The sequence below is a fragment of the Arachis stenosperma genome, chromosome 9 (genome assembly GCF_014773155.1).
Source record: "Arachis stenosperma cultivar V10309 chromosome 9, arast.V10309.gnm1.PFL2, whole genome shotgun sequence".
NCBI lineage: Eukaryota > Viridiplantae > Streptophyta > Magnoliopsida > Fabales > Fabaceae > Arachis > Arachis stenosperma.
The window spans coordinates 90,455,178-90,527,266 of record NC_080385.1 but is presented as its reverse complement, the minus strand read 5'-3'; the positions used below and the strand labels follow the sequence as shown (position 1 = coordinate 90,527,266).

Here is a 72,089-nt window from a genome sequence, read left to right as displayed (position 1 = left end):
GAAGTTTAGGTTAATCAAAGATTCGAATTCTAGTCCACTTAACCATATATGACCCTACCTTGACCCTAGCCCCATTACAACCTATGGGAAAGCCCTAATGATATTTGTATGCATACATTGAATAATTGTTGATTGTTAGATGAAAAATAAATTTTGGAAAGAATGATTAGGGAGAATTGAGTGAATCAACCCTATACACTTGAGTGACTAGAGCGGATACACATCTGGTGAGGGTTCGATCGCTCAATTACATGTTCCACCATGATCATTATTCTTCATGCAAGTTTATAAAATCTTTCTAATAATTCAATACAATTGTGGGTTTAGTTTGGTTTGAATTGATTCCTAGTGCTTTAGCCCTTATGCTTACATATGTTTTCTTGGAAGTTGATTTGTTTTGACCAAGTGATTGCATTCATATAGATAGTTGCATTTAGATAGGTTGCATATAGTTTAGTTCCATTGAATAAATGTTGATACCCTTTGTCTCTTTCTTGAGTTTAGCATGAGGACATGCTTAGTTTAAGTGTAGGGAGGTTTCATAAACCCCAATTTTGTGGTTTATCTTGTGCTTATTTTGGGGGATTTTATCACCTTTTCTTACATTTATTCAATGAAATAGCATGATTTTGTAATTCTCCCTTAATTTATGCTTAAGTGTAAAAACATGCTTTTTAAGCCCTTAAATTGGTAATTTTTATTCACATTTGATTCCACTAGATGCCATGATGTGGTTGTTAGTGAATTCAGATTGAAAAGGCTAGGAGTGGATCAAATGAGTGAAAAGAAAAGCATGCAAGTGGAGAACTCATGGAAAAACAAGGATTTGGAGTGCATTCATGGACGCGCACGTGCAACAGATGCGCACGCGTGAAGATGCAGTCGCATGGCGACGCGTATGCGTGACCCATGCGTACGCGTCGATACTCGCACGTGACCTCATTAAAGTGAAAATACTGGGGGCAATTTCTGAGATGTCCAGGCCTAAATCCAACTCATTCTTGAGGCTATTTCATGCAGAATTCAAGCTGGGACAAGGGGGAGCACTTAGTTAGTCATGACGAGCCTTTAGTTAGTTTTCTAGAGAGAGAAGCTCCTTCTTCTCTCTAGAATTAGGTTAGGATTAGGTTAATTTCTCTAAGATCCAAGGTTCAATTGTTGTTTTCATCTTGTTTCCTTCACAATTTCTTGTTCTAATCCTTCAATTCTTCTTAGTTCTCTTGTCAATTTTACTTTCATGCCTCTTTTATGTTAGATGTGGCTTACAATTAATGCAATTTGATGGTTGATGTTCCTTTATTTTTTATTTGAATTGTGAATTTTACTTTCCTTGCAATTGGTAGTTGGTAGATTTTACTATTTCTTGCTCATTTACCATGCTTTCCTTTTATATCTTCCAAGTGTTTGGCAAAATGCTTGGTTGGATGTTAGAGTAGCCCTTTGAGTATTCTTGGCTTGGAAAGAGTAATTAGGCAATCTTGAGTCATGAAAACGTAACCTATGTTGGTGATCTAGAATTGTTAGCTAATATTGTTTCAATTGACGCTAGTCTCTTGCTAATTCAATTAGTAAGTTGACTAGGACTTTTGGATCGAGATTAGCTAGTCTTATTAGACTTTCTTCGAGTATGAGGATAACATGATACCTTCCTCCATCGTCAGGGATGACGTAATAAGATAAATTCTTGTTTACTATTGTGAAATGATTGATTAGTCTTGTTTGACATTCTCCCTATGTGAAGATAACATGATACCTTCTTCCATTTGCCGGAGTTGACTAAATAGGATGAATTAATCATTGCATGACTATGATAGAAGGCCTATATTCTCAACCCTTGCCATGAATGTCTCTCTTTATTAATTGCTTTCTTTAATTGCTCGCTTGGTTTACTTTCCTTGTCATTTAATTTCTTGCCCTCTTATCAATCAAACCCCTTATTCCTTCATAGCCAATAATCATTCACTTCAATGCAATTCCTTGTGAGATAACCTGAGGTTTAAATACTTCGGTTAAATTTTTATTGGGGTTTGTACTTGTGACAAACAAATTTTTTATTGGGAGGATTATTTGTTGGTATAGAACTATACTTGCCATGAGATTTCATTTGTGAAATTCTATACCATTAAATAATCCTTTAATCACATGTCAATTGGCACAAAAAGGCTTTCCTGTGATTTCCTTTCCTTCTATCTTCTTCTATTTGCTCTCATCTACTATTTCCAAGGTATTTTTCTTCTACTTCTTTTATTTCTTTTCTTTTCTTTCTTCTTCTTTCTTCACTTCTGACTTTAAGGAGAAGCTTCTTGCCTATTGGTGTGAAGGGTCTCTTTCTTTTCTTTTCTTTTCTTTTCTTTTCTTTTCTTTTCTTTTTTTCTTGTTTATGACCAGGAACAGAGATAAATAACCTCTTTTTCATCTTAACCCTGAACCTGAAAGAACTATAAGAAGGCATTTACAACAAGTTAAAGCACAATACTCCGGAAGAGACCTTTCAGAAAATTTTGAACAAGAAATAGAGGACATGACCGAACCACAAGAGGAGCCTAGAAAGGTCTTTAGTGACTTCACCATGCCTATCTCTGACTTTTATGGCAGAAGCATTGTTGTACCTGCCATTGGAGCTAACAATTTTGAGCTTAAGCCTCAGTTAGTCTCTCTTCTGCAGCAGAACTGCAAATTCCATGGACTTTCACTGGAAGATCCACATCCGTTCTTAGTAAAATTTTTACATATCTGTGATACTGTAAAGACCAATGGAGTAGCTCCTGAGGTTTATAATCTTATGCTCTTTCCCTTTGCCTTAAGGGATCTAGCCTAAAGAGACTCTTGACTCTTGGGAAAAACTGGTTAATACTTTTCTGGCTAAGTTCTTTCCCCCCTCAAAGGATAAGAAAGATTAGAGTGGATGTTCAAACCTTCAAACAAAGATAAGGTGAATCCCTCTATGAAGCTTGGAAAAGATACAAGCAACTGATCAGGAGATGTCCTCCTGACATGCTCTCAGATTGGTCCATCATAGGCGTATTCTATGATGGTTTGTCTGAGATGTCCAAAATTTCATTGGACAGCTCTGCAGGTGAATCTCTCCACTTGAAGAAAATGCCTGCAGAAGCAAGAGAGCTCATTGAGATAGTTGCAAACAACCAATTCATGTACACCTCTAAAAGGAATCTTGCAAACCATGGAACCTCTCAGAATAAGATCTTGACCCAACAGGTCAACATGATCTCTCAACATCTGATTGGGATACAAACTGTAGTTGGCAGTAATCAGGAAGCTTCTTCAGAAACAGAAGCTTATGATCCTGATCAACCCACCATGGAGAAGGTGAATTACATGGGAGAACCCTATGAAAACACTTACAACCATTCATGGAGGAATCGTCCTAACCTCTCATGGAAGGATCAGCAGAAACCTCAGCAAGGTTTCAATAACAATCAAGGTGGTAGGAACTATAATAGGTTCAACAACAGACCATCATTCCCATCTTCTCAAGGGAATATGGAGACCTCTAACCAAAGGCTTTCTAACTTAGCCATTCTAGTCTCCAGCTTCACTAAGACCAGTAGACCACCCATAGTTTCATTAATGAAACAAGGTCTTCCATTAGAAACTTGGAGGCACAGGTTGGTCAACTGAGCAAGAGAATTCCTGAGACCCCTCCTGACACTCTTCCTAGTAACACTGAGGTGAATCCAAGAGAAGAGTATAAGGCCATAACCATGGGGGTAGAGGCCAAACCTGAGAATAATGGGAAGGCATTGAACGCCAGTGAAGAAGCCTTCACTAAGCATTCAACGCCCTCAATGGCAGCAAGCCTGGCATTAAACGCTAGTAAGGAACTCCTCACTGGGTGTTAAACGCCAGTGAGGAGGGCGTTTAACGCCCATCTTGGTAGAAAAGCTGGGCTGGTGGGCGCTAAACGCTAGTGAGGAACCCCTCACTGGGCGTTCAACGCCCAACCATGCAGCCATTCTGGCGCTGAACGCCAGTGAGGAACCCCTCACTGGGCGTTCAACGCCCACCAGCCCAGGGAAGCTGGCATTGAACGCCAGCAAGGACATCCCTGCTAGGCATTCAACACCCAGAATGCTAGAGAGACTTGCATTTAATGCTAGTCAGGGTGGATAGCAAGGGCGTTCAACGCCCAATAAGCTGACAGAGCTGGCGTTGAACGCCAGCCAAAGCACAACCTTTAAGTGCTTAAAGCCCACTCAAGAACCCTCTAGCCCAGAACCAAAGGAAACCATAAAGACAATTGAGGTTTCATTGAATACACTTCTATAGTGCATAAGTTCTTATGACTACTCATCGTCAGATGAGGATGAAGACACTAGGGAAGAGCAAGTTGCTCGGTATCTAAGAGCTCTTTTGAGGCTGAATGCCAAGGTATTTGGTACAAAGCCTCTGGAGGAAGAACCTCCACTACTTAACAAAGAACTCCATGCTTTGGTTTAGCAAGAGCTACCTTAAAAGCTTTCAGATCCTGGACGCTTTCTGATTCCTTGCACCATAGGCACTATGACCTTTGATAAGGCTCTGTGTGACCTAGGGTCAAATATTAACCTCATGCCAATCTTTGTAATGGAGAAGTTGGCAATCCTTGAGGTACAAGCTTCACATATCTCTTTAGAGATGGCAGACAATACCATGAAGAAGCCATATGGCTTAGTGGATGATGTATTGGTTAAAGTTGAAAACTACTACATCCCTGCAAACTTCATTGTCTTGGACAAAGGAGAGGATGAGGATAACTGTGTCATCCTTGGAAGACCTTTCCTAGCCACAGCCAATGCTATCATTGATGTGGCTAAGGGAGAACTAACCCTAAAGTTAGGAAAGGATCACATCTTATTCAAGATGCCTCATCCCAATTCTTCCTCTAAAAGAGAGATAACTGTGCAACACCTGGTGTGCTGATGCGTGAGCATCTTTTCTATCTTTTTCTAGTGAATTTGCATCTAATTTGTTGAGTTTAATTAAGAATTAATTATATTTTAGCCACTATGGATGCTATATTAAGTTTTGTGCAATAATGTTTATTTTAGGTAGCATTCGGCTAGATTTGATGGAGTTTCTGCAGCACAAGAATCAAAAGAGATGGCTGCGAGGAGCGACATGCATGCGTGCCTGACGCGTGCACGTGAATTGGAGGTATCCGTGGTGACGTGTATCCGTGACAAACACGCACGCGTGAATTGAAGATTTGCTCAGTGACGCGTCCGCATGACCGACGCGTCCGTGTGACTCGCAAAAAATACCATCGACACGTACGCGTGACTGACACGTACGCGTGACATGCGCCACGTGCAGAAAAACGTAGAAAAATGCTGGGGGCGATTTCTGGGCTGTTTTGACCCAGTTTCCAGGCCAGAAAACACATATTAGAAGCTGCAGAATGGACGAAACAAGTGGTCCCCACCCATCAGCTGAAAACTTGTTAATTAATTCGAATTTAAATTCAAAATCTTATTTTTAGGAAAAGATATTATTTTTAATTTTAGATAATTAGATTTAAATTTATTAGAATTAGTTATAAAAAGGGATCAGATGCCATCAGATTGGAACGAGGTACATTTTTATCTGAATCCTTATTTTCCCTCTCAATCATGAGCAACTAATCCTCTATTGTTAAGGTTAGGAGCTCTGTCTATTTGTATGGATTGATTCGTTTGCTCTTTCTAATTTAATCCATGTTTTAATTTATATTTCAATAATTGTTTTCGTTCTTTATTTTATGAATTTGGGTGGAACGCAAGTATGACCCATGTTCTAATTGAGTTCTTGTAAAACTTGGAAAAGCTCTTTACTTGAACAACAGCTTGAAAACATATTATCCTAAATTTCTAATTGTTTGTATTTAACGGGATACGTGACATATAATCCCCTTATTTTTGGATAATTAGGATTTTTGTGGCATATAAACAGGAACTTGATCATCACCCTCTAATTGGAATTAATTGACCAAGGAATTGGCAGTTAATGAATTTTAGAGGAGACTAGGAAGGTCTAAGGAATTAGGGTCTAGTCACATATAGTTTGCCATGAATTAAATCTTGCATGATTAAATTAGTTAGTAAGGAAAATCAATCTGGAAAATAGATATCTCTAAAACCTTAACTGTTTTCTCAATATTTTATTTCCAACTTATTTATCTGTATGTCTTTAATATTCCAAATTTACTGTTAATGCTTTTGAACTTCCAAACACTATTTTTGTTTGTCTAACTAAGCCTATCAAACACTATTGTTGCTTAATCCATCAATCCTCATGGGATCGACCCTTACTCACGTAAGGTATTGGTATGACTTGGTGCACTTGCCGGTTAGTCTGTGTGGGTTAGAAAACACCGCACCAAGTTTTTGGCGTCGTTGCCGGGGATTGACTGTGATTAACAACTATTAGTTATTTGATTGCTTAGATTAGGCGTTTTATTTTTAATTTTATTAAAATCTATTTTTAAAAAAACTTTCAAAAAAAATATATATATTTATTTTGATTTATTTTATTTAAAAAAATTTTTCCCTCTTAATTTTTGAAATTAAGTTTGGTGTCCTCGTAGTAATTTTTCTCAAAAAAATATTTTCAAAAAAAATCTGTTCTGTCTTCTTTGCTTTTCTGTTTACCACATGGTACGTTTAATTCTTTTTGGTGTTTTGTGCTAAGAAAAAATAATGGAGAGAGATAACATGGGTTACTACTCACACCCGAGTAGTGATTCATATTATAGTGGATGGAGGAACTATCTAAATTTTGGTTGGCAAAGTCAAAATCTAAGGAACCTCAATACTCCATATTCCAACTATCAAGAGCCACCACCTCCATATTCATATCAAGAACCACCACCTCTCTATCCATACTAAGAACCATCCTCTTTTTACACTTATCAAGAACCAACATCTCCTTCTTATGCATATCAAGAGCCACCATCTCCTTATTCATCTCAAATACCATCAGATCTTGAGCTCCTCATGAAAGAATTCCTACATGATATAAAGACGAGTGTCAAGAATGTAGAGAAATATGTGCAGACGATGATCAAGAACCAGGAAGAGGAACAAGCAAATTCCTTTCCAAGAGATACAATGCAAGATCCTAGGGAAAAAAGTGAAGAAACCAATCAAAGGAGTTTATACTCCAGTGAATTAGAAAACTTTCTACCCTCACAAATGGAAGAAGAGGAAGATGCACAACCTCCCATGCCCTTGGTAAACAATGAAAAAGAGATTGAATTAGAAGAAAGCTACCAAGAGAAAGAGGTTGAAATTGAGGAAGCTTGCAAAAAGGTGGAAGAATTCAAAGAAGAACACAAGGGAGTGGAGCTTGCAAGACCTCTTCCAAAGCCATCTCCATCCAATACAACATTCAAGTGGATAAAATTCCTACCCTTAACCTTTACTTTTCCACTTGAATATAGGCTACTGGAGATGGATGGTCAACTTAGAGCTCTTTGTGGCATTAAGAGTAAGAGGAAGATGGTTAGTGGCAAGAGTTGTCAAGCAAGGTTCAATATGGTTGCATGCTCTAAATTGAAGTGCAAGGATTGGTGTAGAGCTAATCTAAATGGGTCTAGATGGTTGTTTGGATGTCTCTGTGAGAATTCAGATCACTTGCCACCTGGTGAGAACAATCATGATACACAAGAAGACGAGTGTAAAAGCAAGATTTGGGACCCTGGAATTTATTCCCACAATCAACACTCTTGGAGCCTTGTCACTTGTTTCAACTTGCTCGAAGGCGTTATGCGCCTAGTATGAGATCCCGGTAGCCATTGGAATTACAAACATTGGTGGAAATTCCTTGATCAGTACAAGCTCAAGCCACCATGACAAAGAGCTCATGACATGTCCAACTTAAGGACTTTAACTAAAAGTGCTTGGTGGGAGACAACCCACCGTGGTATGATCGTTTCTTTTCATTCTTAGTTATTTTCGTAGTAGTAGTTTTCTTACTTGTTTGATTTTTATTGAGTTCTTACTAATTTTCTGATCATGCAGCTATTTTATCATAGGAACCGAACACCTCAAGTTAAAAAAATTGACAGAGAGTTGCGTAGAAGTGGCGCCAGAATAGAGCCTTTCGCACAAACAAACCCACGCGAACACGTACCCCACGCGTGCGCGTCGTTTGTGATTTTCGCCATCCACACGGGCGCGTCACCGACGCGGACGCGTGACCTGCAAAATCGACGTAAAAGAGTGTTTGGGCAGAGAGTTGTGCTGGCTTGGGGCAAGAAGTATGTTAAAAGCACAAATTTGGTCATGCGGATGCGTGACTGACACGTCCACGTCAATTGCACATATAGCCATCCACGCGAGCGCGTGCTTGACGCGCACGCGTCATATGAAAATTTGGTTCCCAAGCCATGCAAACAGAAAGTCACGCGGGCGCGCGGCTGGTTTCGCGCGAATCGCACAAAACCCAGTGCACGCGAACGCGTGCCTGACGCTTACGCATCATTATGAAAATTTCGCAACCCACGCGAACGCGTGCTACACGCGTTCGCGTCGCTTGCGCCACTTAACTACACTTGTTCGCTGCCTAGTTTTCTTTCTCTCTCTCTCCCAATCCTAATTCTCGCTTATTCTTTTATCCTTTTATTTTTCTTTCCTCATAATATTTATCTCTTCTATTTTCAGTTCTTATTTGCTTGAGGACAAGCAAACCTTTAAGTTTGGTGTTGACGCTTCGCTTAAAGGTTTTCTGTTTATTCCTATGGCACAAAAGGGAGGCGAATCATCTTCACAAAGGAGCACAACCTGGAGAATAAAACGACCACTTGGATAACAAAGGTGGTTGAGTTCCTTTCATTTGTTATTCCTTCCCTCTTTTTCTATGTTATGTTCCGATTTTCTGCTATTTTACTTTGTCTGTTGCATGATCCTTTATTAGTTAGAATCCTAGGACTAGTTCAGTTTTCTCTTACTTGCTTTAATTCTGAAAAGATATCTCATGTATTACTCACTGAACTTGAATTCAAATAAAAAAATACAGAAGTGATGTATGGTATGAGAAATTGATTTAATTTTAAGAGTAGTCTTATTTACTTAAATATGGTGGTATTTTCTGTGATTTTTGAATGCATGATGTGAACAGTGCATATTTGAATTTGAATCAAGGGATGTTAATGTATAAGGAACATGAATTTAGAGAATTATTATGACTTCTCTGAAATAAACAAAAATTTAATCCTTGAAGCAAAAGAAACAGCAAAAGAAAAAAATAAATAATAATAAAAGCAAGGTCCAAGGCTCTGAGCATCAATGACTAGGGAGGTCAGACATTATTAAAAGCTCAAAGAATTGTTTCCCTAGTCATATGCTTGTGGTGTGATTGTGTCAAGTAATCCTTGAGACAAAACCCTTAGAGTCGAGACCAAGTGCATTTAGCAGAGTATGCCAAAGGCTTTGAGCACCACTGTCTGGGAGTAACTGAAAGAAAAATCAGAACTCAAAGGGAGTTCCCCAGTTAAGTGCTTGTGGTGTTTCTGTGTCAAGAAAAGCTTGAGACAAAACATTTAAAGTCACGGCTAGGCTAAAGGTGCAAAGCACTAAAGAAAAATAAATTAAAGTAAACTTTGCTATGTTCAAGGATTAAACTGAAATATAAAAGATCAGAGAATTTATAATATTATCCGGATTCTAATTCCGAATGACAATGACATCCTTCTGATTCAAAGGAGAGTGAGATGCCAAACCTATACAGGATTACAGTTATAAACCCCACTATAAAAAGAGACATGAGCTTAATCGAACTCTCATTCTATGTAAATTCACATCCTAAGCTTATATTAGTTTTGGTTGCTTAAGGACAAGCAACAGTTCAAGTTTGGTGTTGTGATGCGTGAGCATCTTTTCTATCTTTTCCTAGTGAATTTGCATTTAATTTGTTGAGTTTAATTAAGAATTAATTATATTTTAGCCACTATGGATGCTATTTTGAGTTTTGTGCAATAATGTTTATTTTAGGTAGCATTCGGCTAGATTTGATGGAGTTTCTGCAGCACAAGAATCAAAGGAGATGGCTGCGAGGAGCGACGCGCACGCGTGCTTGACGCTTGCGCGTGAATCGGAAGTATCCGTGGCAACACGTATCTGTGACTGACGCGCACACGTGAATTGAAGATTTGCTCAGCGACGTGTCCGCGTGACTGACACGTCCGCGTGACTCGCAGAAAAGACCATCGACACATACGCGTGACTGACGCGTACAGGTGACATGCGCCATGTGCAGAAAAATGCAAAAAAATGCTGGGGGCGATTACTGGGCTATTTTGACCCAGTTTCCAGGCCAGAAAACACAGTTTAGAAGCTGCAGAATGGACAAAACAAGTGGTCCCCACCCATCAGCTGAAGACTTGTTAATTAATTCGAATTTAAATTCAAAATCTTATTTTTAGGAAAAGACATTATTTTTAATTTTAGATAATTATATTTTAAATTTATTAGGATTAGTTATAAAAAGCGATCTGATGCCATCAAATTGGAACGAGGTACATTTTTATCTGAATCCTTATTTTCCCTCTCAATCATGAGCAACTAATCCTCCATTGTTAAGGTTAGGAGCTCTGTCTATTTGTATGGATTGATTCGTTTGGTCTTTCTAATTTAATCCATGTTTTGATTTATATTTCAATAATTATTTTCGTTCTTTATTTTATGAATTTGGGTGGAACGCAAGTGTGACACATGTTCTAATTGAGTTCTTGTAAAACTTGGAAAAGCTCTTTACTTGAACAACAGCTTGAAAACATATTATCCTAAATTTCTAATTGTTTGTATTTAACGGGATATGTGACATATAATCCCCTTATTTTTGGATAATTAGGATATTTGTGGCATATAAACTGGAACTTGATTATCACCCTCTAATTGGAATTAATTGACCGAGAAATTGGCAGTTAATGAATTTTAGAGAAGACTAGGAAGGTCTAAGGAATTAGGGTCTAGTCACATATAGTTTGCCATGAATTAAATCTTGCATGATTAAATTAGTTAGTAAGGAAAATCAATCCGGAAAATAGATATCTCTGAAACCTTAACTGTTTTCTCAATATTTTATTCCCAACTTATTTATCTGCATGTCTTTAATATTCCAAATTTACTGTTAATGCTTTTGAACTTCCAAATACTATTTTTGTTTGTCTAACTAAGCCTATTAAACACTATTGTTGCTTAATCCATTAATTCTCGTGGGATCGACCCTTACTCACATAAGGTATTACTTGGTACGACCCGGTGTACTTGCCGGTTAGTCTGTGTGGGTTAGAAAACACCGCACCATGTGCCAACCCTCTCTTTCTGTGCAGAGCTTTACAGAGTCCCCAGACATCAATTCTAAGTTTGGTGTTGGGCAGCCATCAACAAGCTCTAAGCACAAAGGTACTAAAAAGAAAGTACCTAAAGGCTGGAGGGACAAGAAAGTTCCTACTAAAGGCCTCTCACCTGGCATGAGAGTTGTCTTCACTAAGAAGCCAGCCTTACCGCACACAGTGAGTCGTGTCCTATTTCTAGAGCATGTAGAGCTTATTCATGAGAGGACATGAAGAAAATTCACTGTAAGGGGTGAAAATCTGAGCCCATACTCACCTCCGTAATGAGCTAACCGTCAAGCTAATGACGTTAAAATAGCACTTGTTGGGAGGTAACCCAACTTTACTCAACTATATTATTTTTATTTTGTTTTTCTTTCAGTTGTTAGAGTCATGATCATATGCATCAGTCAGAACAGAGACTAAATCTCACAGCAGTGAAAATAGAACACTCTAAGTGGAGTGTTAACGTTGAACGCCAGCCAGAGTATCCTTGCTGGGCGTTCAACGCTCCAAGAGGGGAGCATTGCAAGCGTTGAATGCCAGCTAGGGAGCATCCCCTGGGTGTTCAAACGCCAGTGCAAGAGAGCAGGGAATCTAGAATTCTCTAACCTCTCAGGACTAGTGGGTCCCACGGAAGCTCCACCTACCCCCACCTTCTTCTTCCCCATTGATCATATTTCTCAAGAATGAGCAAAACTCTTAAGTTTGGTGTTGCAAAAGCTTTGTTTTGTGACTTCTACCACTCTTAAGTATAAAAAAAGAAGATGGAGCAAACTAGAGAGCATGCACATGAGCCTGTGTAGCCGCCTCAACAAAGGCAAAGGGATGACATAGAAGAGATCAAGCAGCACATTGGATCCTCAAGGAGGAGCACTAGGCGCCACCATTAAAGGTGGACTTGTTCTCTTTTATTTCCTTTCCTTTTTTGTTTTTCTATTTGTTTGTTTATTTGTTTTCTTTTTCTAGTTGCATGCTCATTTGCATTGATGTCTTAAAGTTGTAAAATGTTCATTATATCTCTCACCTTGGTTAAAAGAAAATTTTTATGAAAAAACTGAGAGATGCATGAATTTCAGGTTTAAAATAAGATTAGTTTAATTTTGTTGATGTGGTGTCATTTGCTTGTTTCTGAATGTATGATTAAACAGTGCATATTTGAAGTTAAAATTTTTTAATGTTGGCTCTTAAAAGAATAAGGAAAAAGGAAAAGTATTATTGGTAATCTGAAAAATCTAAAAATTGATTCTTGAAGTAAGAAAAAGCAGCAAAAAGAAAAAGCAAAAGCTTGCATGCGAAAAATAAATAAATAAATAAATATACAAACAAAAAATAAAAAAATAGAAAAATAAAAAAGCAAGCAGAAAAAGCCAATAACGTTTTAAACCAAAAGGCAAGGGTAAAAGGGCTCAAGACTTTGAGCAATAGTAGTTAGGAGGGCCCAAAGGAATAAAATCCTGTCCTAAGCGACTAAACCAAGCTGTCCCTAACGATGTGCTTGTGGCGTGAAGGTGTCAAGTGAATAGCTTGAGACTGAGCGGTTAAAGTCGTGGTCCAAAGCAAAAAGAGTGTGTTTAAGAACTCTGGATACCTCTATCTGGGGACTCTGGCAAAGCTGAGTCACAATCTGAAAAGGTTCACCCAGTTAAAGTGTCTGTGGCATGAATGTATCTAGTGGTAATACTGGAAAACAGAATGCTTAGGGTCACGACCAAGACTCAGAAAGCTGTGTTCAAGAATAAAAATAAGATTAACTAGGAAATTCAATAATATCATCTGGATTCTAAGTTCCTAAGGATGCCAACATCTCTAAGTTTCAATGGATAGTGAGATGCCAAAACTATTCAGAAGCAAAAAGCTACCAAGTCTCGCTCATCTGATTGTAACTAAGCTTTATTTGAAACTTAGAAATTTATTGTATCTTAATTTTCTTTTTATCCTACTGTGTTTTTAGTTGTTTGGGGACAAGCAACGGTTTAAGTTTGGTGTTGTGATTAGCGGATATTTTATACGCTTTTTGGCATCACTTTCATATAGTTTATAGTAGTTTTTATTTAGTTTTTATTAAGATTTTATAGGTTTTAGTGTTAAAATCATATTTTTGAATTCTACTCTGAGTTTTTGTGTTTGTGGACAATTTCAGATAATTTCTGGCTGAAATTGAGGAGATGGAGCAGAAGTCTGATTCAGAGACAGAGAAAGCACTACAGATGCTGTCCAAATCTGACCTGTCTGCATTCGGAATAGCTTTTATGGAGCTACAGAAGTCCAAATGGAGCGTTCTCAATGGCTATGGAAAGCTGACTTTTAGAGCTTTTCAACAATATATAATAGTCTATACTTTGTTTCAAAGTAGAAGGCCCAAAACTAGCGTCCAACCAGTACCATCAATAAGGATGACAGCAAGGCAATATCTATAAACACATAACACAATTTTAATGGCAATCAGAAAGACCAAGTTGTATTGTGACAAATGCTAAATAAATGCATATTAATACATCCCCATTATCATCTAATGACCTGAAAACACCATTAAACTCCAACTTTCTACAATGGTCACACCAATAGCGATCCTTATTTGGCTACACTTTTCTGAGACATGTATTGCACGATATGTAGAATCAATCCTTCAAACCTACATCGACAGAAATTATGGCACCAACAACACAGCAAGATGTTTTCTAATCATTAAAAACAACATAACATCTTTCCATCAACAGATTACATGAAATAAAGGAATGTTTAAACTCAAAAACTGAACGAAAAAACTCACGTGGTCCATGTTGAGAACTTCTTTCATTGACTTGATTAGAATTGTTCTTTGGGATATTTCATCAGACACAGAAGGTTGGTCTTGACTCTCAATAAGATTGATTCTTTGAGAAGTTAGATCATCTTGCTCAAGTAAACTATATAACACAAAAATATTGAACATCATATAGCACAGTTTTTGATAAAAAAAAATTATACATATTTGAAGACAAAAAACTAAAGAAATGGGTCCTTCACTATGTATCATGTTTGCATACCTCTTTTTAAAACCAATAATAGCAGGAAAGTCAGCATTACAATATACTTGAGAAGGATCAAAGCTATTTTGGATGCTAACATCTTTCAAATACACATATGGTTTAAAAATCTGCGCGATCATAACTACTGGCTCACAATCTGGCCTATGTAGATATGTAACCACTTCATTAACAAAGTTGCAAAATAGAGTACACTTCATCTTATTTCTTCTAAAAACATAGACAGAATGCATGAATAAACACACCACTAAAGTCACACATAAACACCTGATATAGAATAAATTATAACCCCATAAGAATAATTTATTCAAAATTGATTCAACAACAAACGGAGTCTCTAGAAAACAAACTCTAAATCCTTCAAATAAACCACCACGCGTTTAGTGTGTTGCCCAATTTTGGTTATCAAATCTCTTGCATCTTCTTTAGCTACCACATGACCAATGCCATCTACATAAGACATTGAAAAGATACTATAATAATCACTAACTCTTAACTCAAAATCAAGGTGACTAATGAGCGAATATTTTATACGCTTTTTGGCATCACTTTCATATAATTTTTAGTAGTTTTTATTTAGTTTTTATTAAGTTTTTATAGGTTCTAGTGTTAAAATCACATTTTTTGGATTCTACTATGAGGTTTTGTATTTGTGGATAATTTCAGGTAACTTCTGGCTGAAATTGAGGAGATGGAGCAGAAGTCTGATTCAAAGACAGAGAAAGCACTGCAGATGCTGTCTAGATCTAACCTGATTGCATTCGGACGAGCTTTTATGGAGCTACATAAGTCAAAATGGAGCGTTCTCAATGGCTATAGAAAGCTGACTTTTAGAGCTTTTCAGCAATATATAATAGTCTATACTTTGTTTCGGAGTAGAAGGCCCAAAACTGGTGTCCAACGCCAGCTTCCTGCCCTTTCCAGGCGTCCAGCGGTTAAAGAGCAAAGACCAATGAAAAGACGCCAGAAAGGACCCCCTGGCTGGCGTTCCATGCTCAAGGAGCCTCATAGCACGTGGATCTCATCAAAGCTTAGCACAAACACTCACAAAGTAGGCCCTAGAAGTGGATTTTAGCACCAAATAGACTGTTTTACCCTTTTGTGTAATCCTTAGTCATTAACCTAGTATTTAAAGAACTTTTACACCTCTCACTAAAGAAGGTCTGCCATGTTTTCATTTTCCATGTATTTTACTTTTATTATGTGTTTCTAAACCTCCTAAGTTGAGGGGGAGCTCTGCTGAGTCCTATGAATTAATAAAAGTACTATTGTTACTTCTTTGATCCGTGTTTGATCTATCTTTAAGATGTATATCCGATCTTCATCGTGGTGAATAGGATGATCTAACAAATTAGCTCTGTTCATCACATTAAGACGAATGTTCCTGACAAACACCCGTGTCTACTTGGGTTCGTGTGAATACCTGGCCGAAAAAGCACAGGCTAACACCTATGTTTATACATCTCTCAGACGGTTAATCCATGACTTCGTTTGGGACTTCTCGAGACACCAGTTCAGCCGATTTCTGGGGAGATTAGGGTCTCTGTGGTATAGGCTAGAATCCAAAGAAGCAGCATTCTCTAATCCAGAAGATTCAACCTTATTTGTGGCGTTTTGAGTAGGATCGCCAAGAGAATGACTTGCTAGAGTTTCACCCTTCGTCAGATTGAATGACCACGGGCAATGGCGTTCATTCTGTAGCATAGGAGATCAATGACCACGGGCAATGGCTTTGATCACTTACAACCTGCCATAGAAGAAGATCATTCGCAAGTAAATAAGACAGCAATACCAGAGTTAATTTAGAAAGACAAAGCAACTCCAACTCTCAACTCTATTCGTATTATTTAATCCAATTGGTTTTATCCCTTTCAACATTTATGACATATAATTATTCAAGGTTTACATAATATTCCAGCAACCTTCTGATTCTGCCTAACTAAGACTTGCAAGACAACCATAGCTTGCTTTAAGCCACAATCCTCGTGGGATAGACCCTGACTCACTCAGATATTACTTGGACGACCTAGTGCACTTGTTGGTACTGCTGTATGGAAGTGTGGGGTTTGCATACACGCACCAGTGACCAATAATTAAAGCAACCATAACAACTTAGAATGAAAGCCCCAATACTAACCGATCAGGTGATTTTGAGCGACGACCGAAGCCATTGACTCAATTTCATCATACTTTGTGAATCGAAACGGATTGAAAAGAAATGGGTCAGGGGTGAGTCTAGACACAGACGTTTTCATATAGAAACTTGGTTTATATTTGTGAGGTATAGTCCTGCCTGACTTTCCATAGCCTTGCATAATAAAATTCTTCATGCAATAGATTTCATGCTCGTGGATAATACTCCTAAATATCATAATGCTGTTCCTCGGTACATACAATGGATCTGATCACCCTATGAACAAAAGCCAATGGCACAAAAATAAAGTAAGAAAAATATAATAAAAATATTAATAAACCCATAGGCTTCATCACACTAAAATAATAATGATACCAATACACGATACACTTACCCGTTTATTCTGAAAGATCATCTCGATGCTAAAAACTTTATTTGGATTCTACTGGCTCAGAACCTCGTACATTTGGACAACGCCAACCACCACAGACCATTCTAGTTTAGACGGGTTGATGTCTACCACACAATCAAATCCATGAGTTGCATTATTTGAAACATTAACCATTGCCATCTGAAACAGCTTCTGCAGTGTATATACGTTCTACACGACCTTGTCACACAAACGTGTGTGTGTTCATATTTATATAGCACCAACTTTAAATAAGGCGGACAAAAAAATTGCCATTCAAATGTATTAACAGCACGAATTTATGCATGCTTAATCCAAGTTGGCGATCCTGCAAACTACTTATCAACTAATGAAAAAAGAGAAAGTTAAGTTTATTGCATATCTAACCTTGAGATTGCTGAAAGTAAAAAATTTTTCTCTCTAAGAACCATTGATAATGTAGTTTAGGTAATTTAGAGACATCTTGAGGGATTCAGAACGATAGAAAAAGGAGGAAATTAATTTTGATTATTCTTTGATATCGAATTTGATGTTTTAAAAATTGAGAGGGGATCCCTATAGCTTTTCAATAATTATGTCCTTCATGTGTGCATATGGTAAGCTAATAAATGAATTAAAGACAGTCTCAGAATGAATATACCCGACTAAGAAACCATAGAGATTGGCATTCATTATGAAAAAATTGGAACTTTTTCACTTATTGTACTAAATTAGGTCATGGTGCAAATAACTGTTATTCTCTCTTGTGGAAGATTCTATTAATAAAAATATTAAGTAGGATAAGATGTGAAAATAGATTAGGTAGGTATCAGAGTTATCAATAAAGATGAAAAGAAATTTACCTCTTCATAAAAGACAAACAATCCACTAATCTACACACAAAAAATGGCTATCAGCCTAGCTCATTATAGAATTTTCTATTTAAAAGTGAAAGAAAGGAGTAGGGACAAAATAATAATATATTAGATGCTGCAAAAAACATTCACAAATGAAAGTCTAGGGAGCAAGATGAAGAAATCGATCTTTCAATTATTCTTATACAGACAATAAAACACAGGAGAGGTAGTAGGAGAGGTAGCAGTTAAACATAAGAATGTTGAACATGAAAAGAGAGAAACCAAAACAGATAGTGAGGAGTTGAAACACTTCCAACAAAACTATTGATTTCAACAACAACATCACCAAACACCATATTTGTCAAAACTAACCCTTCCAACTTGTACCACCATCAATCCTCTATTCCAAAATCTAGTGAGCATGAAGAATGTGTTTTTTATATTGAAAAAAAAAAATGAAGAAGACAAAGACAATGAATGTGGCAAAAAAGATAAAAGAAAACGAATAATATGAAAAAGATAAAAAAATGAAAAATAAAACGATAAAAGAAAACAAAGAATACGAAGACAATAAAAAGATTAGAAGACCTTGGGTTATATCACCTGATCTCGATTTTTCATATATAAATGTTACTAATATACCTCCTTCAAAAAAGATTTCTCCAAAATGTCCATGAACTGTTGCTCCTGGAGTCGCCAAATAAGTATTAGCCGATCTTATTAATATGGAATCCATTTTAACAATTAAAACTTGTCCCGATTTTAATTTTAGTTCTAGTTCATTTTTTGTTTGAGATAGACATACATTTTCATAAATAAATTGTCCCTAGACTAATTATTGTAATCGTTTTTTCACAATATTTAAAATCATAATCATGAATTAGAATTAAAAAATACATCAAAAAAAAATAAAATAAAATAACAAAGTCGAATAAGCCGAAGCCGATAACATAACTTGATAACATAACCTCTCCCTTCGCTCTCCGACTCTACTTCTTCATCATTTTTTACATGTTTTTTTTATATGTATGTTGTCTAAATTTGTATTTTAGATGTTTTATGGTAAATATTTTTTTTAAATATGTTTTGAATATTTTTTGTTTTAGATTTTGAATGTTTTTTTTGCATGTATTTTAAGTTTAAGATTTTTTAATTTTAAAAGTTTAATCTAAAATAAATGATTGTAACATGTTTTTTGTTTTGGATATTCTGTCCCACTCTCATATGTTTTTTTTAGTAGAATTTTAGATATTATTATAGTATGTGGTTTCATATATTTATTTGGATGCTGATATGAATTAAAAATAAAATTTTTAAAAATTGATTGATCAGCTAATAAATAGTTGGTTTTCTAATTGTCCTCATTAATTATGTGTTCTTATGTGGTAGTAATGTTGTTTTTTTTTCCCCAAGTATTTAACCTGAGAAAATGTATAATTGAAAAATTAAGTGAATAATTGTTTTGGGATAATATACATTTTACTCTAATATTTTTAAATTTTTTAATATCATTAAATTATCTCAGTTTACACTTTTAATATTTTAAAATTATCTATAAGAGTATATTTCATAACATTTTGTTAGTTACAAAATTGCAGATTCACTAATATTATATATAAAATCAAGAAAATTTAAACGAATAAATTAAAAATTTTGTCAAATAACATATGAAAAACGTGCATTATTTAATATTTATGATTAACAATTAATTTGACATGACTCACCAAAAATTGAAAGTTGCTAATATAAAAATATTTATTATTTTGGAATCAATTTGACATGATTCACCTAAAACAGAAAGTTGTTAATATAAAAATATTCATTATTTTAGAATCAATTTGACATGATTCACCTAAAAAAAAAAGTTGTCAATTTAAAAATTGGTTACTCTTTTGTTCCAGAATGACATAAGTTTGAAATTCTTATAAAATATCTATTTTCGGTTGTGATTATTATAAAATTTTTCTTTTTATTTTTGTTCGATAGAATTTAAAAAGTTTTAATATTGGTTCTTAAATTATGTTGTTAATTATTAAATTGACATGAAGTAGATTAAAATAAAATCTTTTAAAATTTTACGAGATCAAAATTCAAAACAAAATTTTATAAAGACCGAAACTAAAAAATAATATGTTATAAAAATAACAAATATTTAATTTTTTTCTATTTTATTTTAGAATCTAATTTTGATGTAATAATATGAAAAATTTTATATAATCATCCAATCAAATTTATATGTTTAAATGAAATTTTATTTTTTAAAATAATGATATACTAATATATAATTAATTAGTTGTATAGTTTTTTTTATGAAAATTAAATTCTTTATATATTTTTTTCGCTTTATCCACTTTCCTTTTCTTTTTTCTCCCAGACTTAAATAATCCAAATTCCAAAGTTTTTTTTTTCCTAACCATTTTCCATTTATTTATACCGTTGTAGTATTAAGATAGTTCATACTTCACAGTAGTCATCCATTTGCGTTGGTTTTCGATTGTCAATTACCAATTTACTATTACCGTTCCCCTGTTCGTGAGAGCCAAAAACAAAGAAAAGAGTGCCGCCACTGTTTTATGTTATTGCTTCCCTCCGCTAACACAACCCCACAGCATCACCTTCATCATCACCATCCCAACCATCATCATCGTCATCTTAGTCATCTTCTTCTTCTTTTTCTTTTTCATATTCTTCTTATTATTTCTATTCAGCTCAAAAACCCTGGGGTTTGTTTGTTTCTTTATTCCCCTCTTCGGATCCCTTCATTTTCACACTGAAACGAAATGAATGATCGCTTCTGAGCTCTCTCGAGATTTGGATGGCATTGGGAGATTCAATGGCCTCTCGCTTTTCCCAATCCCCCGTCCTACTCCTCCCCAACCACCTCGCGAACGATTGCGCCGCCTCCTCTTCATCCGTCGCCGCCGCTGCCGCATACGAAGACACCGATTTCGCTTCTCAGCGTAGGGATTCCGGGTCGGGAACTGCTACTGCCACCACCAGCACCAGTGCCAGCTACGGCGGTAACGCCTCTGCCACTAGCTTGGCGTACTTGCCGCAGACTGTCGTCCTCTGCGAGCTTCGGCATGAGGCCTTTGAGGCTGCCGTCCCCGTTGGACCGTCGGAGGGTGGCCTTGTGTCGAAATGGCGGCCCAAAGACAGAGTAAGCTTGCATTTTCTTTAATTTTAAATTTGGAGTTCAGTATGCAGTGGTTGCAAATTGCAATTTGTTGTTGTTCCTTTGATTTGTGTTCTTTTTCCGTTGTTTTCTGCGTTATGCTGTGGTGGATTGGCGATTTAACAATTTGACAATGATAATTTGGATATGAATGAAAGTAGTGTTAATTTAGGGTCACGTGCAATATGTATTAGAAAGTTCGAAGTTTTTTCCTTTCTTAGGCGGATGGTATTTGTGTGGATGTAATAGACTTCGTGAATCTATGCGATTTTTGTCAAAGGAGTGTTTGGATCATCTAAGGTGCAAAAAGTGAAGTTCAAAGTGGCATATATAAATAGAGCTCTAGAGCTTTGTACCTTTTTGTTTTTAAAATTTAAATATGTTGGGTATATGAAAATGTTAAGATGACAAAATCTTATATTTGTGTAGTAGTTTTAAGGCACGATTAGATCGCTTTCTTTAGACAGATATTTGTCCCCACACTTAATTGCTATAGGGTTGATGACAATACTCTCCTAGGATACAATGAAACTTAAGAATTTCTTAATTAGTAATAGTAAGAAATTCTCAACTCTTTTGAACAAAGAAAATCTCTTAATAGTAGTGTAAATTGTACGCTTAGTACTTCATATCTGAAATAGTGGATAATGACTTATTTATACATATTGCACGTAGCAATTATGATTAATTACGTATACAAATGGTTGTGTCATTTCTATTGCCAATAGATACAATGTTTTGAACATATACAACTCTTAAAGAGTTATGTCCCTTTAGCCAATAGACACAATATTTTGAACATATACAATCCTTAAAAGGTTGTTGATGATTGGATTTTTGACGGTTTAAAATTTCACTAATAAAATCTCGTTGTAAAGTATAGTTTCTAAACCAAACAATAATCCTTTCATACAAAAAGTTGTTTGTCACTAGTACAAACTCCTAAAATTTATAAATCGAAGTATTCAAACCTCGGGTCGTTCTCCCTAGGATTTACAATAAAGTGTCTTGTTATTGGTTGTGAGTTATTTTGGGGTTTTTGAGATTATAGACAAGAATTATAAATGGCAGAGGAAATAAGCTAACAACTAACAAAGCTCTTGGCAAGATATGAGAACTAGAAGTCCTATCCTAGTTATCTTTCTCAATTGTGATGAGAATTGTGTATTGCTCCCACTTAGTTAACCTCTAACCATGGAGGAAAGTCAAGTGGATGAATCAATTTGATTCCTCAAGCCCTAATCATCTCCTAAAGGAATGACTAGCTTTAGAGGTATTCAAATTAATTAGCAACTTCTAATTATCAATCAACAAAGGAATTAGATAACTCAAGAGTCACTAATTACTCTACCTAAGCCAAGAGGAACAAAACCTACACTAAAATCCAACCAAGCATTTCATCAAACACTTGGAAGGCACACAAGAAAAGCATAGTAAATTGACAACAAGAATGAAATCTAACAACAATTATTGCAAAGAATTAACAACAACAATTAAAAGAAACACATTTATTATGAATTACCTTTATTGAATTGGAAGAGAGTAGAAGGAACAATACTAGAGCTATAACAAAATATAAGAACAACATAAAAGAGATTACACCAAAAGAATAGGAGAAGAATGAATGTAACTACAAGGAATTGAGAAGATAGAAGTAGAAGAAGATGAATCTAAATCTAGATCTAAGAACTAACTTAATCCTAATTCTAGAGAGAAGTGAGAGCTTCTCTCTCTAAAACTCTAAACTAATCTTAAATATCTTCTATATGCTTCCCTAATTGAATTCCTAATTGATTATTGATTCCTTCCCCTTAATCCTTCATCCTTATATTCCTCTTCCTTAGCAATTGGCGCCAAAAATGGGTTCAGAAACCCTCTCAAATCGCCAAACACGTGTTGCATTAGTGAGGTCATGTGCCGTCATCGACGCGTGCGCGCACGGTACGTGTGCGCGTCCCTGGCTTGTTTCGCAATGTGCGCGCGAGCGCCTTGTGCGCGTGCGCGTGCATGGCCTAGATCAATTCTTTGGCTTTTTGTGCTTCTCTCTACTTGCATGCTTTCTTCCTTGCTCCATTGATCCATGCCTAACCTATTTCATCCTGAGATTACTAGCAAACACATCAAGGCATCTTATGGAATCAAAGAGGAACTAGAATTCATCAAAATAAGGCTTAAAAAGCATGTTTTTACACTTAGACACAAATACGGGAGAGATTACAAAACCATGCCAATTCATAGGTTAAATGCGAGAAAAGGTTATCAAAATACCCTAAATTCAATACAAGATAAACCGTCAAATTGGGGTTTATCAACCTCCCCACACTTAAACCTTAGCATGTCCTCATGCTAAAATAAGAAGGAACTAAGGGGTGTGACATTCATTGAATACAACTAAACTATACGAGTCCTATCTAAATGCAACTACCTAAAGTAAATGCAAGTGCTTAGTTCAAACAAATCAATTTCCAAGAGAACATGTGTAAGTAAAATAGTTAGGCAATCGAAATTAAGTCCAAACCACAATTGTATTGAATTATCAAAAAGAGTTCAAACTTACAAGAATATAGATAATATAGGTGAACACATGTGATTGAACTTTTGAACCCTCGCCGGATGTGTATCCGCTCTATTCACTCAAGTGTTTAAGGGTCAATCCACTCAATTCTCTTCTAATCATGTTTTCCAAAATTTGGTTTCCTTCTAACAATCAACACTCATTCAATGCGCTAGGATTTGAATCTTTGATTAGCATAGACTTTCCCACTAATCTACATAATGACCTATACAAATTCAAACTACTCTAACCACCCATTCTTCACTTTTTCTTACATACTCATGCATTCTTATTTGATTCATAACACTTATGCATTGATTCCTTTTTATTGACTTCACTTTGGGGCATTTTGTCCCCTCTTTATTATTTTTTTCTTTCTTTTTTCTATATACAATTTCTTTTCTTTTCTTTTCTTTTCATTTTTCTTTTTTTTCTTTTTTTTTCAAACTATATACAAGAACATCAATGCATAAGGTCTATACATTTAATCATTACATGAGTATGTACCCAATTCCTAAACATGAAAGTGTACTACCCCTTTTATCCCATCCAATGTTCCCAAGCCTCACCAACCTTGAATAATAAACACTCTCACTAGCCTAGGCTAATCAAAGATCCAAACAAGGACTTTCATTGGTTTTCCACCTTGGGCTTGTAATGTGCTAAATTGAGAATAAGTTGGTTAAGCATAGGCTCAAAATTGGCTAACAATGGAGAGTAAAAGGTTGGCTATTTGGGTAAGTGGGCTAATGAAATAATGGCCTCAATCATATAAATGCATAAATACAAGAAATAAATGGACATATAGAATCAAGCAAATCAAGGATCACAATCATAGAAAGAGAGCAATTTCACACAAGAATGGAAGATAAGTGTTTATAAAATGTAACCACATCAATAGGCTCAAGTCTCACAAGCTTGTGTTCTCAATTCAATACATGCTTCACAAAGTATGAAATTCAAACAAGTTTCACCAAAAATTTTCTTTCAATCAATTGGGTTAATGCCCTATATCAAATTTCTTGAAAAATCTCAATGTTTGACTAAGCATTGTTGTGATTGAAAAATTTAAAAATTTTCTTAGTTTACCCTTTCCTTTTTCACTTAAAACCAATTTGTTATGCAAAAAGGGTGACTAAGTGTTTGCAAGTCAAAGTATGATTTCTAATCACAACCACGAACTAAAAAGAAAGATATGCAAAGAATATATAAAGAAAAATTCAACTAAAACATCTAAAAATATCCAAAAGCATCAAAATATCTAAAATCCAAAATAAGCAGTAAAAGTATCCAAAGTAAACTCAAAATGTATCAAAATATATACAAAAGATATGCAAAATAAGATAACTAGGATAGTAGCCGAAAAGTTCACCGGTTCCCTCCCCACACTTAAGATCAAGCATCGTCCTCGATGCTAAATCGGAGGATCAGTGGAGAGTACAACGGTGGGCTCTGGCTCCAAATCTTGCAGCAGCAAATCGACGCGGACGCGGCAGGTACGCGTCCGCGCGAACTTTCATGTTCTCATAATCGGCGCGCACGCAAGTAGTGCGCGTCCGCGTGGGTCATGTTGGGCTCAGGGCACAATGTTTGCCCAAGAGAGGCCCAACTCTCGGGTACGTGGGTGATGTTGTATCAGCTCGGGGACGCGTGCGCGTACATGGTGCGCGCGCGTCCACCCCCCCTTTTTTTTCAGAAAAATTTTGCTGGGTGCTCCTCATACTGTTCACAACTCTTTATTCAATCAACCATCATACAATTCACAAAAAATGCAATTTGATATTATTCATCTACTACTAAACACAACATACATGTGACTAAACTAACAATTAAGTTGTACAAACAAATTTGTATGAAACATCTACCTACAATGGCAACTCAAATCACTTATTACGCAAATTTAAAAGAGAGTGGAGAGAGTTTACCATGGTGGGGTGTCTCCCACCTAGCACTTTTAGTTTAAGTCCTTAAGTTGGACATTTTGAGATGCTTATTGTCATGGTGGCTTATGTTTGTACTCATTCTTGAATCTCCAAGGATCTTTGCTGCTCAATTGGTTGACAAAATTTTCAACCCTTTTCATCAAGCTTGGGCAAAGTTCTACCCAAGATATGAGTCCCCATAGTTGGTCTTCACATAGCGAACCAGGATCCCATATCTTATCTTCACACCCGTCCGTTAGTTGAGTTTCATGATTTTTTTTGTACGGTTGGTTGACTTAAATGTGGTGGACACACAGAATTCTCTTTACTCCACCAATGCTTCCTTCTAGACCCATACAAAGTGATTCTTGTCCCAACATCATCCCTATACCTTGAAGCTTTGACCTTGATAAGCTTAACACCGACTTTCCAACCACTACACAACTCATTCTTACTTTTAATTCCACAAAGAGTTCTAAGTTGACCATCATTTTCAATCAAACCATATTCAAGTGAGAAATTAAAGCTTAGAGATAGAGATTTTACCCACTTAAATGTTGTATTGGATGGTAACCTGGGAAGGGAGGCTTCCCCACACTTAGACAATGCAAGGTCCACCTCCTTGTGCTCATCAATTTCAACCTTTTCCCTTTTTCCTGGCTTGGTGTTGTCGTCAAGAACTTCGGTTTCTTGCCCAATGGGAGGTGATTCAATTTTGGATAGGAATTCATTGATGAATAAATTCATCTCTTGATCAACCTCTTCATATTCTTCAATTTCAATATACAACATGCCAACTTTTTCCTCTTGGTAGCTCTCTTTCAATTCACTCTCTTTCTCATTGCTCACCAAGGGTATGGGAGGTTGTGCACACTCTTCTATAACTTCAACTTCATGTCCAATGGGAAAGGATTCCATTGTAGAGAGAAATTCATCCATGATTGAATCCATCTCTTGATAAGCCTCTTCAAAGTCTCCAACGATGATATGCCTTGGAGGTTGCGCATCCTCCTCAACATCGATATCAAGCTTCTTGGAAGAGTGCTCCATGATGCTACATTCCCTTGGACTTTCAACATCTCCTAAATCTTCAACCACCTCTTCCTTTTCTTCAATAATTATAGGCTCCTCCAAATATTCTAACACAAAATTTGACTCCTCCTTCTTCATCGAATTTTCCAATTTCTCCTTCATGCTTTGCTCTCCTTTTGACTTTTCACATGTGGTCATGGAAGTACCTTGAGTATTCAAACATTGGTGGGCTAAAGTGTGCACCACCTTGGTCAAATTGGTCACAAACTCAAGTGTATCCCGCTTCATGGCCTCTTGTTCTTGAAGTAACAAAGTGAGAGGATCGTCTATTGGGGCTTGGGGTGAATAGGAAGGTTCATCATTTTGGAGAGAGGGCTCATAATAGGAAGGTGGTTCTTCTTGGTAAGCTTGTGAAAATTGTGTGTATTGAGGTGGTTCTTGGGGGTAATCTTGATAGGGTTGTGGTGGTTCTAAGGGTTTTTGCTCATAAAGGTCATAAGAATATGGTATGGGTGGTTGGTCATATGGTGGATATGGATCATAGGAAGGTGCTTGATGTGGAAAGGCTTGTGAAAATGGTTGAGAGTTATATTGAGGGTATGGTTCATAGGCATATGGTGGTGGTTCTTGAAGGTCACAAGGTGATTCACCATAGCCATTGGATTGATATGCATCATAGAATGGCTTTTCTTCATAGTGCATTGGTGGAGGTTGTTGCCATGAAGATTGATCATAAGCATATGACTTCTTCCACCTTTGATTGTCCCATCCTTGATACACATCCTCATTGTAGCTCTCATTTCCTACAACATAGTTGGAACCAAACTCATAGCCAAAGTGAGAATTCATGGTGGAAAAGCAAAAATAAAACTAACAAAAACTAGAAAACAAACAAAAGACAAACTATTTACACTATTCACATATGTACAATAACCAATAACACAACACCATTGCAAATCCCCGGCAACGGCGCCATTTTGATGATTGGATTTTTGACGGTTTAGAATTTCACTAATAAAATCTCGTTGTAAAGTATAGTTTCTAAACCAAACAATAATCCTTTCATACAAAAAGTTGTTTGTCACTAGTACAAACCCCTAAAATTTATAAATCGAAGTATTCAAACCTCGGGCCGTTATCCCTAAGATTTACAATAAAGTGTCTTGTTATTGGTTGTGAGTTATTTTGGGGTTTTTGAGATTACAGACAAGAATTATAAATGGCAGAGGAAATAAGCTAACAACTAACAAAGCTCTTGGCAAGATATGAGAACTAGAAGTCCTATCCTAGTTATCCTTCTCAATTGTGATGAGAATTGTGTATTGCTCCCACTTAGTTAACCTCTAACCATGGAGGAAAGTCAAGTGGATGAATCAATTTGATTCCTCAATCCCTAATCATCTCCTAAAGGAATGACTAGCTTTAGAGGTATTCAAATTAATTAGCAACTTCTAATTATCAATCAACAAAGGAATTAGATAACTCAAGAGTCACTAATTACTCTACCTAAGCCAAGAGGAACAAAACCTACACTAAAATCCAACCAAGCATTTCATCAAACACTTGGAAGGCACACAAGAAAAGCATAGTAAATTGACAACAAGAATGAAATCTAACAACAATTATTGCAAAGAATTAACAACAACAATTAAAAGAAACACATTTATTATGAATTACCTTTATTGAATTGGAAGAGAGTAGAAGGAACAATACTAGAGCTATAACAAAATATAAGAACAACATAAAAGAGATTACACCAAAAGAATAGGAGAAGAATGAATGTAACTACAAGGAATTGAGAAGATAGAAGTAGAAGAAGATGAATCTAAATCTAGATCTAAGAACTAAACTTAATCCTAATTCTAGAGAGAAGTGAGAGCTTCTCTCTCTAAAACTCTAAACTAATCTTAAATATCTTCTATATGCTTCCTTAATTGAATTCCTAATTGATTATTGATTCCTTCCCCTTAATCCTTCATCCTTATATTCCTCTTCCTTAGCAATTGGCGCCAAAAATGGGTTCAGAAACCCTCTCAAATCGCCAAACACGTGTTGCATTAGTGAGGTCATGTGCCGTCATCGACGCGTGCGCGCACGGTACGTGTGCGCGTCCCTGGCTTGTTTCGCAATGTGCGCGCGAGCGCCTTGTGCGCGTGCGCGTGCATGGCCTAGATCAATTCTTTGGCTTTTTGTGCTTCTCTCCACTTGCATGCTTTCTTCCTTGCTCCATTGATCCATGCCTAACCTATTTCATCCTGAGATTACTAGCAAACACATCAAGGCATCTTATGGAATCAAAGAGGAACTAGAATTCATCAAAATAAGGCTTAAAAAGCATGTTTTTACACTTGGGCACAAATACGGGAGAGATTACAAAACCATGCCAATTCATAGGTTAAATGCGAGAAAAGGTTATCAAAATACCCTAAATTCAATACAAGATAAACCGTCAAATTGGGGTTTATCAGTTGTGTCCCTTCAACCAAATGGTACAAAACGGTTAGTAACCGTTTATTAATATTAATAATATTAATAATATTAATTAATCAAATTTGTAAATACCCTTCAATCCCCCACTATTTACAAAATTTAAATGTCATACAAGTATATGTATAAAGAATGTGTCACTAAGATTAAACATTCTTTTAGTGTAAATTTTAAAGTTCTAACGAAGTAATAGGTGTCTAATCGATTAAACCTATACTCCATATGCTAGTACCAAAAATCACACACATTACTTATACCCTCCAAGTTCAAGAGTTTACAATTTTAAGCACTTAAATGGCCTTGTGCTCATCCTGGTTTCATGAATATTTACTATAATAAAACCTCTAAAATTCTCGATTAGAGCGGCACCATTCTTATATTCATATGGGTGGAATCTTTTGATAGATAATATTATCATTCCATTAAGAGTTTAAACTCACCCTCCTAATTTATTGTAAATAGCACTAAATCCTATACCTTAGTGCTCCAATTGCTAAATAACTTGTTATTACCCATTAAACCTTGAAACTAGTGGTCTACTAGAATAAGGTTGGGTTCCCATCATTTAGCAATAATAGGTTTTAATCCCATTTTAGCAGTAGTTTCTTTGATTTTATCCCTTGACAAACCTTTAGTCAAAGGATCTGCTAAATTTTCTTGAGATCTTACATAAGTGATGGTAATTACACCATCATCTATTAGTTGCCTCACAAATTCATGTCTCAAACTTATATGTCTAGACTTTCCATTATAAACCTTATTATATGCTCGAGACATGGTTAATTCACTATCAAAGAAGATTGAAATGGTTGTCGTCTGCTGTGGCCACAGCTTTATATCATATAACAAATTTCTTAACCATTCCGCTTCTTTACCTGCGGCTGATAAAGCTACAAACTCAGCCTCCATAGTAGAATGTGTAATACATGTTTGTTTCTTTGAGGCCCAACTTATTGCTCCACCACCTATGGTGAAAATCCATCCTGAAGTGGATTTGTTATCACTAAGATTTGTAATCTAACTTGCGTCGGAATAACCTTCTAAAACTGCGGGATAATCACTATAATGTAATCCCAAGTTTATGGTTTTCTTGAGATAACCAAGAACTCTTGTTATAGCTTTCCAATGTTGATTGCTAGGCTTTCCTATAAACCTTGATAATTTGCACACAGCAAATGCTATATCAGGTCTAGTACAATGCATTGCGTACATTAAACTTCCTATAGCACTAGCATATTCTAATTGTGCTATAGATCTTCCCATATTTCCTTCTAATTTAAGATTAGGATCATACGGCGTATTGGATTCTTTAATTGTGAGATGATCAAACTTTTCCAATACCTTTTTAATATATTGAGATTGACTTAAAGTAAAGCCAACTTCATTCTTATGTACCTTTATGCCTAATATTTTATCAACTTCATTCAAATCCTTCATTTTGAATTTAGAAGTTAGATACTCCTTCGTTATACGAATTCCTTCTAAATTTGTTTCGATGATTTACATATCATCAACATATAAACAAATCATTACTCCATAATCTTTAGTAAATTTTAAGTAAATATATTTATCCGCACTATTATGTGAGAAGCCATTTGATAACACTACTGAATCAAACTTCTCATGCCATTGTTTAGGCGCTTGTTTTAGCCCATACAAAGACTTAATTAATTTGCAAATTTTCTTTTCATTTCCGGGTAGCACATAGCCTTCCGGTTGCTCCATATAAATTTCTTCATTAAGATCTCCATTTAGAAAAGCCGTTTTAACATCCATTTGATGTATTTGAAGCTTATGTATGGATGCTAATGTTATAAGAGTCCTAATAGAAGTCATTCTTGCCACAGGTGCGTAGGTATCAAAATAGTCTAGACCTTCTTGTTGTCTAAACCCCTTGGCCACTAACCTTGTTTTAAAGGTTTGTAATGAACCATCAGTATTATACTTTTTTCTAAATACCCACTTACTTCCTATAGGCTTTGATCCTGGAGGCAAATCAACCAAGACCCAAGTATTGTTAGATAATATTGAGTCCATTTCATCATTTATTGCTTCTTTCCAAAAAGCAGAATCCCTTGAAGTCATAGCCTCTTTGAATGTTTGAGGATTACCCTCTATGTTCATAACAATAGGAATCTTGTTTGTTACAAAATTCCTAGTTCCTTCTACCAAAAAGGTGATAGCCTGAGAAGAAATAAAATCTGGACCCAAGTCCTTTTCTTTTCTTACTCTCAAGTTCTTCCTTGGTTCAATAAACTCTTTGTTGCTTAGACGTTTATTATTTTGATTATTTATTTCTTGTGAAATATTAGTATCATTTTGGGGATACTCTGAATTAGAAGTTGAATCATTGATAAATTTATTTTCAATAAATTCTACCTCTCTTGATTCAACAACTACATTAGACACTAAGTCTAATATTCTATATGCTTTAGAATTTTGAGCATATCCTATAAAAGTGCCTTTTATGGCTCTTGGCCCCAATTTGGTTCTCTTTTGATCAGGAACTCGATAAAAGGCTAAACACCCCCACACTTTAAGATAATTTAAATTAGGTTTCCTTCCTTTCCAAATTTCATAAGGAGAAACCTTTCTATGTCTTGATGGTATCCTATTATGGATATGACATGATGTCAATAATGCTTCACCCCACAAATTGTAAGGCAATTTTGCATTTAGTAACATTGAATTAACCATATCCACTAAGGTACGGTTCTTTCTTTCCGCCAAACCATTTTGTTGCGGAGTATATGGAGCGGAAGATTCATGCACAATACCATGTAATTCACAAAAGTGATCAAATTCATTAGAAAAATATTCTCCACCTCGATCACTACGAAGAACTTTTATTTTCTTATCATGCATATTTTCTACTTCCATTTTATATTTTTTAAACATTTCAAAAGCTTCATCTTTATTTCTAAGCAAATACACATAAGTAAATCTAGAACAATCATCAATGAAGGTTATAAAGTATCTTTTTCCTCCTCTAGTAATATTGCCATTTAGCTCACAAATAATACTATGAATCAATTCTAATAAATGTGTATTTCTTTCAACCTTAGGAAAAGGTTTCTTAGTAATTTTAGATTGTATGCAAGTATCACATTTCTTACTAAAATCCTTGTTACTAAGATCAATATAGTTATTCTTTTGCATATATTCAATTGATTTGTAATTTAAGTGTACTAATCTACTATGCCATAAATCACAAGAATCAACAACATACAAGGAAACATTTACTTTATTAATACTAAGTTTAAACATGCCTTCAGTACAATATTCTTTTCCTATGAATACATCATTCTTAAGCAAGATCACTTTATCGGATTCTATAACAACTTTGAATCCTTTCTTACACAAGAGACTAACAGAAACTAAATTTTTTCTCAAATCTGGAACATGAAGTACATTTATTAAACTTAATTTCTTTGCAGATGTAAAATTTAATTCCACACTTCCTTGACCACAAACTTTGGCTGAGTTGTCATTGCCCATCAAGACTTCTCTATTATTCACTTCTTCATATGTTTTGAATTGGTTGCGATCATTGCAAACGTGAATAGTAGCCCCAGAATCTAACCACCACTCAAGTGATTTTCCTTGTGTTGCTATGTTGACTTCTGTAACAATGCCAATATGCATGTTTTGTACTTTTTCTACAACCATAGCAATTAGATCCTTCTCTTTCACTAAGTTGGTCTTTGGTGCTTCCCTTTTCAGAAGTCTATATTTTTTGATATAGTGTCCTTTCTTGTGATAATGATAACACTCTCTTTGTCTCTTTTTATCTTGCTTTGAATCTTTAGAGAACTTTCTTTTCTTCTTATTGGTGTTGTTTTCACCAATATGATTCACTTTAGAACTTTGAGAAAGATACACAGCATCACGTTTTCGAGTTTCTTCCTCTATACGTATATGCCTTAGTAATTTCTCAATTGTGAAGTCCTCACCAAGATGTAAAAGTTTCTTCCTATAACCATTCCAAGATGAAGGCAATTTTGAAATAATTGCTCCAACTTGTAATGATTCAGGGATCACCACTTGTAGATCACGAAGTCTACTTACAAGGATTTGTAATTCATGAATTTGATCCATGACAGACATAGTATCATTCATAATAAATTCAAAATATTTCATCATAATAAACTTATCTGTTCCTTGTCGTTCGGTATTGTACTTTTCTTCCAAAGATTTCCAAATCTCTAATGGTGATTGAATTGACATGTAGAGATCATAGAGTCGATCGGATAAAGTATTGAGAATATGACCTCGACATGCAAAAGTATCTTCATCACGTTTTTTTTTTCAATTGAACAATCTTTTCTTTCTCTTCCGGTGTGGAATTTTCAGCGGCATCAGCAATTGGTGTAGTCTTTGGGTCAATCACATATGCAAGATTGAGAACTGAAAGAAGAAACATCATCTTGTCTTTCCAACGGTTGAAGTTCGTTCCATCAAAGCGATCTAATTTGACAAACTCTTGATTCATGACCTTGAACGTAGTGTTTTGATCTTGTGCCATCTTCAAGAAATATCTCTCTAAAATTGTTGGGTATATGAAGATGGTAAGATGACAAAATCTTATATTTGTGTAGTGGTTTCAAGGCACGATTAGATCGCTTTTTTTAGAGAGATATTTGTCCCCACACTTAGTTGCTATAGGGTTGATGACAATACTCTCCCAGGATACAATGAAAATTAAGAATTTCTTAATTAGCAATAGTAAGAAATTCTCAACTCTCTTGAACAAAGAAAATCTCTTAATAGTAGTGTAAATTGTACGCTTAGTACTTCATATCTGAAATAGTGGACAAGGACTTATTTATACATATTGCACATAGCAATTATGATTAGTTACGTATACAAATGGTTGTGTCATTTCTATTGCCAATAGATACAATGTTTTGAACATATACAACTCTTAAAGAGTTGTGTCCCTTTAGCCAATAGACACAATGTTTTAAACATACACAATCCTTAAAAGGTTGTGTTACTTCAACCAAATGGTACAAAACGGATAGTAACCGTTTATTAATATTAATAATATTAATAATAATATTAATAATATTAATTAATCAAATTTGTAAATACCCTTTAAAATATATGAATGGTAGGGGTGGCAAGCGGGGAAGCCCGCCCCGCCCCGCCCCGCCCCGCCCCGCCCCGCCAGAAGCCCGCCCTTTGGCGGGCTGGCCCGCCCCGCCCCGCCTAGTGAGGCGGTCCTAGAATCCTTGCCCGCCCCGCCTAACTGCGGGCTGGCGGGCTGGCGGGCTAAGCCCGCCAAAGCTCCTCTTTTTTTTTTTTTTTTACTATTAACTACTAAGTAATATATAATTTCACAACCATATTAATAAATTTATAATTTCTAATGGCATAAAAAATTATATTTTTATATTCACAAACATTAAAGTCTTTGTAATTATAAATATCTAATAAATATAATTATAACCAAATTTTCATTCAAAATATAAGTATAAATATTCTCTCCAAAGCAAAAAATATAATCCAAAACATAATTAATATGTCTCCAAAATAACATAAACATAATTCAAAACACTCAATTTTTATCTTCATACTCTTGTAAGTTAGGTTGGGAAAAGTTAGGTATTGGCAAAAAAATTGCAAAAATACCCCCTCACTAATAAAAATCTTAGCCCGGCGGGGAAGCCCGCCCCGCCCCGCCAAAGCCCGCCAAAACCCGCGGTTTAAGCGGTGCGGGTTAGGCGGGCTTTTGCTATTTGGCGGTCCCGATTTTCCAGCCCAACCCGCCTCTTTTGGCGGGTTACGCGGGCCGGCCCGGCGGATTTAGGCCCGTTTGCCACCCCTAATGAATGGTTATCAACTTCTTGTTTTATTCTCTAGAGTGTGTGATAGTTTGGTGGATTTCGAATTAAAATGATCTGGCAAATGATGATAATACTAAGAACGCAATATGTGTATTAATGAAGCTTCACTAACTAACTCTGTATGAACATCGTAGTGGCACTTCTGGTGTTCCTATTTTACCGAACCTAGATTTGGTAAATCTGTCTGGAATTGCATGATTGAAGCAATTTTTCTCAGCCGAGGCAATGTGAAAATGGTTTCCTTTTATTTCTTTAGGGATCATAATTCTTTCTATGGCAATGAGAAAATGAGAAAATGACTGAATGCCAGTATCTGGATTATTTCTCTGGAGCACAATTCACACACTTTTAATGATAGAATTTCAAGGGGATTTGTTGTATTGGATAGAATTTGTCATCATGCATCTATATGGTGTAAAGCATATGGTCTCTTCAGATGACTTGCCCTCTCAGGCATGTTGAGAGATTGGAAAGGCACAGTTCACTAATTTGTCTTTCTTTGTTTCCTTTTGATTCGGAGGATGTCTTTGCCTCCAATTCTTCGTATCTTCTCTTTCTTATCTTAATGAAATTCTTTTATTTTTTAAATAAAAAAAGAACATAAAAAAGAAAGTAGTAGTCAACTTTTCAACAGAAGTTTCTTTTTCTTGGTCTTGTTTTATCCTTGGTTTCTGCACTGATATTTAACTTGTTTCTCCTTGTAATTAGAATAAAGTTTCTTCTAGAGTGTCTCCCTGCTTCTGAATGATGTTGACATGTCATATTTTATGTTTCAATGTGACGCATGCTTTTTATTTAAGTCCTAATTTTGTGGTGCAGATGAAGACTGGATGTGTAGCTCTAGTATTATGTTTAAACATTAGTGTTGATCCACCAGATGTAATAAAGATATCCCCGTGTGCCAGAATGGAGTGCTGGATAGGTCTCTGTCTTGTTACCTCCTCTTTGATCTCATTTGCTACAAAAAATTGTCTTCCAGGGTTTGCAAATTTTCGTGCTCTAAATAACTTCCTGCTTTTGATATTTTTGGCTTTTTTTTTTGTAATTTTATTTTCAGTTGACGTTGGGAAGTAGCTGTTAGTCCCTTCAAAGTAATGTTATACACTTATATTATGTCCTGAAATGTTACTTGTTTCTTGAAGTTCGAAATTTCTAATTGCTGATACGTCAAACCAATGTAAATGTAGTTTGGGTGATAAAGCAGATTCTTATGTACTCTGCACTTATTTCCTATGGATTGACTCTATAATTCATACTTGTAACTATTTTATTCAACTTCTGGTATCACACTTTCTGATGCCCCGCATAAAAATTAAGTTAGTTGCAGCTCTCTTAACGAGACAGATAAATTCCTTAAGCTGGACATTTTCTGAATGTTTGCCTTTCTGATTTCAACAGATCCTTTTTCTATGGCACCGCAAAAGGCATTGGAGTCAATTGGAAAAAAATTTGAGCAGCCAATATGAAAGATGGCAACCAAAGGTTGAATATCTTAATCTTGTCATCCTCGCACTATCTTTTTGGAATTGATTTTTAGTTAACCTTGTGGGCATGCTAACAGGCCCGCTACAAGTATCAACTTGATCCTATAGTGGATGAGGTGAAGAAGCTTTGCACTTCATGTCGTAGATATGCAAAGTCAGAAAGAGTTTTATTTCATTACAATGGGCATGGTGTGCCAAAGCCAACTGCTAACGGTGAAATTTGGGTCTTCAATAAGGTGATCTTCCATTTAGTTCTTAAAGTCAGCTATTCATGTGATAAATCAAATATAATTGGTTTATATATAGAAATAATATACGATAAGGTATTAGGTTTCATTTGATCTATGTAGCCAACACCACACAGTAGGACAAGGCTTAGTTGTTGGTATTATTATTGTGGGTTTTAAGTAGAAGAGAAAGAAGAGAGAATAGAAAGGATGTGAATATGAAATGTATTGATATGATATTAAAATAAGCAAGATGCTAATCCTAATCAAATAAGGAATTAATCATGAAATAAAGGTAAATGAGATTGTATGAGGTCATTGCTAATATTCTTTGATAATTTCTAGCACTCCTCAAACTAAAGTTCATTAAGCTTTAAGATTGTTACAATTTGACCCTTAATGATATAAAATATGATGGAGAATAGGCCGAGTTGTTGAAGATGAAATGAGGCTAGTTGGGACTGCCAAAAAGACAATATGTTGATGAGAGATTGCTGGTGTGATGACATGAAAACTTTAAGGACCAATAGGACTGACAATATAGTTAGCCGAAAACAATCAAGAGGTTTAATCATGAAACACCTTTGGATGTGCAGAACTAGTCACAAACAAATAAAAAAACACTGGTCTTTGAAAACGGGGTTGAAAATGGTAACATGAAAACCAATCACTGGAGCAGCATCCAGATTGAAGACAGATCTAGGAGGATGAGGCTCGTTCAACGACGCAAGTGTTGTTCTAAGGTTATGCAGGATGCGCTGCCATGGTTGGCCGAAGCATCACGGTTGGAGAACATGACGGAATGCTTGTAACATTTGTGTAATGTGCAGAGACCAAACAAAGATATGATTTTCCTGGAAAGGGGTCGTGCAAGAGGTGGTTTTGTTGGTGAGATTGGCCGTTGGAAACGTCGTAGAAGTTAGCCAATGATTGTGAAAGTGGCTGTGGAGAAAAGTTGGTAGTGAATAGTAGTTCTTTATTATAGAAGGAATAACAATTCTCCTACGAAAAATTAAAAGTTTTAAGTATCTTGGGTGTATCATACAGGATAATGGAGAGGTTGAACACCATGTAAATCATAGGATCTAAGCAGGTTAGTCAAAATGGCGGAGTGTGTTTGGTTTCATATGTGACAAAAAAGTACCTTTAAAACTTAAAGGTAAATTTTATCGCAGTGCTATTAGACCGGCTATGCTTTATGGTACAGAGTATTGGGCGACTAAAGGAGAGCACGAACATAAGTTAAGTGTAGCAGAGATGAAGATGTTGAGATGTATGAGTGGTCATACGCAATTGGTTAGAACAAGGAACGAAGAATAAGAGAGAGTTTGAGTAGCACCTATTGTGGAAAAGATGGTAGAATTGCATCTTAGGTAGTTTGAACATGTGAGAAGAAGACCGACAAAGCACCCAGTCAGGATGATAGATGAGATGGAAGATGGACAAGGGGTGAAAGGCAAAGGAAGATCTAGAAAGACTATCCACGAGGTGGTCAAACGAGATCTACATATAAACAACATGATATATGATAGAGCTAAATAATGTCGTTTGATGCGTTTAGTCGACCCCACCTAGTGGGACAGCTTTGTTGTTGTTGTTGTTGTGCCTATGATAGCCATAGCTCTCGGCAGGATGTATTCAAGCCCATGACTAGACATTTGGAGCATAAATTTTATAGGACTAGATATCTGTTGGTGACTCATTATTCATTAACAACCATAGGATAGGCTTTTATACTATATTTACAGTGTGGGTATTAGATAGGAGATAGAAGAGTGAAGATATGTTTTTTTTTTTTTGGGTGTGTTATATCCTACAAGAGGTAAGACACTGTTCCTAACTATAGTAATAGGGGAACCCTAATTCTAATCAAATAAGGAAATAATCATGAAATAAAGGTAAGTATGAATATCAAATCATAACTGTTGATATCTACAGATATTATATTTTGTTTGTTTCTAACAAATTTCAATCTTTGTACTAATGCATCTTAGTTTTCTAAGATAATTTGACAAAAAGAACATAACTGTGAGGGGTAGGAAGAGATGTGAGTAATATAGGCGGCAATAATTATCAGCGAGATCAATTTTACTCTAATAATTTGCCAAACAGGACCCAAATTTTTATCTATCAGAGAATGTTGATTAGCTTAACTCCCTGACTGCTATACTATAGGTTTAAAATGGTTAAATTGGTCCTAACGGGATCTAAATTATTATTTGTCAGAGAATATTGATTAGCTTAATTCCCTGACTGCTATATGTAGGTTCAAAAGAGTTAAAAAGCCTTTAATATACTATTGAATCATAGTAATGAAAGAACTTCATGACATTCTTATTCTCATTGTTAATCAAAATATTGCAGAGTTATACACAGTATATCCCTTTACCCATCAGTGACCTTGATTCCTGGCTGAAGACCCCATCAATTTATGTTTTTGATTGCTCTGCTGCTGGGATGATAGTTAATTCCTTCATTGAGGTATTTACATTGCACTTAAAATGATGTTTATTAGTTACGGTATAAAGTAAGGTGCCAATATAAGGAAAATTATTTGACATTTTGTTATATGAAGGCATTGTCTGTTGGAATATTTCCATATGTTTTAAAGCTGTTACAAACAACAACACCAGAACTACGCCAGATTCTTGTATTCATATGGACAAAGATTCTGGCACTTGACAAGGTACTTTTGGAGGAGATGGGTTGTCATCTTCAAGTGAATGCCATTTTTTTTAAAATTATTTTTATCCCAAAAATATACACTTCCTCTGTTATGCATGAGTTGGTAGACGAGTTTCGCTTATTACGTCACTTCTGTTGAAATTTAGGGCTGTTGATTGTTGACCACTTGTACTGTAGTTATTGTGGTATATAAACAATGTTATTTTTATGTACTTATTGCCTTAGATATGGCTCTAGACAAAAGTAGAAGATAATGAAAAGAGCAAACAGAGATATGGGAACTATATAGCCTATATTATTTAGTTGTACTATTATTCAATACCCTATCGAAAGATCCCTATGTAGGAGAAACCTATTATTCCTATAATTCTCTTTGGGAAATGATCTATTGTTTGGTTGCAGTCATGCCAGGTTGATTTAGTAAAGGATGGAGGTCATAACTATTTTATTAAGTTTCTTGATAGCATTGAAGCATATCCAGAGCAACGTGCGATGGCTGCTTTTGTTTTGGCTGTTATTGTGGACGGTCATCGACGGGGTCAAGAAGCTTGTATTGAAGCTGGCTTGATCCATGTCTGCTTAGAGCATCTTCAGAGTTCTTCATCTCCTAATGATTCACAAACTGAACCCCTTCTCCTTCAGTGGCTTTGCCTGTGTTTGGGGAAACTGTGGGCAGACTTTACGGAGGCACAGACAATGGGTTTGCTGCATGGTGCTACTATTGTATTTGCTCCTCTACTGTCTGAACCCCAGCCAGAGGTCTACTACCGTCTGTTAGCTCTGTTTCTATTTATGGGATGACTATATCTTTGTATATTTTAATTAAATAACCAAGTCATGGTTTTCTCTTGTTCCTCAGGTTAGGGCATCTGCTGTTTTTGCACTTGGCACCCTTCTCAATGTCGGATTTGATTCATGTAGGGGTGTTATAGGAGATGGAGAATGTGATGATGATGACAAATTTAGGGCTGAAGTTAGTATAGTGAAGAGTCTGTTGAGTGTTGCATCAGATGGGAGTCCATTGGTGAGGGCAGGGGTAGCTGCGGGTAGGTGAATAAACATCTGAATTCACGTTGATATTTCAAACAAAATCCTGGAATTTCATCTGCCCCCACCCCAAACACGCACACAAAAAAGGGGAAAAAAATAAAAGAAATCAATATATATAGTTGGGTCAGTCAGCATATATAACTTTTTTTTTTTTTTGCTCTCTCAACTGTCAGCATTAGCTCGCTTCGCATTTGGCCACAACAAGCACCTGAAATCTATTGCTGCTGCATACTGGAAACCACAGACTAATTCTTTCCTGAATTCGATACCTTCATTGGCCAACATAAAAGATTCAATTGGTGGATATCCTACCCAGAACCAACATATGCCTCGTGGAAGTATTGTTTTATCTCAAATTGGTCCTTTGAGGGTTGGAAATGATAATTCTTCAGTGGTTCGAGATGGGCGTGGCTCTTCTAGCAGTCCTCTCGCTGGTTCTGGAATAATGCATGGGTCCCCATTGTCTGATGATTCATCTCATCATTCTGATTCAGGAATACTGAATGATGGTTTTAGCAATGGAGTTGTTAACCATGGTGGCCAAAAACCCTTGGACAATGCATTGTATTCACAATGTGTTCATGCTATGTGTACCTTAGCAAAAGATCCATCTCCGCAGATTGCAAACCTTGGTCGACGGGTACTTTCCATAATAGGTATTGAACAAGTGGTAGCAAAGCCATTTAAGTCTACTGGTGAAGCTACAGGATTGGCTCGTTACTCCTCTTGGTTTGATATGAATGGAGGTAATCTTCCTTTCTGTTTAATTTGATTATTAATGTTAATCATGTAGGTTAATTGTAAAAGCATTTCAGTAATGTTCACCAATTTGAATTTTGTGATAATTCCCACTAAAGTATGTTTCGACTTGTTTGTTTATTATTGAATGCATCTTTGGCAGGTCGCTCACCTCTAACCTTCAGAACTTCTCCAGTTAGTCCACCTCGTCTAAATTACTTATCAGGAATCCGTAGAGTATGTTCATTGGAATTTAGGCCCCATCTGATGAATTCTCCAGACTCAGGTTTAGCTGATCCTCTTTTAGATTCTGGTGGGGCTACTGGTACATCGGATCGCAGCTTTCTGCCACAGTCAATTATATATAATTGGAGTTGTGGGCACTTCTCCAAACCGCTGTTAATGGCTGGGGATGACAGTGAAGCCATAATAGCTGGGAGAGAAAAGAGAGAAAAATTTGCATTGGAGCACATCACAAAATGCCAGCACTCTGGTTTGTTCTCTTTCTTCCGATTATTTATTTATTTTTATTATGATTTTCTTTTGGTACACGTTCTTCATATATTCTGGTTAAGAACTGTGACATTTTATGTTTTCAGCTGTTAGCAGGCTAACAAATCCAATAGCTAAATGGGACACAAGAGGCACACAAATGGTGTTGATGCAACCTTTTTCTCCTGTTGTGATAGCTGCTGATGAGAATGAACGAATTAGGTATGCGGAGTGTATTAGTACCGTTATTAGTTAAGTGGAGAGTAATAAGGGTATTAAGAAGCTGGGGATGACTTTAGATGAGCAAGATGGATGTTTCTGCATAGGAAATGTTGGGAGTTAGGTTAATTGATTTACAGGACTAAGGATTGTAGCACTAGGAAGTTGGTAAGAGTAAATATTTCCAGATATCTGTTTAGCTTTATGGCGGGTGGACCTCATAAAGACCAACTGACGTTTATAAATAGAGACTTGGGCAACTAAACAACAAAGTGTTAACATTATTTTACAGGCATTAAGAGTATTTTAGTTTGTTTGTCAGCACTCAGGACAGAATATTTATGTGGTTTTCATGATTTTTTTGTTACTCATCATATTATGAAAATTTGAATTTTATTTTTGACTTTCTGTTTTTGTTTTTGGTTTATTTCACAGAATATGGAACCATGAAGAGGCAACACTACTAAACAGTTTTGACAACCATGACTTTCCAGACAAGGGAATCTCTAAGCTCTGCCTAATGAATGAGCTGGATGATAGCTTACTTCTTGCTGCTTTATGTAATTTTCTCTACAGTTTGCCATGATACCTTCTTTCTCAAATTATTGGCAGAATATTAAATTTTAGGTAAATCTCATGACAGCTGATGGAAACATTCGGATCTGGAAGGATTATACTCTGAAAGGCAAACGGAAACTTGTAACTGCATTCTCTTCAATTCATGGTCATAAACCTGGTGTCAGGAGTGTCAATGCAGTTGTTGATTGGCAACAACAGAGTGGTTATCTGGTATATTCTTTGATCATCACTGTCCTGAAATAATACTTCCAAGTTCTTTTATCTTGTGATGTCAGTTATATCCATTGATGTACATTTTTACCAGTATGCATCGGGTGAGATATTCATCTATTATGGCCTGGGATCTTCATAAAGAACAGCTTGTTAATCCTATACCTTCATCATCGGATTGCAGTATCTCAGCATTGGTAAGCCTCATTCAGTGCATAGTTTAGTTTGCCTTGGTAACTATTTAGTTGTCAAGTTAGTTTTGGCATGCCAACTAAGCCCGTGGATTATCCTATTAAGGAATTACCAAGTGTTATTCTGGGGTAAAACTTTCTATTATGTTGGGAATGACAATTATATGTTTTGAACTCTGCTCATTATTTTTTATTTTTTTCCTGGTAACAACGATCCAATATATGTACCGCTGTTATTCCAAAAAATATTAAGTTTTTTTTTAACTAGGCCTTATTCAAATTACCTTTATGCAGTTGACCTCATGTTTACTGTCTCTATAGTTGAATTCTCCCAATCTCTGATGTTATACTTCTGCCTTTGCATGCATGGCGAACTGGCTATTATGGATCACAGTTACGAACTGATTGTCTCAGGGTGATCATTTTTTCATTAGACATTTCTGACTTTTGGGAGTGGATTTGATGGTATGTTTAATGATGATGGTCTATGAAAAACTAATAACCTTGGAATTTTTGTTGTATGCTCTCAGATAGTTTATTAATTATTATATATTTTTCATTCTCTAGCTGTTTATGGTTTTAGAGGTGGCTTAGAAAGATCTGAGTTGAATGCTTATATATAAATTGCTCAGTTGGCTTTGCGTCTGGTTCTTTGAACTTTTTGATGGGATTTGCCTTCCTGATTGTATTTGTTTTATCCATTCTATTGATAGAGATGATGTAGATATGAGCTCCTTAAAAATGATTTTCTCTCTGATATATGTATTATTACTTATATTTCAGGCTGCATCTCAAGTTCATGGGGGACAGTTGGCGGCTGGTTTTGTAGATGGTTCTGTTAGACTTTATGACATCAGGACACCTGAAATGTATGCATCTCCGGTGAATTTATTCCAAGTTTTGATCTGCTTAGTTGATGAAATTGAATCGAGCAACATTGTCGTTTATCAGCTATATAATCACTGCAATCTTGTATAAATCTGACTATGGTTACTGTTTTTCTAACTATGGCTGCTGACAATGTTGCTTCTTAGGTTTATCTGTGGATTACGGCCACATACACAGAGAGTAGAAAAGGTGGTGGGGATTGGCTTTCAACCTGGACTAGACCCAGGAAAGGTAAGATGATCTTTACTAATTTTTGCTTTCTTTTTCATATAATATCCGTCTTGGTAGGAATTCAATAACAATCTATGGATTTGATATGAAAAGGATGATGAAATTGTGTTGTATTTGTGTTCCTCTTTAGATTGTTAGTGCTTCTCAGGCTGGAGATATTCAATTCCTTGATATAAGAAATCATAGTAGCGCCTATCTTACCATTGAAGCTCACCGGGGCTCACTCACAGCTTTAGCTGTACATAGACACGCTCCAATCATTGCCAGTGGCTCAGCCAAGCAACTTATTAAAGTTTTCAGCCTTGAAGGAGATCAACTAGGCACTATTTGATACTATCCTACCCTTATGGCTCAGAAAATTGGGTCTGTCAGCTGCCTTAATTTCCACCCATACCAAGTCTTGCTTGCTGCTGGTGCTGCAGATGCATGTGTCTGTATCTATGCTGATGAGAACACTCAAGCAAGATGAATCTACAGTTGTCCCTCATCCCCCCCCCCCCCCCCCTTCTTGATTTCATTGGTTGTCTCCAGCTCAGAAGAGTGCATGATACATGTCTAAGGAAAGCCATGCTTATTTCTTGCTGTTGGATGATCATGCAATACCTCGGCCAATGAGATAGTTTGGACTTTGGTGGTTGGGTAATTAAAACCTGTTAACTACGCTTCATTGCCGCTGTGAATAAATCTGAAACATACTGGTAAGGTGAATTTCTGCTGAATTGCTGGTAGTGTATGCAACTCATTCATTAGCCTCCATGTTAGAAGGGCACCTGACTGGGAGTGATCATGCGTATTTATTGGAGGCTTTGTCAAATAATATGATCTTCGTAAATGTGTGTAAATAATTTTGTTTATTATTATTTTCCATTCCAATGTTGTGTTATATCCCAATCCGCCTTTAATTTGTAAATTTGTTAGCAGAATATGTAATTTAGTTTGCTGTGGGTGGTGTGACTGCTGAGAACTGAGGCATATTCACTCATAATCTTCGAATTGGGGGAAACCTTGCCATGGTGTAATTTCATTCAAGTTTGAGCCAGTGTACTGTTTTAGTACGAGACTAAAATTTCATAATTTTTAGCTCCCGTGTTGGCATCTTCTAGTACCCAAAATCTCACTGTTTACACTGCATAGAAAATCGATAGTCTAATTTAATTTTCATCTAGTAACATTACGGTATGACTATAAGTAATCTAATAGCATGTCATTACACAATAGATTATAGATTTTTGTTTATTGTTTTGTAACCAAATCAGCTTACAACCAACGAGTCAAATGTGTCAAATTTCATTTCAGTTTAAGATTTTAAAGATCAACTTACTGAGGTGTTAATGATCAAGTTTGAATTGATACAATAGTAGAGTTAGCCTTCACTTGGTTGTTGTTAATTGGTTCATGGTGACCTACCATTGACCGTTGTGGTGGCTTTAGTTGTGTAGCCAGTTATTGGAGCTACCTGGGTCCGTGTCAGCTGACAGATGATACATGACATGGAATTGCACAATGGCAAGTCGCAACTTGTCAGGGGTAGCCTCTGCCTCTGCCTCTAAAGAAGTAACCTTAGCTGAAGTGGTGGGTTTGACATAGCAATGGTGAGCTTCAAGCACTCGTGCAGTGTATCAGGACAGCACCGTTGAATGATTTGTTGCTTATTCAAAATGTTGCGTAGCAATTCTACCGAAAGTTAGAAAAATAAACACGTACAACAGTTAGCTTTGCGTATAGAAAGAATGTTATACGCACGTAATTAGCATCTGTTCAAAACACCTAAAAAGAATTCAACACATTTGAGATTGAAATTAAGGTGAATGCTCTCAATATGCACAAATGTTAAAAATTTCCGTGCCAATTATAGTGGTCAAAGATCAATAAATCTTAAAAATGAAACCACTACCAGAAAGAAATCTTTTATCAAAGAATGCTCCGGAGTCTATCGTCTGAGGGAACACTCAAAACTAATGACTTTATGATCTACTCATAAGTAGGAAACTGCAGCTGAATCAATCTAAATAACTTACATAACCTTAAAATAAATAGAAAAAAAAAAAAAAAAAAAAAACAGGTATAAACCATATCAACATTGCATGCTTTTTACAATAATAGAACTTCACTTGCGCCCTCCAACCATGCCAGGTCCCATTGTACCTGACATGCCGGATGACGTTCCACTACCAGTCATCTTCACCCTTCCATCTGTGTTTCCAAAAACATTCAAATCTTCAAATAGTCTGTAAGATGGAATAAAGGGCCGTTGTCCGCTGCCGGTACTGCCTGGGCTCCTTTGGCCGAAATTTGCCCCCACAGCAGATCCAGCACCATTGGAAGGAAATGTAAAAGGCCCTGTTGTGTTGGCTTGAGGATTGGAGAACGAATTTGTAGGAGATAAATGGTTTTGATAGTTGGGATAACCCGGTGTTGAGGCCCATGGTGGTGGAGGGTAACTTCCCGGGTACTGAATGTGCTGATTTTGAAATCGTTGCTGCTGTGGTGGAGCTTGAAAGTGCTGTGGTGGAGATTGTAACTGTGGTTGGGGTGGGGATCGGAGCTGACCCTGGAAATGTTGAGGTTGGGGTTGGGCCTGGAAATGTTGGGGTTGGGGTTGCAAATGTGCGTGTGAGGGTTGATACTGTGGTGAAGCGCTATATTGAGGATGCTGGGACTGCAATGGTGGCTGAGTTTGTTGTTGGAATGGTTGTGATTGCTGGAACTCAGTTTGTCGATTATTAAGTGATTGTTCGGATTCATACGAGGGTGGGGTCTGCAAAGGTGGCTGATTTTGTTGTTGGAACGGTTGTGATTGCTGAAACTGAGCTGGTTGATTATGCAGTGATTGTTCGGATTCATACGAGGGTGGGGTCGCAGACTGGGAGCGGGACTGAGATTGGGGTTGATACATCTGTTGCTGTGACTGGACTTGAGGTTCCGACGGCGATTGAGGCCTAGCCCATGGCGCGACATAACTGTTGTATTGCTTATTCCCGGGATATGTTTGGGGAGCATTAGAATACCCCTCTGTTGTGGATGGATTAGCTGCTTGATGCATTCCTTCGACAGAGGTTGCTGATGACGTATAATTTTCCTGTGGAGTCGATGGTGTGAGGGACAAAGTGAGGCTCAGCAAGTCAATAATGTCCTGATCCTTTCCAGTACTAACTGGTGCAGGTGGATCGGGAAGAGCTAATGCATTGGATGGGACAGTAGTTGAGGAATCTGCCACATGTGACGTCACGCTCATTGACGCTGCCGACTGTGTCTTAGAATGTCTGCATTAGTGATAAAAATTTCATGCTGAATCAATAATTGGTTTAAAAAATGGAACCAATTCATTGATCCTGAATTGTTCCAGGGCACCATAGACCAAAATGCATGTCCAAGATTATATAACACTCATGCTTCCTATTTTCACATCACAATTGCAACAGGGAAGAAAATTGACTTTCCAAAACCCATGCCAATTAAAATATAAATCCAAATGATTAGTCCTAGCTGACCTTCGAGCTAGCTGTGCAAATTCATCTTCTTCCTCTTCATCACTCAATCCCGAAGTTTGAGAATAGAGAGGGGCTGGTGGGCTAGCTTTAGGCGTTGAAATAGACTCTACGGGACTGCGGCTGGGGCTCTTCATGTCAGTCTCATGGCTGGGGCTCCGCACATCAGTTTGATTGAAATTTGAGTTAGCTTCATCTGGCAGAACTTCACCTGGTGGAGTGCTGGAACCTGCACGTTGAATTGGAAGGGGATTCCCTGTAGCAATTGCATCATGTTTTGCAAGCAAACTCTGAATACTATCATTTAGTTCAAGGCCTCGTCCAAGAAGCTCCTCATCCCTGAAAGAAACCTAGGATTATTCCACGCATCTTGTGGACATGCAGAGTTCATAAAGCAGTCGACAGGTGTTGGGGTCTGTGTGACATGTTATAACCAGTCTATAGGAACTAACCCAGTTGTTGTTAGCATCTGCATCAATTTTTTCTGGTTGGTGCGACAGCGATCAACAAGATCAACAATTACTTCGTCTTTTACAGCCTGCTAAGCATAAAACAAACTAAATTTAGCTTACTGTGGCCTGAGATAATTCAGCAAGACCAAGATATCATCCAACGTACCGTACGGTCACTAGGATTCACAGCTTGAAGCATGTCACTCAACAGGTCCATAACATGGCGCATGGATTCCAAGCTTGACAAACTATGAATTATAAAAAAAAATAAAAGAGGACAAGGAAAAAGGAGAGATATTTTAGTTTACACAAGTCTGGTGACAGGTCAGCACCAGCGGTTGGCAACATAGTGAAAAAATTGAAATTTCACCTCAAACTTTCTATCTCTGTTGCCATTGTTTCGTCAAGTGTTTTTGAAGAACCGCTTGGCATCCCATATCCAGCATGCATACTTCCTGAAGCTTGATGGGTAGGAGGTGGAGTAAATATTGGAGACGCATCTAAAGAACGCTTTGGAAACACTACTCCCGTTCGCTGCCATTTATAAAGTCCAAGAGAGTGTGATGGATATGATATAAAGGTCATTCCATTATTAATTAAATGTACCTTTGGCAGTTGGCCTTACATATATCAATGCCATCTACATTTGAAATGTAAATTGATTGCATCAAAGGGAATAATAATAGGTTTAGCAAGGGGAACAATTCATGCTAAGCTTTGTAAAAGTTATATAACCCAACCATGAAATAGAAGAGAGGAAATACCCCAAAATGTCAAGTTAAGTTAATATCAATTTTCAGTCTAGCATTCAGCTCTGCATGTACAACTATAACAAGGCACGATAAGACTTTTTCAAGAAACTCTGTTGATATACTTACCTTCAATTCTTCATATGCCCAATAGTACTGAGGATACTTTCCACCAGGCCCGCCAAATGCCTCTTGCCATGAGTCCAGCAATACTAAAATTTTATCCCTCACTTGCATATGTGCCTAAATTATCATCAAATGAATTTCAAATTAGACAAGATTAACCACGGTTAAACGGCATTAATTCAAGTTGCCTCCAAGATGTTGATTGATTGGATATATCATCCTACATCCAAATAGCATCAATACTAAGATTGTTTCGATAGGTGTACATCATCTATGTTTTGGTCGATCAATTAATCCAAAGAGCAAAACCTGAACAATAGGGGCTTTTTACTTTGCTATGAAAGACGACCAGAAATATTAATATTTGAGCCAATAAGACAAGAAAGAGAAGTGAATTAAGTTGATGTCAAATTATTTGGCAACTGAATCAAACTACATCATATTGATGGATCAATTTTACTAATAGACCACTAGTTCATAGCAATAAATACACACTCACCAAGGGTCAATAATGCACTAGTGAAATCACATATGCAACTTAAATAAGAATGATTCTCAAGTTTCTATCTGACACCACCTTACCTTCTTCCTTACAATTTTGATCATCTCATCCAATATGTTCCTCTCAGCAATTTGAAAGTGGACCTGATCACCACAATTCTTCACCATTGTCTCCAAAAGCTAGAAGAAAGAAAATCAGAAACCATAAATCAAGCTCCAAAACAAATAAATTTGACATCAGGTACAACAGAATACAGAAACAATCAAGTTGAACTTTTGGTACCGTGAGAGCTAGTAATTGAACTTTAGTGCTCTTATGTTGTATTCTCTTTTTCACAGCTTTAACCACATCTTTAGGCTGCCTGAGAAATTAAGCATGTGCTACTCATCAATGATTCAGCAAACAATACAAATGTTTTTTCTTCACAAAGACTAATATGGTGGAAGGAGATAAATACAGGAAGGCGGGTTAGGGAGAAAGAAGCAATTTGACAAATTAGCTTGGAAATTCATCCACAAACCAGAAAGGAAACTAAGGTTACAAATTATTGTTGCATTTTGAGAACAACTAAAAGGAAACAAAATAGAAGTAATCATAATATTTTTGTTTTTGGAAAAAAAAAAAAAGGGATAAAAAGGAAGAGAAAAAGAAAGAAGAAATCAAAGAACAACAATATGCTTCATGTCCCAGATAATTCAACTAACCAAATTTTCACATCAACATGAACAAAATCACCCAAAACACCAAATTTATTTATTTATCTTTTTGGGGATGAAAAAGATATGCAATTTTTACACTCAATATTTCATCTCAACATAAAACACAAACACAAGCATGAAACACAAAAAAGGATATAAATCATTAGCATGTGGCAGATGATCAAGGTCAACACCTAAAAATAATAAAAAAAAATATAGAAACAAGAAACAAAATGATAAATTATATATATAAAAGGCTCAAAATTGACATGCTATCTTTCTCCCCTTTTCCCCTCTTTCTTATCCTTGAAGATTACCAATGATTAGAATTAATGGAGTCACAAATTTCGATGTTCATGGTCCAATCAGGGCCCATAAGAAGATCGCTGGTCGCCTTCTCAACTGCGACAGTAGCTGAAGAAGAAGAAGAAGCCATGGTGTTTTTCTTCTCTTCACCCTTCCTTTGATTCACTCTCTCTATGAAAACCTTCAGAGAGCAGCAAATGATTATTCATCAAGAACCAAAAATCATAAAACGTAAAAAAACAAAAGTTTACGGTAAAATCGTTCAGAGAAACCACACCTCACCGAAATTGTTTAGAAGAGAGGGAAAAGTTCACGAAACCCTAGCGCAATTCATGAATGAAACCAATCGGAAAAAGCAGAAAATAATAATCTGGAAAAGTCGTCGCTTGTTTTCTCAAATAACGCAGGTTTTTTCTCTCGGCTAAAAAGGAAGCAAATTCGCGAATTTTCTCATTTCCATGCTTTTTTTTTTCATTAATTAATTAATATTAATTTTCCTTCTCTGTAGAAATATTTTCCCGGAAAATTCGTAATTTTCTTCTTTTCGTTCTCTCTCTCTGTTTCTTTTCACTAATCGAAGGGTGTGCGAATTTTTGAGCGGTGGTGTTCAACTTTGAAAGTAAACCCACGCGTGGTTCTATGTTGTGTTAAGACACGCGCGCCAACGTGGCAGATAATTATGAAAAGTGAGAAATGGAATTTGCGCATTGCCCTTTTTCTCCTTCATCATCACTCAACTCCTCAACTCGTATCTTAGCACGGTGATGACGATGCTATCACCCATATAAAGATTCTCACATTTTTAATGATAAAATTGAATAAACCACGATTTTTGGTATTACAAAATTTTGTTCTCGATAAAAGGTTTTCTAAGAAAAAATAACATTATCATCTAAAGAAAAATGATCAGACAAAATCTAATATATAAAGTTTTTCTTGTAAGTATATTTTAGAATATATATTTTTATTTGATAATTTTATGTTAAGTAAATATTTTTGACAATTTATTTTTTAGATAAGTGAAGCAAGAATGAGAATTATCAATTTTTTGGCATAAAAAAAAAGAAAAGAAAAGATGCAAGCATTTACAAGATAACAAAAAGATCGAAAAAGAAATATGAGAGATTTTGATCAATTTAAGTATATTAAAAATATAAATGATAAAATTTTAACTACAAATGAAGCGTATTAACAAAATATAGGGGTGGTAATAGATAGGATATGACAGAATTTATTCGTTAGTTATCAAAAATATGTAATATTATTATATAATTTGATGATAATTTAAAATAAAAATTATTTTTATATATAAAAATATATATTAAATTATTAATTAACGATATTTTTTTAATAACTAAGAATTTTTTATATTTAGTGAGAAGTTTTTAATTTAATATCTATTTAAAATATATTTTTATATAAGTATATAATATATACATATATAAGGTGTGAATTGGTCGAATAAAATGAAGATTCTAACCCACACAAAAATCTTATCTATTATAAATTAGGGTTGGTAATTCTACCCGATCGAATTAAATCGAGTTAATTATCTGTGAGTATGATGCATATTATCACCTCTAACAAAAGATGAAAAAAAGTATTTTCATGAATTATTTAATAATAAATATATGAATCTTTTATGTTTGCGTTGGACGGGGAGAAGTTAAAGGGAGATTTTGACGAATTTAAGATTTTAAAGTTAAAGAGACCTTAATATATGAAAAATGGTAGAATAGTAGCACGTAAGATTAAAGTTTGGGAATATTAAAGAAGAAAATATGTATATTAACTAACTAAATTTTTAACAAATTGAAAAAGAGTATTTTAATTGTTATTTACGTAAATAAGAGAGATATATAAAATTGTAAAAATTATTTAAATTAAGTTTATAATTTTTACTATAAAGCCGTGAAAAATAATAATCAAATGAAAGTTAAGAGACCCAAGTTTCGAAAGATTAATTTAGTTATATATTAGATAGATCTATCACAGAGGGCAGAGGCTACATATATGTTAACAAAAATAATAGAAAGATACAGAATAATAAAAAAGATCTAGAGGCTACATATATGTTAACAAAAATGATAGAAAGATACAGAATAATAAAAAAAATCAACATATAATATTTATTGATTTGAAAAATACATTCAATATGATATAAAGAGAGCATTTGTAAAAGATTTTGGAAAAAAAGAACATAAATTGTTTACGTTTTGCAATTAAGTAAATAGACGATGGAGTTATGGCTAGTATGAAAATCCAATATGGTATAACAAATGAATTTTTTATTAATATAATATTATATCAAGGGTCATTTCTAAATTCATATTTTTTCACGCTAATGCTGGAGCGATAATTATTGAACATATATAAGAACCTTGTGTCATTGTACATATTTTTTTAGGGTTGAGTACGATTTTGGTCTCTAACATAAAGGTCGAAAATTTATTTTATTGTTGGCCTTTTTTTCGCCACAAAATGACTCTAAAAATTTCAGTTTATTTTAAAATCGTTATTTTCACTAAATTTTTTATTTTTATTACCATTTTACCCCTAATTAAAAAAATTATAAAATAAAATTAAAAAAAAAGAAAGAGAACGACTGGGGGAGAAGAGAACGGGGGCAGGGAGAAAGAAAAGGGAAAAGAAAGAGAGTCGCGGGGGTGGGTGTGGGAAAGGTGGCCATTGCGCCGCCACCTGTGATGCAGAGTGGAGAAATTTCATGCCGCCGCCGCCACCGCTGCTTCCTCGCCATTCTCGTTGCAAGTCGCAGCATCATCACCACTGCTGCAACCCTTTCTACGCAATCCACTACCACCACCGCATCTCTCCTCTCCTCGCGATTTGCAGTTCACCGCCGTAGCCCTTTCTCTCCCACCACCGTCGCAAACCCTCCTCTCCTCTCTGCTTCCGGTTTTGCTTTTGTTGTTGCTTTGATTTCATTATCCATTGTTGTTGTTGGTGTTGTTCTTTTAATTGTTGTTGTTGTTTCACTACTTCTACTTTCTATTTCTGTATTCTACTTCTGCATGTTGTTTTTGCATTCTACTTCTATTTTTGCATTTTGGAAAAGATGGGAGAAGGACATTTTCGTTCGAATGACGATTTTTAAACAAAGTGAAACCTTAAGGACTATTTTATAGCAAAAAAATGGTTTGAGACGAAATAAATTTTTAGCATTTACATTAAAGATCAAAATCGTATTTAACCTTATTTTTTACTGACGATATCATTTTTATGGGAGAATCGTTAAAAGATTTAAATAAAATTTTGTATTTGTAGAGATAAATTTTGGAGGTACATGATCTGTGCATAAATCATATGATGAAGTGTATATACGTGGAATTTAAGTTTAATAGCAGAAGAGAAAAGACTAACAAAAATAACAACTAGTGGAGTTGTTATACACAAGTTAAAAATTTTAAGTAATAAAAAAGTATTTTAGATTTATATGCGACCAAAAAAAGTTTCTTTAAATTTTAAGTATAAATTTTATTGCACTAACATTAAACCAATTATATATATTGTATGATACATAATATTGAATGACAAAGAATAAACATACATGAATATATGTTTAGCCTTACTGAAACAAAGATACTTCAATTAACGAGCAGTCATATACATTGAGACAGAATAAAAAAGGTGACGAGAGAAAGTTGGAATAAAAAAATTTATCTTTTTCTTTAAAATTTATCTTTTCTTTGTTGTTCAAGAAAAATTATAATACATGCCATGCTTTTCTTTTTATAATTCCATCAATGGGTTGGAAGATACATATAAAGGTATTATATAACACTTTTATTGAGACTTTTGAATTTTCACCTCCTTCTTTTTTTCATATTATCTCCAGAGGATTATGGCGCATCGAGAGAAGAAACCAATGAAAAACAGTCTTGATCAGCGAAAAATCAATGTGCTTGAATATTGACAAATACATCAAATTACATCAAGTAATACTACGATAAGTGGATATTGTTCCCACGAGAATTAAAGATTGAACAAGAAAAAATTGGTTTGAATCGCTACTTAAATCAATTGAACTTGGATTATAGAGGGTTGGAACCGTGTCTTGCTTGAAACTTTGAATGATTATGGGCTTTGAATCTTAAATACTTGAATGGTTGTGGAGGTTTTAGAGATATTAATTTTTTCAGAAAGATTAATCTGTATGAGTATTTATTTTAATGCATGTAAAAATCTTTTCACGAAAAATCATATATAATTGAATTCCAATTCTTTGGTAATATAATTTTTTAATTAATTAATCGCCAATTTTTTGGTCAGTCAATTAAGAAAAGAGGTTTAGCACAATTCTGATTTCATTATAAATAATATTCAAAAGTAGTTCTAATTCAAATTATATGTCACTTATTCAAAATTAGTCCTAAACATTTGAGAATTATGAAAATGAAAAAGTCGCACACTCTTTAAAATACTATTTTTAATCAATTTAAAAAGTTACGAGAAAGAATTTTCAAACTAATTCCGATATTAAATTTTCCAAAGTAATAACAGAATTTAAAATAGAATTAGAATATTTTTCAATATTTCAAACCTTTGAAAAATGAATAACAAAAGTTCAAATTTAAAAATAGATCAATGCATAATTTTAAAATAAAATAAAACAATTAGATTAATAACTAATCAAGCTGACGCCCAAGAACCCAAACAAATTGGCATTTAACGCCTAGCCATTGACGTTCAACGCCTAACCATTGACGTTCAATGTCCAATAAAAGGGCCAAGCAAAAGCTCGCTTGCAACACCAGTGAAGAACATAATAACGCCTTCGAAGACTCAATGAAGCTGGTGTACAACACTAGTGAAAGGCGTTTAACACCCTTGAAAGAATGAAGATGGCGTTCAACGCCTAGGATCCAAGTTAAATGCCCATGATCAAACTCAATTCCAAGTTAAATGCCAACAAGTTTACTTAGTAAGGCCCACCCCTGAAAGATGCAAATTTTGGTTGTTAAGATAAGATTTGATTTGATTCTGATTTGGTTTTAGTTTTTGTAAAAATTTGAATTATTGTTATTAGTTATTTTATTTTCCTTGCAGATAATATAAGATTTAGTTTTTGAAATTGATTTTAAGTAGACTTAAGATATAAATAAGTGAACATGGTTCACAAATAGGACTGGAAGTGAGTCAAGCCAGCTCATGAGCCAGTTCGAACTCGGCTCGTTAATAGCTCGATAAGCTAAGCTCGTGAGCTGGTGAGTCAAGTTTAAGCCTGAAATTGAGCTCATAAATTAAATGAGCTGAGCTTGAGTTTGAATAAGTTCAGCTCATTAGCTCGTAAGCTGGCTCGATTATATATATATATATATATATATATATATTTAGTCTATACTTTTAATATTATATATATACATATGAAATAGTAATATATAATTATTTATATTAATGATTTTAACTATTTAAAATTTTATATTTATTTATTACATATAATTTTGATAAAGGACATAAATAATATATAAAATTGTTCTTTTTAAATATTTTTTAAAATATATAAGTTACAATTTATTGATATAAAATTATAGATTTTGTATTTATGTTTCTATTATTTGAGCCCGCTCGTGAGTTTGAGCCCGCTCGTGAGCTTTCGGTGAGCCGAACTTGAGTTTAAGAAATAGACTCGATTGTTAATGAGTCGAGTCGTGAGCCAAACTCAATTTTGGTGAGTCGAGCTTGAGCTTAGTCTAACTCGGCTCAGCTCGACTCATTTCCAGCCCTCACAGAAAAGGGGGCTCTAATTCTTTCCTTTTGGCATAGTTCATTTTTTATTTTCATCTTTCTTTATGAGTCATTTATTCTTTTTTGTTAAGGATTAAGAGTTCTGTTTAATTTTTTATGCACGCTAGATGGGTTTTATGGCGTTAAATGCCACTCACTACAAAAAAAAAGGCCTATGGCCACGGTAAAAAACTGTGACCATAGCTAGAAAAAAGGGTGACCATAGATCTATGGTCACGGTTTTGGACCTATGGTCACGGTTTTTTACCGTGGCCTATTCTCTCATGGCCATAGGTCTATGGTCACGGTTTTTTGGGCTATGGTCACGGTTTTTATGGTCACGGTTTCAATTTTCAAAATCTGACACTTTAGGCCACGTTTTTTTACCGTGACCATAGGTTAATCTATGGTCACGGTAGAAAACCGTGACCATAGCCTTACCTATGGTCACGGTTTTCACCGTGGCCATAGCCTTTATGGTCACCCCTCTTTAAAACCGTGACCATAGATAAGGCTATGGTCACGGTTTTCACCGTGGCCATAGCCTCTATGGTCACCCTTCCTTAAAACCGTGACCATAGCCCTATCTATGGTCACGGTTTTCACCGTGGCCATAGACTCTATGGTCACCCCACCTAAAACCGTGGCCATAGCCCTATCTATGGTCACAGTTTTTCACCGTGGCCATAGACTCTATGGTCACCCCACCTAAAACCGTGACCATAGCCCTATCTATGGTCACGGTTTTTCACCGTGGCCATAGACTCTATGGTCACCCTATGAAAAACCGTGACCATAGCCTATCTATGGTCACGGTTTTTCACCGTGGCCAAAGCCTCTATGGTCACGGTTTTTCACCGTGGCCATAGACTCTATGGTCACCCTCCTTAAAACCGTGACCGTAGCCCTATCTATGGTCACAATTTTTCACTATGGCCATAGCCTCTATGGTCACGGTTTTTTAAAACGGTGACTATAGCCTGTTGTTGTTTATGAGATTCAATTTTTTTAAATTATAATCACATATCTCAAAATGATAATAATAACAAAATAAATCTAAAAATAAGAAATTCAAGAAATCTAAATCATAAAAGTTTCATTATAAGATATATATGTTTAATTTTTAGTCTAAACAACACAAATCAAAATAGAGTGGAATTTTTCCAATTACATGTAATTCCTCAAAAAGTACATAACACATCAAAATATTACATTTACATAACTAAGGTGGTAAGACCCATCTCATGTGATATTTGTATGGAACATATTTTCTTCATCACATCATGTCTTCCTGCACGTAAAAGAAATAAACATGTTAGATATCTTGCAAAAATGCTTTTGATGATGACATATGCAGCAAAAGAAGGGAAACATTCATCCACAACAACACTCAAGAATTATTCACAACCATCATTCACTTCAAATAGCAGCTATTGCAAGAATGCAGCAGTAGAGATGGCTTAGACTCAGAAATTCATCAAAGTTATCACTACTGCACAAATAATTCAGAATCTGTTCATTCCAGCAGCAGCCAACACAAAAATAAGGTAACAATAATACTATGCAGCAGCATCATATAAACCAGTTTAGCACAAAAGTAAAACAATGAAACAGCAACATAGGATCAATAACAGTTTAAACCTAATCAACAGAACCAAACAAACATTTTTAGCACAGGTGGTGGACGAAATTGTGATTCATTTGTTTTGACTTTTTGGTCTTGTATCTTTTGAGCTTTGGCATGTACCCTTAGGGCACTGTTTATTTTCTTCACAACTCCGTTCAACTAACCAGCAAGTGTACTGGGTCGTCCAAGTAATAACCTTACGTGAGTAAGGGTCGAATCCACAGAGATTGTTGGTATGAAGCAAGCTATGGTCACCTTGCAAATCTCAGTTAGGCAGATTAAATCTGTTTATGGTGAGTTCGAATATTAATAATAAAATAAATAATAAAAAGGGATAGAATACTTATGCAGGTTCATTGGTAGGAATTTCAGATAAGCGGAATAGAGATGATGTAGAGCTCTAGGACGCCTGCTCTCCTATTCCTTCTACCCAATCCTTCTTACTCCTTTCCATGGCAAGCTTTGTATAGGGGTTCACTATCAGCTGTGGCTACTTTCATTCCTCTCGGGGAAATAACCTGTGCGGCTGTCACTCGCACAGCTAACCAGTCTGGAGGCATCACCCATGGTTGATAGCTACATCCCATCCTCGCAGTGAAAGCTAATGCACGCACTCTGTCACAGTACGGCCAATCACCGGTTGGTTCCCGCTCCTACTGGAATAGAATCCCTCTTTTGCGTTTGTCACTAACGCCCAGCAGGTTAAAGTTTGAAGCACGTCACAGTCATTCATGAACGGAATCCTACTTGGAATACCACAGACAAGGTAAGACTTTCCGGATTCCCAGGATCCTACTCGGAACACCACAGACAAGGTTGGACTTTCCGGATCCAGATGAATGCCGCCATCTATCTAGCTTATACCACGAAGATTCTGTTGGAGAATCTAAGAGATACACATTCAAGCCTGTGTTGCATGTAGAACGGAAGTGGTTGTCAATCACGCGCGTTCATCAGTGAGAATAATAATGAGGGTTATTAACTCATCACATTCATCATGTTCTTCGGTACGAATGAATATCTTGGAATAAGAATAAAAGAGGAATTGAATAAAAGACAATAGAACTTCATTAATCTTTGAGGTACAGCAGAGCTCCACACCCTTAATCTATGGTGTGCAGAAACTCCACTGTTGAAAATACATAAGCAAGAGGTCCAGGCATGGCCGAATGGCCAGCCCCCTAAACGTGATCACAGGATAGAAAATACAATCCAGGATTGTCTAATACAATAGAAAAAGGTCCTATATATACTAGACTAGCTACTAGGGTTTACATGAGTAAGTAATTGATGCATAAATCCACTTCCGGGGCCCACTTGGTGTGTGTTTGGGCTGAGCTTGATCAATCCACGTGTAGAGGCATTTCTTGGCGTCAAACTTCAGGTTATGACGTGTTTTGGGCGTTTGACTCCGGATCATGACGTTTTTCTGGCGTTTTACTCCAAACAGCAGCATGTACTTGGCGTTTAACGCCAAGTTACGTCGTCATTCTTCGAATAAAGTGTGGACTATTATATATTGCTGGAAAGCCCTGGATGTCTACTTTCCAACGCCGTTGAGAGCGCGCCATTTGGAGTTCTGTAGCTCCAGAAAATCCATTTCGAGTGCAGGGAGGTCAGAATCCAACAGTATCAGCAGTCCTTTTGTCAGCCTTTTTCAGAGTTTTGCTCAAATCCCTCAATTTCAGTCAGAATTTACCTGAAATCACAGAAAAACACACAAACTCATAGTAAAGTCCAGAAATGTGAATTTAACATAAAAACTAAGGAAAACATCCCTAAAAGTAGCTTAAACTCATTAAAAACTATATAAAAACTATGCCAAAAAGCGTATAAATTATCCGCTCATCACAACACCAAACTTAAATTGTTGCTTGTCCCCAAGCAACTGAAAATCAAATAGGATAAAAAGAAGAGAATATACTATAAAGTCCAAAATATCAATGAATATTAATTTAATTACATGAGCGGGACTTGTAGCTTTTTGCTTCTGAACAGCTTTGGCATCTCACTTTTTCCTTTGTAGTTTAGAGGTATTGGCGTCTCTGGGGGAATTTAGAATTTGGGATAGTGTTATTGACTTTCTTAGTTAAGCATGTTGATTCTTGAACACAGCTACTCATGAGTCTTGGCTGTGGCCCTAAGCATTTTGTCTTCCAGTATTACCACCGGATACACAAATGCCACAGACACATAACTGGGTGAACCTTTTCAGATTGTGACTCAGCTTTGCTAGAGTCCCCAGTTAGTGGTGTCCAGAGCTCTTAAGCACACTCTTTAGCTTTAGATCACGACTTTAACCACTCAGTCTCAAGCTTTTCACTTGGACCTTCATGACACAAGCACATGGTTAGGGACAGCTTGATTTAGCCGCTTAGGCCTGGAATTATTTTCCTTGGGCCCTCCTATCCATTGATGCTCAAAGCCTTGGATCTTCTGCTTGGCTTTTATTCCTTTTGATTGTAATTATATATATATATATATATATATATATATATATATATATATATTTTTTTTTCACTGCTTTTTCTTGCTTCAAGAATCAATTTCATGATGTTTTTCAGATCATCAATAACATTTCTCTTTGTTCATCATTCTTTCAAGAACCAACAATTTTAAACACTCATAAACAACAAGATCAAAAGACATATGCACTGTTCATTCATTCATTCAGAAAACAAAAGCATTGTCACCACATCAATATAATTAAACTAAATTCACTAATAATTTCGAAAATTATGCACTTCTTGTTCTTTTGAATTAAAACATTTTTCTTTTAAGAGAGGTGAAGGACTAATGGGTTTTATTCATAGCTTTAAGGCATGGTTTACATACTAATGATCATGAGACACAAAAACATAGATAAACATAGCATTAAAAACCGAAAATAGAAAGAAATAAAGAACAAGGAATGAATCCACCTTAGTGGCGTCTTCTTCTTGAAGGACCAATGATGTTCTTCAACTCTTCTATGTCCCTTCCTTGCCTTTGTTGCTCCTCCCTCATTGCTCTTTGATCTTCTCTTATTTCTTGGAGAGTGAGGGCGTGTTCATGGTGTTCCACCCTTAATTGTTCAACATTATGGCTCAAATCTTCCAAGGAGGTGTTGATTTGCTCCCAATAGTTGTTAGGAGGAAAGTGCATTCCATGAGGCATTTGTTGATGATGTACTCCCTCATGTTCTTCTTGGAGGCCGTGAGGAGCTTCCCTTGTTTGCTCCATCCTTTTCTTGGTGATGGGCTTGTCTTCTTCAATGGAGACATCTCCATCTATGATAACTCCAGCTGAATAACATAGATGGCATATGAGGTGAGGGAATGCTAGCCGTGCCATGTATGAAGGCTTGTCAGCTATTTTGTAGAGTTCATTGGCTATGACTTCATGAACCTCTACTTCTTCACCAATCATGATGCTATGAACCATGATGGCCCGATCCACAGTAACTTCAGATCGGTTGCTTGTAGGGATGATGGATCTTTGGATGAACTCCAACCATCCTCTAGCTACAGGCTTGAGGTCCAGTCTTCTTAGTTGGACTGGCTTGCCTTTGGAGTCTACTCTCCATTGGGCGCCTTCCACACATATGTCCATAAGGACTTGGTCCAACCTTTGGTTAAAGTTGACCCTTCTTGTGTAGGGGTGTTCATCACTTTGCATCATAGGCAAATGAAACGCCAACCTCACATTTTCCGGACTGAAATCCAAGCATTTCCCCCTAACCATTGTGAGATAATTCTTTGGGCTTGGGTTCATACTTTGGTCATGGTTTCTAGTGATCCATGCATTGGCATAGAACTCTTGAACCATGAGAATTCTGACTTGTTGCATGGGGTTGGCTAAGACTTCCCAACCTCTTCTTTGAATTTCATGTCGGATTTCCGGATACTCATTCTTCTTGAGCTTGAAAGGGACCTCAGAGATCACCTTCTTCTTTGCCACAACATCATAGAAGTGGTCTTGATGGCTTTTGGAGATGAATCTCTCCTTCTCCCATGACTCAGAGGAAGAAGCTTTTGCTTTCCCTTTTCCTTTTCTTGAGGAAATTCCGGTCTTGGGTGCCATTGATGGTGAATGAAGATGAAAAAGCTTAGGCTTTTTACCACACCAAACTTAAAATTTGCTTGTCCCCAAGCAAAAAAGAAAAGAAGAGTAGAAGAAGAAGAAGAAGAAAAGATGGTAGAGAGGGAGAAGAGAGGGTTCGGCTATGTGGGAGAAAGTGGGTTTGTGTTGTGTGAAAATGTAAAAGAAAAGAAGGGTATTTATAGGGAGGGGGGAGGTATAGGTTCAGCCATTTTGGGTGGGAAGGGGTGGGAAATTGAATTTGAATTTGATGGAGGTAGGTGGGGTTTATGGGGAAGAGGAGGTTGATGTGAATGGTGAATGAGGTAATTGGGAAGAGGAGTTGAGGTGATTGGTGAAGGTTTTTGGGAAGGGTGACATTGGGAATGAGATTTGGATTGGGAGAGTGTGAATAGGATTAAAAGAAAAGGTAGGTGGGGATCCTGTGGGGTCCACAGATCCTGAGGTAGGGATCCTGTGGGGTCCACAGATCCTGAGGTGAAAAAAGAAATACCATTCCTTCACCCTATAGGCATGTAACATGCCTTCATGCATCATTCTGGCGTTCAAACGCCCATTGATGCTAGTTCTGGGCGTTAAACGCCCATGTTATGCATGTTTCTGGCGTTGAACGCCAGTTTCATGCTTGTTTCTGGCGTTCAGCGCCAGATTGTCCTCTGTGTGCGCATTCTGGCGTTAAACGCCAGGATGTAGCTTGTTTTGGGCGTTCAGCGCCAGAAAGATGCTCTGTTCTGGCGTTGAACGCCAGCCAGATGCTCCTTCTGGGCGCTGAACGCCAGCCCGTGCTGCCTCCAGGGTGAAAAATTTTTTCTTCTGTTTTTAACTCTGTTTTTAATTTTTTTGATTTTTTTCGTGACTCCTCATGATCATGTACCTAATTAAACATAAAAATAACAAAGAAACAAAATAAAATAAAATTAGATAAATAAAATTGGGTTGCCTCCCAACAAGCGCTTCTTTAATGTCAATAGCTTGACAGTGGCTCTCATGGAGCCACAAGGTGATCAGGTCAATTTAAGTGTGGTATTCCCAACACCAAACTTAGAGTTTGGATATGGGGTTTGAACACCAAACTTAGAGTTTGGTTGTGGCCTCACAACACCAAACTTAGAGTTTGACTGTGAAGGCTCTTCTTGACTCTGAACTGAGAGAAGCTCTTCATGCTTGCTCTCTTTTGTCACAGAGGGATGGCCATGTGCCTGAAACACAAGGTAGTCCCCATTCAATTGAAGGACTAACTCACCTCTGTTGACATCTATCACAGCTCCTGCTGTGGCTAGGAAAGATCTTCCTAGGATGATGCATTCATCATCTTCTTTCCTAGTGTCTAGGACTATGAAATCAGTAGGGATGTAAAGGCCTTCAACCTTTACTAGCACGTTCTCTACTAACCCATAAGCTTGTCTCACTGACTTGTCTGCCAGTTGTAATGAGAACAAGGTAGGTTGTACCTCAATGATTCCCAGCTTCTCCATTACAGAGAGTGGCATAAGATTTATTCCTGATCCAAGATCACATAGAGCTTTTTCAAAGCTCATAGTGCCTATGGTGCAAGGTATTAAGAACTTGCCAGGATCTTGTTTCTTTTGAGGTAGAGTTCTCTGAACCCAAGTATCCAGTTCACTAATGAGCAAGGGAGGTTCACTTTCCCAAGTCTCATTACCAAATAACTTGGCATTCAGCTTCATGATAGCTCCTAAATATTGAGCAACTTGCTCCTCAGTCACATCTCCATTCTTTTCAGAGGATGAATATTCTTCAGAGCTCATGAATGGCAGGAGGAGAATTAAAGGAATCTCTATGGTCTCTAGATGAGCCTCAGATTCCTCAGGATCCCTAATAGGAAACTCCTTCTTGCTTGAAGGACGTCCCAGGAGGTCTTCCTTACTGGGATTTTCGTCCTCCTCCTCCCCAGTGCATTCGGCCATTTTGAGTAATTCAATGGCCTTGCATTCTCCCTTTGGATTCTCTTCTGTATTGCTTGGGAGAGTACTGGGAGGAGTTTCAATAACTTTCTTACTCAGCTGGCCCACTTGTGCCTCCAAATTTCTGATGGAGGATCTTGTTTCATTCATGAAACTGAAAGTGGCCTTTGACAGATCAGAGACTATATTGGCTAAATTAGAAGTGTTTTGTTCAGAATTCTCTGTCTGTTGCTGAGAAGATGATGGATATGGCTTACTATTATTCAGCCTATTGCGTCCACCATTGTTAAAACCTTGTTGAGGTTTTTGTTGATCCTTCCAGGAGAAATTTGGATGATTTCTCCATGATGAGTTATAGGTGTTTCCATAAGGTTCACCTAAGTAATTAACCTCTGCCATGGCAGGGTTCTCAGGATCATAAGCTTCTTCAGAAGCTGCCTCTCTAGTACTGTTGGATGCATGTTGCAATTCATTCAGATTTTGAGAGATCATGTTGACCTGTTGAGTCAACACTTTGTTCTGAGCCAATATGGCATTCAGAGCATCAATTTCAAGAACTCCTTTCTTCTGAGGTACCCCATTATTTACAGAATTCCTCTCAGAAGTGTACATAAACTGGTTGTTTGCAACCATGTCAATGAGTTCTTGAGCCTCTTCAGGCGTTTTCTTCAGGTGAATAGATCCACCTGCAGAATGGTCCAATGACATTTTCGAAAATTCAGAGAGACCATAATAGAATATATCTAATATGGTCCATTCTGAAAACATGTCAGATGGACATCTTTTAGTCAGCTGCTTGTATCTTTCCCAAGCTTCATAGAGGGATTCACCATCTTTTTGTTTGAAGGTTTGAACATCCACTCTCAGCTTGCTCAACTTTTGAGGAGGAAAGAACTTATCTAAGAATGCAGTGACAAGCTTATCCCATGAGTCCAGGCTATCCTTGGGTTGTGAATCCAACCATACTCTAGCTCTGTCTCTTACAGCAAAAGGGAAAAGCAAGAGTCTGTAGACTTCAGGATTAACTCCATTTGTCTTTACAGTGTCACAGATCTGCAAGAACTCAGTTAAAAACTGGTAAGGATCTTCAGATGGAAGTCCATAAAACTTGCAGTTTTGTTGCATTAAAGCAACTAGTTGAGGCTTAAGCTCAAAGTTATTGGCTCCAATGGCAGGAATGGAGATGCTTCTTCCATCAAACTTGGACGTTGGCTTTGTGAAGTCACCAAGCATTCTCCTTGCATTATTATTATTTTCGGCCATCACCTCTTGTTCTAATGTTTCTGAAAGGTTGTTTCTGGATTGTTGTAATTTAGCTTCTCTTAATTTTCTCTTCAGAGTCCTTTCAGGTTCTGGATCAATTTCAACAAGAGTGCCTTTATCCTTGTTCCTACTCATATGAAAGAGAAGAGAACAAGAAAAGAAGAGGAATCCTCTATGTCACAGTATAGAGATTCCCTTATGTTAGTAGAAAAAGAAAGGTGGTAGAGGAGTGAAGAATGGATTCGGATTTATGGATGAAGAGAGGTGAAGAGAAGTGTTAGTAATTAAATAATTAAATAGAAGAAGAAAAGAGGAGGGAGAATTCGAAAATAATTTTTGAAAAAAAAGGGTTAGTAATTTTCGAAAATTAGAAATAAAATGTAATTAAAATTAAAACATGAAACAAAAAGAATTTTTGAAAAAGAGAGGGAGAATTTTCGAAAATTAGAGAGGGAAAAGTAGTTAGGTGGTTTTGAAAAAGATAAGAAACAAACAACAAGTAGTTAGTTGATTGAAAAAGATTTGAAATCAAAATTGAAAAAGATAAGAAGATAGTAAGTTAGATAAGATATTTTGAAATCAAATTTTGGAAAAGATAAAATTTTTGAAAAAGATAGGATAAAAGATAAAAAGATATATTTGAAAGAGATATTTTGAAAAAGATTTAATTTTTAAAAATTACTTAACTAACAAGAAACTACAAGATAAGATTCTAGAATTTAAAGATTGAACCTTTCTTAACAAGAAAGTAACAAACTTCAAATTTTTGAACCAATCACATTAATTATTAGTTAATTTTCGAAAAATTTGATATAAAAGATAAGAAAAAGATTTTGAAAATATTTTGAAAAATAATTTTGAAATTTTCGAAAATAATAAAAAAAAATGAAAAAGATATGATTTTTGAAAAAGATTTGAAAAGATAAGATTTTTAAAATTGAAATTTTGACTTGTCTTGTAAGAAACAACTAATTTTGAAAATTTTTGACCAAGTCAACCCAAAATTTCGAAAATTGGAGGGAAATAAGGAAAAGATATTTTTTTTATTTTTAAATTTTTAAGGAAAAACACAAAAATGACCCAAAACATGAAAATTTTGGATCAAGACACAAGATGCATGCAAGAATGCTATGAATGTCAAGATGAACACCAAGAACACTTTGAAGATCATGATGAACATCAAGAACATAATTTTGAAAAATTTTTTTGATGCAAAGAAAACATGCAAGACACCAAACTTAGAAATTTTTAATGCATGGAAAATATGAATGCAAAAATGCACAAGAAAAACAAGAAACAACACAAAACAAGAAATCATCAAGATCAAACAAGAAGACTTATCAAGAACAACTTGAAGATCATGAAGAACACTATGAATGCATGAGACTTTCGAAAAATGCAAGAAAAATTTTAAAGCATGCAATTGACACCAAACTTAAAAATTAACTCAATACTCAAACAAGAAACACAAAATATTTTTAGTTTTTATGATTTTCTAATTTTTTTTGGATTTTTATTAATTTTTTTCGAAAATAAAGTGAAGAAAAACGAAAAATAAAAAGAAAAAAATTTTGAAAAAGTTTTTGAAAAGAAAATTACCTAATCTGAGCAACAAGATGAACCGTCAGTTGTCCATACTCGAACAATCCCCGGCAACGGCGCCAAAAACTTGGTGGACGAAATTGTGATTCATTTGTTTTGACTTTTTGGTCTTGTATCTTTTGAGCTTTGGCATGTACCCTTAGGGCACTGTTTATTTTCTTCACAACTCCGTTCAACTAACCAGCAAGTGTACTGGGTCGTCCAAGTAATAACCTTACGTGAGTAAGGGTCGAATCCACAGAGATTGTTGGTATGAAGCAAGCTATGGTCACCTTGCAAATCTCAGTTAGGCAGATTAAATCTGTTTATGGTGAGTTCGAATATTAATAATAAAATAAATAATAAAAAGGGATAGAATACTTATGCAGGTTCATTGGTAGGAATTTCAGATAAGCGGAATGGAGATGCTGTAGAGCTCTAGGATGCCTGCTCTCCTATTCCTTCTACCCAATCCTTCTTACTCCTTTCCATGGCAAGCTTTGTATAGGGGTTCACTATCAGCTGTGGCTACTTTCATTCCTCTCGGGGAAATAACCTGTGCGGCTGTCACTCGCACAGCTAACCAGTCTGGAGGCATCACCCATGGTTGATAGCTACATCCCATCCTCGCAGTGAAAGCTAATGCACGCACTCTGTCACAGTACGGCCAATCACCGGTTGGTTCCCGCTCCTACTGGAATAGAATCCCTCTTTTGCGTTTGTCACTAACGCCCAGCAGGTTAAAGTTTGAAGCACGTCACAGTCATTCATGAACGGAATCCTACTTGGAATACCACAGACAAGGTAAGACTTTCCGGATTCCCAGGATCCTACTCGGAACACCACAGACAAGGTTGGACTTTCCGGATCCAGATGAATGCCGCCATCTATCTAGCTTATACCACGAAGATTCTGTTGGGGAATCTAAGAGATACACATTCAAGCCTGTGTTGCATGTAGAACGGAAGTGGTTGTCAATCACGCGCGTTCATCAGTGAGAATAATAATGAGGGTTATTAACTCATCACATTCATCATGTTCTTCGGTACGAATGAATATCTTGGAATAAGAATAAAAGAGGAATTGAATAAAAGACAATAGAACTTCATTAATCTTTGAGGTACAGCAGAGCTCCACACCCTTAATCTATGGTGTGCAGAAACTCCACTGTTGAAAATACATAAGCAAGAGGTCCAGGCATGGCCGAATGGCCAGCCCCCTAAACGTGATCACAGGATAGAAAATACAATCCAGGATTGTCTAATACAATAGAAAAAGGTCCTATATATACTAGACTAGCTACTAGGGTTTACATGAGTAAGTAATTGATGCATAAATCCACTTCCGGGGCCCACTTGGTGTGTGTTTGGGCTGAGCTTGATCAATCCACGTGTAGAGGCATTTCTTGGCGTCAAACTTCAGGTTATGACGTGTTTTGGGCGTTTGACTCCGGATCATGACGTTTTTCTGGCGTTTTACTCCAAACAGCAGCATGTACTTGGCGTTTAACGCCAAGTTACGTCGTCATTCTTCGAATAAAGTGTGGACTATTATATATTGCTGGAAAGCCCTGGATGTCTACTTTCCAACGCCGTTGAGAGCGCGCCATTTGGAGTTCTGTAGCTCCAGAAAATCCATTTCGAGTGCAGGGAGGTCAGAATCCAACAGCATCAGCAGTCCTTTTGTCAGCCTTTTTCAGAGTTTTGCTCAAATCCCTCAATTTCAGTCAGAATTTACCTGAAATCACAGAAAAACACACAAACTCATAGTAAAGTCCAGAAATGTGAATTTAACATAAAAACTAAGGAAAACATCCCTAAAAGTAGCTTAAACTCATTAAAAACTATATAAAAACTATGCCAAAAAGCGTATAAATTATCCACTCATCAACAGGGCAGATCAATGAAGCAGCAGCAGGAAGCTAAATTAGAACATGGCAAGTCATTACAAGCACAGAAAAACCAATTTCAGATAGAATAAACATCAGAGTTCAAACCTAAATCCACTACAAAATCAATTGACTACCTAACCACCTAATTCAACTAAGCTAACCTAATCAAACAGCAACCAAAAGCATACTATTAATTTAACTAGAAGTTTTGAACAGTACTTACTTCCATATCCTTTGATACATGGTTCGATCCAAGTGAAGGAGGAATGCTTCGCCGCGCATCATTTTGAATGTCCAAACTCAATGTACGCATGTTGTCCATGCTGTAAATTAATATTATTCACACAGACCAAATCAAAATGGGAAGAATGAGAAGCCAGAATCTTAATCAAATAAAGTAGTCATATATCAAAGGCAACAAAACAAAGCCTTTCCTTTAACACCAGCCAAGGCAAACAAACAAGCAAACAAACACAATCTAACATATATCATATTTAAACACCCTTCCTTGTCAGAAAAATTCAAAAGGGAAACAAAAACTGCATATGTTATGTTGTTTTCATGTTAAGCACTAAGCAGTAACAGAGAGTAAAAAGAATAATAATCCATTTCATTATAATAATAATAATAATAATAATAATAATAATAATAATAATAATAATAATAATAATAATAATAAAAAGTTATGAGTTTTTGTTTTGATGTTTGTATATTTTTGTGCCCATTTCACAATAAAAACAAAGAGATATCCCGATGATATCTTCCACCGAGTGTATAGGAAACACACATAATTGCACCCAACACCAAACCATAGAAACCTGAGCTCCAAAAACCTTTCTTTTCTTTAATTTCATTACTTTTTGCTGCTTCTTTCAGCTACCCTTTTTTCCAGTATATATACCCATCAATCTCCAAAAACCTTTCAGATAGAAAGAGTTCAAACCTAAATTCACTAAGAAATCAATTGACTACCTAACCACCTAATTTAACTAAGCTAACCTAATCAAACAGCAACCTAATCAACTAACACTAACATGGAGTTTAAACCAAATTTTGAGTTAACTAAAATTAAGTTTTTTGGTACAAGAACGTTAGAAGGGGGAAACAATTAAACAAAAAAAGCTGGAATCAAAGGAGAGAAGAATAATTGGAAGTTTGTGCTTTTAGAAACTCACAGCAATGCCTTTTAAATTGAACAACTTCTCTTTTTTGTTGAATTCTAGCATAAGCTCAGCAAGTTGAGGAACATAGTGGCCTGAAGATAAATTGCAAACATGTTTTAATATAAATATAATCAATTATGCAGGAACCAACTTACATAAAGAACAAATGGGAGGAAAATTTACCAGCATAGCTTTCTCTTACTATGAACAAACTTCTGTTTCTGTAGTGTGGGAACTTTACAAACCAGTTTTGCAAGAATATTAAGTTATCCCTGGCTATAAAGTGAAAGAAAAAATCAGAAAACAAAGCAATCTTTAAAGGTGAAAATTCTCTGTAAATTTTGTAAAGTAACATTTGATACTATCTCAAGATGTAGGCATGGCATAACTGTAAAGTATTACAGAATATAATGCAATACACATTAAAGGGAACTTTGAGCAAAAGGGACATGGCAGAGTATTGCAAAATTAGAATAATGGAAACACTACTTCTTCTTTTTTTTCCTTTTAAACTATAAACTTATACTTCATTCCCTTTCAGATAAAAACCTATTTTATTTTGTCCAATCGTTACTTAGAAGATACTTCAACCTAAAGTAGAAGATTGAATGTTACCCAGCAGATTTTGCTGTGAATCAGACTTGCTCTTGTGACAGGAAGCTCGCGGTGAAACTGAACGGGGCACAGCTCAACGGCGGACTCCACCCGTCGTAACGGCGGCAGCGGCTTCCCTTGGCGGCGGCTCAGACGGCAGCAGCAGCCGTAGCAGAGCTTCAACGGAGGCGGTGACGGACGGACACGAGCTCAGCTATTGACCCCTCTCTCTCTCATCTTCATGCACTTTCTCTCTCTCTCTTGGAAGTTCCATGGTGGCTGGATAGCGGAGGAGCGCGACGCCTACTCTTCTTCCTCGCGGTGACAAGAAGCTCGCGGTGAGACGCGCTAGAGGAGCACAGTGACGCTAGGGTTTCTGCCTTCTTCCATCATGGGGGCTGTGACAAAGTAGGGGTTGGGAGGAAAGTGAACGACAATGGTAGGGGCTGGGAGGAAGGGTAACAACGTACGATGGAGAGGGTTAGGAGGAGCTCGGCGAAGGTGGGGGCTGGCTTGAAGGAAAACGGTGAGAATAAGGTGGGGGGGCTGTCACGAAGTGATGATAGGGTTTTTTTTTTCTAAGTTACTAATTAGGAGGAAATGGGGATTTGGTTGGGAGGGAGGGGAATTTTGGGATTTGGGGGGGGGGGGGCCAAAAACGACGACGTTTATGGAGGGAAGAGTATCTATGGTCACCTCCAAAAACCGTGGCCATAGATATCTTTAGGCCACTTTCTAAAATCGTGACCATAGACCCTTTTAGGTCACCCTTTCGAAAAACCGTGACCATAGACCCTTTTTGGTCACTGTAAAAAACCGTGACCATAGACCCCTTTAGGTCACTTCTAAAACCGTGACCATAGACCTTTTTAGGCCACCCAACAAAACCGTGACCATAGACCACTTTAGGCCACCTCCCAAAACCGTGACCATAGACCCCTTTAGGTCACCCTTTTTTGAAAAACCGTGACCATAGACCCTTTTTGGTCACCGTAAAAAACCGTGGCCATAGACGCTTTTAGGTCACCCCTAAAACCGTGACCATAGACCCTTTTAGGCCACCCCCCAAAACCGTGACCATAGACTACTTTAGGTCACCCCCCAAAACCGTGACCATAGGTACCCTATGGTCACCCTTTTTGTAAAAATCGTGACCATAGACCCTTTTTGGTCACTGTAAAAAACCGTGACCATAGACCCCTTTAGGTCACCCCCCAAAACCGTGACCATAGACCCTTTTAGGCCACCCTTTTTTAGAAAACCGTGACCATAGGTACCCTATGGTTACCCTTTCTGTAACAACCATGACCATAGCTTTTTTTTTTTGTCACGGTCAAAAACCGTGACCATAGACCCTCTATGGTCACGGTTTTTTACCGTGACCAAAAAAACCGTGGCCATAGATCCAAAATGTTGTAGTGACTTTTACGTTGCATGCCAACTCCATTAACTTTTTGGGCGATTGGAGGCCAGTTCCTATGCCTTGGATGGTATTTCCTTTACCTTTTGATTTTCTTCATCTTACTTATATTTTTTTAAAGTACTTAGAAAACGCATTAACAACATAAAACTCCCAAATCAATCGATTTAGATGGAAGAAATTGTAATTAACTTTATAAAAATATAAAAAGAATATAAGAAAAATTGTTAAAGATGTGAATGCATCAAGTCGAGAGGAGAATATCACTTTTTCTGTGAACCCAAGAGTTGAGGATTATTGGTGTTCCAGATTTGTAGAGTACTGAAAGCTTCCAATGAAAAATGGAGTATGGAATAAGAATGAGAGTTTCTTCGATCGAATTTAGTCTAAGACGCATTCTAGTTATTTTTATTTAGAATGTTTTGTTTTTTTTTTTTTTTTTTTTTTTTTCTATTTCCTTTCATATGATCAAAATATGTTCACACATTTTCCTTTCTTTCAAATTCGTTATATAGTCCTTTTTAGAGTATTTTTGTCGTACCCACCTCTTTCTTTTGCTTAGCGTTTAATGAAGATTTTCTTTCTAACGAGTGACATGCTATTCAAAGGCTTTTTAAGGATATATTTGTCTTTTAGAGTGTTACACCATCACTTAATTGAGAAAGAAGAAGTATGTTAGCCTTTAGAGTATTTTATTAGTGCAAATATCTAAAATTCAACCAACAACCTAACTTATTAAAATTTTTA

General features: G+C 36.3%; 1 protein-coding gene and 1 pseudogene across 2 annotated transcripts; one reads left to right on the top strand and one right to left on the bottom strand.

Moving 5' to 3' along the window:
• Nucleotides 1-20,190: 20,190 nt before the first annotated feature.
• Nucleotides 20,191-44,817, top strand: LOC130948785 (regulatory-associated protein of TOR 1-like; annotated as a pseudogene).
• A 707-nt stretch (nucleotides 44,818-45,524) lies between these two features.
• On the bottom strand, nucleotides 45,525-50,550 carry LOC130948786 (TOM1-like protein 6). Of its 2 annotated transcripts, none has more exons than XM_057877652.1 (10): nucleotides 50,336-50,550; nucleotides 50,065-50,234; nucleotides 49,332-49,410; nucleotides 49,130-49,228; nucleotides 48,551-48,664; nucleotides 48,043-48,206; nucleotides 47,839-47,920; nucleotides 47,673-47,758; nucleotides 47,224-47,559; nucleotides 45,525-46,995 (listed from the first exon to the last, which is right to left on the bottom strand). In XM_057877652.1, exons 2-10 carry the CDS (start codon nucleotides 50,181-50,183, stop codon nucleotides 45,840-45,842), a joined length of 2,235 nt encoding a protein of 744 aa, XP_057733635.1. In that variant the 5' UTR covers nucleotides 50,184-50,234; nucleotides 50,336-50,550; the 3' UTR covers nucleotides 45,525-45,839. The 2 variants fall into 2 exon arrangements, with proteins under 2 accessions (XP_057733635.1, XP_057733634.1); XM_057877651.1 differs by having other exon boundaries at nucleotides 50,331-50,546.
• Between the last annotated feature and the right edge of the window lie 21,539 nt (nucleotides 50,551-72,089).

What these genes read in the sequence shown, in the direction of transcription:
- LOC130948786 (XM_057877652.1), bottom strand. Translation starts at nt 50,183, where the DNA reads ATGGCTTCTTCTTCTTCTTCAGCTACTGTCGCAGTTGAGAAGGCGACC. An exon ending in TCCATTAATTCTAATCATTG is followed by an intron (nt 49,411 to 50,064) that starts GTAATCTTCAAG and finishes TTAATTTCTCAG; the next exon opens with GCAGCCTAAAGATGTGGTTA. An exon ending in CAGATGCTAACAACAACTGG is followed by an intron (nt 47,560 to 47,672) that starts GTTAGTTCCTAT and finishes GGTTTCTTTCAG; the next exon opens with GGATGAGGAGCTTCTTGGAC.